Raw genomic sequence first — 72089 nt, 5'->3', positions numbered from 1 at the left:
TGACAATACTGATCCAATCTCAGTTTTGAGTCCTTTCTCAAACTTCTTTGCCTTACTAACTTCCCCTTTCAGGTGTTCTAGAGCAAAATAAAATAGGTCTTCAAACCGCTGTTGGTAATCCAACACTGACTTGGGCCCTTGCACCAGTGCGGTGAACTCAGCTTCTTTCCTGTCCCTGAAATTCTCTGGGAAGTAGTTCTTGAAGAAAACTTCTTTAAATTGCTCCCACGTGGGATTCGGGTGAGTGGCTTCCAAATTGGGCCTAGTAGACTTCCACCAAGCTTTGGCTTCATTCTGTAACTGATAACCTGCACATATCAGCTTTTGTGCGTCCGTGCACTCAAGTACTTCAAATGCCTTCTCTAGGGCACTAATCCACCGTTCTGGCTGCATTGAATCAGAAGTTATTTTGGAAAACGCAGGCGGTTGGAGTTTCTTGAATCTCTCCATAACCTTGGAGGTAGAGTTTTCCACTAAGTGTTGAGGCACAGGTGGTGGAAATAGTACGGGCCGGTTGGGTGGTGGTGGTGGTGCCGCACGCTCATGCATCATGGTTGCAAACTGTGTAGACATCTGACCAAGCAATTCTTATTGTTGTTGCATGGTCCGCATCATAGTAGTCATGAATGCAGTTACACTGCCGGCTGCCACATTTGGCTGAGGTACTGTAGCAGTGGCTTGTGCAGCTGCTAGTGAATTTGATGAAGCAGCCGATGCTTCAGAATTTTGACCCTTAGTCCCATTTGGCAATTCCACCTCTGGTATAACATGAGGTTGTTTTCCTTTACGACCACCACATGAGCTTTTTCTTGTGTTGACCATTGTTGCTTCTCTGAAAAGAGGAGCATGTTCAATATTCCAATATTGCTCATCGGGGTCAACAGTTATTTCCTAGGTATTGTAGGTACAATCTAGTCCATAGTTCCAGTGAATTTCATAAGTCACACCAGTAAGGTATATTGTTAGATATGTCTTCTTTGTCTGTTACGAGATGTTTCTTTCATTTATTATGTTCTCTTCCTTAAACATTTTATGTAATGATATGCTATGTATGACACTAAATGAGAGACTTCAATTTTTTTTAAAATAAAAGTCTTTTAATTATTTACCTGGTCTAATAGGCAAGCAATTCCAGCTTCCTTTCGGTCACAAATTCCATCGCAAGCAGGTACTCTATGTCAGCTCTAACTTCCTCGGCTAAGGTCAGATAGAAATCTTGTTCCCCTAGTCCACTAATAGCAGCAAGGGCTAGATAAAAGTCCAACCGGTTCTTGGCTCGGGGTAGTACTAGTCATATCCGTCTCAGTCTCTCTCGTAGTTGTCTAATATAGATCATGATGCTGGGGTCTCCAGCCTTGGCTGAGGTAATGGGTCCTATCATGGAAAATGGTTCTAAGCATCAGATTATACTTAATTAAAAGAATTAAGTACATGTCTACTGGAATTTAAATGACTATAAATAATAAGAACATACTTCGGTTGGCTCGAGGTACCTTAGCGTCTAAAGGCTCAGATTGACTAAACAACCTATTAGATCCTAATCTTGGCTGACCTAGACTGTGGGTATGGTAAGATCTACGCTCACTACACGTCGTAAATACGTATTACAACATACCTACATATCTATGTCCGGATTTGCATTGCATCACACCACTAAGTTCATACAGCACAGTATTAAGCACATAGTCTTAATTATTTACTATATATATATATATATATATATATATATATATTATTAGATACTTAAATTAAACATAAAAGTAAGGAATTCCCATTTCCGTGTGTTTTACTAAAGTTCCTAAGTAGGTGTTGTCTTCTCCCTACTTGATTATTTGTTACCATTGTATTTATTTCATTTCATTAATTTAATTAATTATTATTATATTTATATATTTTTTTATACCCATTATGGTTATTTTATGAAAATTTATATTCCCATGTCCATTGAGGTTATTTTAGGTAATACTTAAGTCCCCATGTGTTGAAACACAAAAACAGCAGAAAAATAATCACTGGACGATGTCTCTGGGCATTGGATGCATCACCCAGTGCCATCGCCCAGAGAATTGGGGCGCAGGTATAACAGTCCGAGAGGGGCCCATTTTACACCATTCTTGTCCTATTATTCTCTAAACACCTAGGGCATCTCTTTGGAGGGTAGTGTGACCACTTCCACACCAAATCCTCATATTTTCTCGGATTTTTCACGAATCCAAGCAAGCTTAGGTAAGATTCTTGGTTATGATTACTACTTTAGATCTTTTCTTGGTTTCTCCTTGTTTTAGCTAGGGTTTTATCATCTTCCCATAACCCTAACCCCATTTTTTTTTTCTTCTCCTTGTAGGCTAATGTCTACAAGTCATCGCACAGCTAGGAAGTCCGTAGCCCAGAAGAGGCTTCGGGTTGAGAGTGAGAACTCATCATCATCAGCATCTATGGTGCCTCCCTCTTCTCCTAGGGATGATTCATCATCAGAGGAGCCCGAATTTGATCGATTTCTCTTTTCTAGGTATGAACATTTCAAGGAGTGGGACAAGTTTAAGTCCCCCAAGGTAGTCAATGGTCGGGTAGTTCAAATGGATGACTTCCATCAATATAACCTGTATACTTGGTTCAACACTTTAGGTTGGGCCTCTATGTTGACTCCTACTGAACCTTGTTATCCCAACTTGGTTCGGTACTTCTACTGCAATTTTGTGCCATCTGGGGCATGAGAGTTTGGGTTGGAGAGCAGAGTGAAAGGAGTGGATATCATGTTGACCACTACCTCACTAGCAGGTATTCTGGGGTTACCCAACACTGGAGAGAGGTGTTACTACAAACCCCGTGTTGACATTTCTGAGATGTTCTCATTGGAGACCAGGAGGATGGTCTTTAAGGCATTGACTGGGTCTGAGAGCACACCCAAATCAGAGGCTTCCTACAAGCCTAGTGCTCGTGTTATTAGTAGGTGTGTGACCTACAACGTCTACCCTAAGGGCGGTAATAGGGGTAGCATTTCTATGATGAGAGCGTATATCTCTTACTGCCTATTGGGAGCAGACAGAGGAGGTCCAGTCATAAACCTCCCATACCTATTACTTCAGGTCATGCTATATCATGCATAGAACCCATTTGATGGGAACCTTCCATATGGGAAGTTCCTTACCTTAGTCTTTCGACACTTCGAGGTTCCTTTGGCGGGCGAGTATGTGGAGAGGGATAGATCCAGGCCTATTGACAAGACCTCGATACTGAAGATGAAGGTGCCAGGGGGTGATCCATACGAGGATGAGCAGATGATGGGGCAGGATGATGAGCAACAGAGAGATGAGGAGTTGGGTGAGATGCAGGGTGGTGATGAGTAGGGTGACATCCAGGGAGATATTCAGGGCAACGAGCAGGGTGACTTCGAGGGCATTAGTGCACAATTCATGGATTTCCCTGCTTATGGAGCGATGGGTGCTACTAGCTCGCACGTGCTAGGGCCATCTGAGTGGGCATAGATGATGTCATAGTTCCAGGGTCTCAGCACTCAGCTTTCTGACATGTTGATCAGGATGGATCAGGGCTTCTCATCTTTGGAGAGCAGAGTGGTATCTGTAGAGCAGCGCCTGGACTTTTGGGAAAGGTTCTACCGTGTTGACTCTCGCCAGCCTTATCCTCCACCAAGCGACTTGCCTCCACCGGAGTAGTTCCTTTCAGCCAGCCAGACTATCTGTTACGTGGTCCAGACTTATTTTTTTTTTACAACTTATGTACCCCTTTTTTTTTGTTGGATATGTATGTAGTTTTTTTTTTGGTCAGCTTATGTGAATTTCTAGACGTAGTACTATCAGTGAAAGCTTATGTAGTGGCTCAGCCACAGTTGTCTTTAAACTAATGGAGATATTGCATATTTGTCTTTTAATTACTTCTACCTCCCCTGTAGCTTTTAGTTGATTATGTGTTTTAATGCTGGTAACTTATTAGACCTAGTCTGCATCCCGTGAATGTAAGAAGAGCCTCACGCTCTGATACCAAGCTTTGTCACACCCCAAACCACCCCCTGGGAGGATTAGGTAGGTGACCCGAATTGCATAACGACAATCCGCCAAATCCCATGGATCTAGAAGCAGTTATTACATTCACGGTCCCACATTCATTACTTTACCATAAGCAAGATCAGAGTGCTACAGATAAACTACAATTATAATAAATAAAGAGAATGCGTAGCGATACAGGAATGAAGGTGATATATACATTTACAAAGTGTTCTGAAACATTCCGACCCAGATACAACCCACAAAAAGAAACAAAGCTGACAAAAGCTAAAAGAAAGAAATACATATATATATACATAGGGTGAGATAACTCAACCCCAAAAAGAAAAGAAAACTAGCACTGCACCACAAGTAAGATGGGGATAAACTCTTAACAAAAACAAAAAGGAGTCCCCAGGGTAAAAAGCATCAAGTGCACTCATCAACGGTCTTCATCAATGACCACTGAGAATGCATGCATCATCGGCACGACCTCCGTCGAGGTCCACACCAATATCATCATAATAACCAGGGCCCTCCTCCTCGAAATGAGCCTCTAAGCCACAGCGGCATCCACCTGCAGAATCATCTAAAGAAAAACATATATAACAGAGTGTGAGCCCCACTGAGCCCGTGAGCGAAACATATCATCATGAATGCACATGCAACCACAATCCACATGATCCTACATGATATGCAAGTCCAGATTAATTATTAGCCACCTAACAATATAGCTAAGTCAGGTTAGTGCTACTACAATCCCCAATACATGTATCCCTAGTGCAGGCTTGGTTACCCCTTCTCGCTATACACCCATTGAGTTGTCAAAGAAGATCAGCCGGCTCCAGCATCTCCCTACCCAGGTCAGCCCGATCGATCCTCTGGATTAACTCTTATGAGGTAACCGACTCAATATCAAATCACCTGAACCAGTGCATAATCATCATATGTGGCATTCCACCAAAAATTCAACTTTCGGTGCTTCCCAAGTTTTTAGCCCAAGGCTTCCCGGCAAATCTGCCCTGGGGCATCCCAGCTGTGCTAAGGCTTCCCGGCGTAAACGTCTCTAAGGTTTTACGGTAATCCTCACAGTTATCCAACACCTGAACCCCTGTTGGCAAGGGTGCGTAGCACGGGTGATGAAACTCTAGCCCCACGTCTATATGGCATCATATGAGTCGGGCAGTGTCAACCGTATCCCATACTACGGGCTACCACCGGCCTCATTTCCAAGCTGACTACGGCATCTAGTCTAACATTCACAATCATCAGATAAGAATCACAGTGTTGATTAACAGACAATCATTGTGTAGTAATTTGAGTAATTGAATAAAATTAAATAACACAGCATTTATAATTCAAGAATTTAATTGCCAGCATAGCATTATAGTTACACATGCATATATGATAATACTTCACTCACCTTGGTCTGGTTCTAAGAACTCAGTTGCAAATTCAGTTCCAGCTGTAGTCTGGCTATAGGCCTCGAGCGCAGGATCAAATCCTAGATATAAATCAAAATTTGTCATTTTAATATTTCAACCTGTTTCTGGACGTCCTAGGGTTGATCTAAGCTCATTGGGTTGACCCGGTGTGTAATTTGTCTTCACTTGGAATTCTCTGGGCCTTGCACTGGGCCTTAGGCCTATGTCCTGGTGCATCATGCAGAGATGGTGGCCTAGGGGTAAAATGGTCATTTATAGTATTAGTACCTGACCCTAGGTTACATTAGGCTTATAGTACTGTCCCCAATTTGGCAGTGCTACAGGACCAATCATAGGCTGGGTTTCCAAGTCCTACGGGGCCCACTTGGGTTCCGAAGCATTTCTTCCTATGAACAGACATGGGAAAGGGCATTTGGGTCATTTTCCACCTTCCCAAACAGTTGCAAGGCCAATGGGTTAGGTCCCCCAAGCCCAAGGCAGTAAAACTGTCAATTTCCATTCACTGGGCGATGTCTCTAGGCATTGTCTGCATCGCCCAGTGCATTGCCCAAAGATTGCAAAACCGGACTCAGGCTAAGATTCTAAGGTTTTGAACAATGGGCAATGCATGGATCTTCTCCCAATGCATGTAAGGTCATTCTGGACCCCCAGGGGTATCCTTTGCACTGGGCCAACTGGGCCCACCACTTGACTGCCAGAGGCTGCCCAGACAGCCTAGTGAATAGTAACCCATGATTTCTCCAGGTACCAAACTTGGTTTTAACTACATCTAAGGCTGGATTCAGATGTAAAATGATAATCCACATCTGCTACCACCTAGGGTTAGGTTCCATGCAGCCAAGACACGAAATTAGGACTCCAAACAGCCTATTTTTAGTATAACTAAGCAATACAGCCAGGCACAGGTCTGGTTTCGATTCCAAATGCATAACCATATGTGAAAATCATTACAAAAACCTTAGATCTTCCATGCGTCATGCTTGCATGGAAAATCTGAGATAGTCCATGGCAGTTCCCAGCTGTTCTGGGCTGGTAAGGGTTAGAAAACCATCAAATACACAGAGATAGCAAGAGGATGACAGTGATTCATCAAAGTAACAGGTATGGATAGAGGTGTTATACCTGAATAGATGTAGGGCTGCTCAAATCCAAGGCCTTAGAGGGCAAGGTTGCTTCCTCCCTTCTTCTCCTTCTCTTTTCTTCTTCTTCTTCCTCTCTTTTCTTTCTTTTCTTTCTTCTCCCTTCCCCCACGATTTGAATAGTATCAAGTGCTCTAAATGAGCCTAAGGTACATCTATTTATAGGCCCAGCCCATACTAAGGCTTGTTTGGCTGTTAAGGCCCTTTTTGAAAATGCATTTTTGATTGCATTCTCAGCCATTCTGGGCACACTGGTGGGGTCCACAGTGAACCAAGGGTATGAGGTGGTCCCTCAGACTCCCCTCAACCTATGGAGGGTGCCCATGTCCAATATGGGTGGTCCCCATAATTTAAAATCAATTATTTATGCTGTTTTGCACTCTGGGCGATGTCTCTGGGTGATGTCTGCATCGCCCAGTGCATCGCCCAGAGATTTTAGCAAGGCTGAATCTTAGCGGGCTTGCACAGGGGTTTGACCCAAGGTCAAGGCCTTATCCCCACATGTCATTTAGAGTCTATTTCACACATTTCTAGAGGTGGGTCCCACAGTTGAAAAGAGGAGAGAGATTACCTGGAGTCCAGGTAGTACATTATGCTATGAGCTGTGCAGCTGTAAGGGGTAGTGATCCATCTACCGACAACTATATAGGACGATCCACATAAGTTTTCTTCATCAATTTCAATCACTGGGGTGATACTCCACAGTGTTCTTGGAGACCATGTCTGGAGTTCCTGTCCTTCAGTCAAGATTACAGTCAGTCAGGGGCAGGGTTTGACAGATGACCTATTTGATCAGCTACAGGGCGCAAGTGTCTTCTCCGAGATTGATCTTAGGTCTGGATACCACCAATTAAAGATCAAGAGCAGCGATATTCATAAGATGGCATTTAGAACTCGATACGGACATTATGAATTCCTAGTCTTATCATTCAGGTTAACTAACGCCCCGGCAGCATTCATGGACATGATGAATAGAGTATTCCATGACGTGTTGGATAAGTTCGTCATCGTATTTATTGATGAGATTCTGGTGTCCTCAAAGAGTGAAGAAGAGCATGCTCGACACCTTACCTTCGTGTTGCAGCGGTTGCAAGAACACCAGTTATATGCCAAGTTCAGCAAGTGTGAATTTTGGCTTCACCAAATTGGATTTCGGGGCACATCGTCACCAAGGATGACATTAAAGTGGACCTAGACAAAGTGCAAGCGGTTCTCGAGTGGGAGACTCTGAAAAATGCCACTGAGATCTGAAGTTTCTTGGGTTTGGCCGGGTATTACCGCCGATTTATTGAAAATTTCTCATGCACGTCGGCATCCATGACGAACCTAACAAAGAAGGGCACAAAGTTTGAATGGAATGAAGCATGCGAGAAGGGCTTCCAAGTGTTAAGGAACCCACTGGTGACGGCACCCATTTTGACCATTCCGAATGGAATGGGAGGAATGGAGGTGTACACCAATGCATCCAAATCAAGATTGGGTGGCGTCTTAATGCAAAGAGGTAAAGTGGTCACATATGCTTTGCGACAACTAAAGGAACATGAAAAGAACTACCCCACTCATGACTTAGAGTTGGTAGTGGTAGTCTTCGCATTAAAGATATGGAGACATTACCTATATGGTGAAAAGAGTGAAATCTTGAGCGATCACAAAAGTCTGAAGTATTTCTTCACCCAAAAGGAGCTGAACATGAGATAGAGGCGGTGGTTAGAACTGGTGAAGGATTATGATTGTAAAATCTAGTACCACCCTGACAGGGCCAATGTAGTGGCGGATGCACTAAGCAGGAAATCACAAACTGCATCCCTCACTTCCTAGGTTGTAAGCGAACAGTTGTTAGAAGAAGCTCAAAAGTTTGATCTAGAACTCGTGATCGAAGGAACAGCTATACAATTAGCAGCTATGTCTTTACAGTCATCGATACGAGAGGAGGTGATTGTAAAGCAACCATTGGACCCCAAGTTAGCCAAGATAATCTGGGAGGTGCAGCAAGGAGTCCATAAGGACCCAGATTATTCACTGGCCCATGATAGGGCATTGAAGTTTCAAGACAGGTTGTGTGTGCCTGATGATTATGATCTCCAAGACTGAATCCTTAAAGTGGCACACAACTCACCCTATTCAATCCACCCTAGAAGCACGAAGATGTACAAGGATTTGAAGAAGTACTATTGGTGGATTGGGATGAGGGAGACCATAGCAATATACGTGTCCAAATACCTCACCTGCCAACAAATAAAAGCAGAGAGACACCGACCATATGGATTGGTGCAGCTGCTCCCTATACCTAAATGGAAGTGGGAAAGGATTACTATAGATTTTGTGACAAATCTACCCAACACCAGGAAAGGGATGAATGCAATTTGGGAGATTGTAGACCGACTGACGAAGGCAGCTCACTTCATACCAATCAAAATAAGTTATTTAATGGAGAAGCTCGTCCAACTATATATTGAAAATATAGTCCACTTACATGGCGTGCCTGTCAGTATTGTATCTGATAGGGATCCTTGATTTACCTCAAGGTTTTGGAGAAGTCTACAGAAGGCACTGGGATCTCAGCTAAATCTTAGTATGGCTTTCAATCCGCAGACGGACGGACAGTCCGAAAGAACAATCCAGACTCTGGAGGACATGCTCAGAGCCTTTGTCTTAGAAATGAACGATAGTTGGGATGTCCACATACCTTTGGTGGAATTTGCATACTATAATAGTCACCACTCCACCATTGGCATGGCACCGTTTGAAGCTCTCTATGGTCAGAAGTGTCGGACCCCATTATATTGGGACAAGGTTGGACAACGAAAATATTTTGGGCCAGAGATGATATAAGCAACCTGTGACAAGGTAGATATCATTAGAGAGAAAATTAAGGCGATCAAATCAAGACAGAAGAGTTATGCCGATAATCGACGGGAGGATATTGAATTTAATATCGGAGAAAAGGTATTCCTTCAAGTATCTCCAACAAAAGGATTGCTACGTTTTAACAAGAAGGGCAAACTGAGCCCAAAATTCATTGGTCCTTATGAGATTCTCAACAGAGTGGGACCCATAGTGTACCGACTGGAATTACCACCATCTTTGCAAGGCGTCCACAACATTCTCCATGTGTCGATGCTAAGAAAATACATCAACAACCCGACACATGTGCTCTCAACTGAACCTGAATAGTTGGACATGGATATGACCTATGAAGAGCAGCCTACGGAGATATTGGAAAAAAAAGAACATAATCTTCGTAACTGCACGGTCGCCTTTGTAAAGGTTCGATGGGGAAACAATCCCATAGAAGAGGTTTCATGGGAATGTGAAGAAGAAATGAAAGAAAAGTATCCCCAACTCTTCGAGATTTAAGGTAAGCAAATTTTGAGGACGAAATTTTTTTAAGGTGGGGAGAAATGTCAAACCTGCCCCTGACTGGCTGGAATTTTTTATTGAAGGATAGGAACCCCTGACATGGCATCCAAGCACATTGTGGAGTATCACTGCAATGGTTGAATTTAATGGAGAACCCCCGAGGGATGTACTCAGAAGATGGATTGCAGATCCTTGTAGTTGCACTGCCCACAGCATAATGTACTGCTTAGACTCCAGGTACTCTCTCTCCTCTCCCTGAATGTGGGTCCCACCCCTAAAAATAGATGCAAAAGGGCCTAGGTGAGGTATAGGTATAAGGCCCCAACCTTGGGTCAAACCCCTGTGCAAGCCCAAGGTGAAACAGCCTTGCTGTATTCTCTGGGCGATGCACACATCACCCAGAGACATCGCTCAGAGTGGGAAAATGCATTATTTTAATCTGTAGATGTCTGGGGACCACCCATATTGGACATGGACACCCTCCATAGGTTGAAGGGAGTCTGGGGGACCACCTCATACCCTTGCACCCCTGTGGACCCCACCAGAGTGCCCTGGATGACTGAGAATCAGCTTAAAAATACATTTTCAAAAGAGGCCTAAGCAAACAAACAGACCTTAGTGGAGGCTAGTCTATAAATATAGGACTCAACCTCATTTTAGAACTCTAAATCACTACTAAAACCGTGGAGAGAAAAAGAAGAGAGAAAAGAGATAAAAGAGAAGGAGGGGAAGAAGGAAGGGAAAGAAGAAAAGAGAAGGAAGAGAAGCAGTCCCTGCCTCCAAGCTTAGTTCCAATAGCCTACTTTGCACATTCAAGGTATGAAATCATACCTTAAACATGCTGCCATAATGCTGTTACTGTTCACCTCTTTGATCTTTGTGGTTTTTGGATGGGTTTTGGTCATGGTTTGCCCAAAACACTAAGAGGTTGCCATATATGGCTTCAGATCTAACATGCAAACATGTTGCATGGAAGATCTGAGCCTTGAGACAAGATTTTGGTTGTTGTTACCTACCTGAGATCAAAATCCATGCTTGTGCTAGATTGCACTACACTGTTGCATCAAGAACAGGCAGTCTGGGCTCAGATCTGTGTGCCCTGGCTGCATGCAGCCTAGCCATGAGTTGCAGCAGCCCTAGATTGCCCTAACACATGTGAAACAACCCTTGCATGCAGCTGTAGACACCTAATTTTTGTCACCCCCCTGGCGATGATGATACATGGAGGATCGGCGACTTCCGTCTCAGACACAAAGATAAGAAAGATGCATAGGCTTGGCCCATGCAAAGCCCAAAAACAAAATAATGAAGAGAGTGTGTGGACTTGGCCCATGGAAAAGCCCATTGGTGCCAAGTCCATAAGGGGGTGCCACATGACATCTAAAGGGAATAAAAAAGAAGGGTAAAAAAAGAAAAAAACAATAAAATCTAAACCTATTAAAGGGGAGGGTAAAAAAGGAAAATAAAAAAAGAAAGAAAATGTAAACCTAAAAAGGGGGAGGGTAAAATAGGAAAGCCATCTAAAAGAAAATCTAAATCTAAAAAGGTGGGGGTAAGATGGTAAAAACACCTGAACCCTAAAGTGGAAGGTGGGAGGTTTAAAAGAGAAAAGAATTTTCTAAATGTTGGGGGGATAGCCATCATTCACCAGGGGATTTCCAAAGAGAGAAAGAGCCCAGAAAGAGAGGAGGGTCAGGAAAGAGAGGAAAAAGGAGAGGAGATGCAGTGAGGCAGAAAAATAGGAAAAAACAGAAAGAGAGAAAAAAGAGAGGAGAAAGGATTAAAAAAGAAAAGAAACAAAAAGAAATGGAGGAACCCGTCTGAGACAGTGAAGCCGAGACTTCTTTGAGCCGGAGAAGACACTCAGCCAGTGCAATTCTTCTTCTTCTTCTCATTTTCATTTTCTATTTTCTTCTCTTTTGCCCCTTACTTCAGCCATGGTTATCATCCTTCAGTGACCATTATGATTGCAACTCCAATAGAACCCATCGGATTACCTCCGTTCTTCTTCCATTTTCCAAATTCTTTTCACTCATCATCGAACCCACTACTCCCTAAACCCAGCTACTCGCCACCATCAATGAAACTCACTCACGCCACAATTAAACCCATCTTTGTTTTTTCCCTCCTCTCCTTTACTTCTTAACTTTTACTTAAAAGCCTATTAGCCAATTTCTATTTTTGTGAAACCTATCTTTGATTTCATTTCCACCGACCCATTCCATTCATCATTTCTTTTTATTTTTGTCCAATCCTAAGACCACTAACATCAGAAACCCTTGCATTTCTTCCATCTTTGGTGAATCTGTTTGCGGCCCAAACCACCTAGTTCCGATTTGGTTGGGCCAGGTGAGGACCAAGAGTAGGCCATCAGCATTGGGCCAAAATCAAGGAGGAATACAAAGACGTGGTTGCACCCTGGCAGTTAGAGGGTGGCCCACGTGGCAGAGGCACGGGTGGTGCCAGGCGCAGATCTGCGTCTCGTAGGGAATGAGATTGAGGACAACGTTGGTGGGGCCCGCCATTGCTGTAACAGTTGGAATGAGAGTAGGGCTGGTGGCTTGCGTGGCAGCACCTAGTTGGAGCTTAGGAAGCATAAGCGGAAGAGGATGGTCTTGGAGGGAACGGTTGCATAGGCTGATAACTGCCAAGGCTTATCCTATATAAGGAGGGAGGCTTATCTGTGGGGGAGAGACACAAACATCTGACAACTAGCACACTTCTTTATTTTGTTTACTTCATTCATTTATTGCTTTGTTTATTGCCTTTCTTTATCGGTGCTTGTTATCAATTGAGATCGAAGGGATGTACGGTCACATACTAGGAGCCGCAAGAGTGAATCCATGGAGCCCACACTTGTATCTGGTATGATTGATTGATATAATTTCCATTTCTGTCTCATTATTGTTTGTGTTTCAAATTACTTTTGGTCATTCCAAGGTCTGTGGCATTTCGGGTTGTAGTCCGTAGTTGTTGGCTTAACCCAAAAGACCTTAGAGCTACTTAGGTAAGAGGGAAACCTACTAGCCTAGTAAGCAGTCAGATTAGGCTATTTTCGGCCTCGTTTGAACCTGGCAAAGGTTTTGGCACACCCGCATTATTCGCACTACAAGTATAACCCCACGTGTGAGTGCTTGGGAGTTTTATCACCAACACATTTTGGCATGCCCAGTGGGACCCTCATAAGCCAATGACTGCTATGGCCAAGCAAAAGAAAGGACCAGGACGTCCTCGTATCCAAAAGGAAAATATGGTGGATGAAGAAATGGAGAATCCTACGGCGGCTGAGTTTGCAGACCAAGCCGGGGACCAACCATACGGTTCACATGGCACCAACGCCAGCCATGACTTAGCACATCAGCTGGCAGTTATGGTGCATGATACTGTAGACCCCCTCATGGGTAGTATACAACAGCTTGTGGACGTCTTTAGACCCATTTTTGATGATTTACGCCACATGATGGCTGCGGTGGATAAGTCTGTAGCTAGTCAGTAAAGTCAGTTCGACGAATTCCGTGAAAGCCTTGTTGCCCTGAGGCAGCAAGCCACACCAGGGGTAAGACTGAACACCACGGTCACACCACCTGATGGGACTGCAGCAGGGGCCGAAGGTATTGGACTAGAGGTGGGCCATATAGGATTACCGGCTCAAGCTGCACTTGGCGGCAGTTTGAGCCAAAATCCCATTGTTGGGGAACGGTCTAGGGTCAGTCTGCCAGTGACAACTTTCATCAATCCCCCACCCGGCGTCCCCAACCCGGTGGGGGGCTGTGTGGCCAGTAGCCCTCCTACAGGCGTCCAGGGGGCGCTAATCAGGCAATAACCCTAGGGGCAGGCCATGCGCCCATAGCGGTTATCCCAGCGGCACTGTAATGGCCAGCAGCTACGAGTGCTGCCCAGACAGGGGGCATCAGGTCCATCCCGGGGTCCAGTAACACGGCCGCCACAGGCCAAATGCTATTTCTTTCGGGGGATACCCCCCTCTAGGACGTGGCAGTGCGACCACCGGAGTCCCTAGGTACAGACCCATAGGGACGAACATTAGGGAGTGTATACCCAAATTCGAACCAAGGCCGAAGGCGTTCCCAAATGGTCAGCCCGGTCTATCTTACCCTGGTAACCCATGGCCGCTAGACGCGGCGGGGTATCCAGCCGCTCAAGGGGTACCATTGATAGTTGATAGGGGAGAACTGGCCAGGATCATCCAAGACAGCATTAATCCCTTCTATAGGATGACCCCACGTCCTGCATATAGGAAGCCCTACCCTGAGTATTTCGATACAGTGGACCTCGGGAGGAATCCCAAGACCCTAGAGTTCACCAAGTTCTCAGGTGAGGATAAGGTGTCCACTGTCGAACACATAGCCCGCTTTATGGTCCAGTGTGATAATTTGGGTGGACTAGGAGCGGCCAAGCTCAGGATGTTCCCCAACTCCCTTACAGGATCGGCCTTCACTTAGTACTTCAATTTACCCGCCAATTTGGTCTAGAGTTGGCAGGCAATGGAGGGCCTCTTTCACACTCAGTTCTACCGGACCGAGCCTGAGATCACCATAGGGGACCTGGCCAAAATGACCCAGGAGCCGGGTGAGGCTATCGAGAGGTTCGTTACCCGGTTCAAGATGGCCAAATACAAATGTTTGACCACTTTGCCCGAGGCTGAATACGCAAGGATGGCCTTGGGGGGACTCAGTTTTGAGCTCCGAAAAAGGTTTGCCGGTTAGTACTTTGCTGACCTCGGTCATCTGGTGCTGCAGGCCGCGTCGTATGAGCAGCTCTTAAAAGAGGAGGGTCAGCGAAAAGCGGCCTCTATTGGAACATATTATTAAGATGTAGCTAGCCACACCTTCCTGCTGTTAGGAAACACTGAGCAAAAATAGGTTGACTACGTTGAGTTTGAGGTAAACGCTACAAAAATCATAGAAGGAAAACCCTATGTATATAAGGCTCTGGCCAGGCCGAATGATCAGGCCAAGCAGACCGAGCCATCCAAGGCTGCTCCTCAGAGGACCTTTAATTCGAAGGTGACATACTCCTTCGACATTTCAAAGGCCGAATTGATCTTTGACCAGTTGCTCAAGGATAAGAAGATTAAGTTGCCACCAGGGCACCAGATACCGCCCAGTCATAAGCTAAAAGACCAGAAATACTATAAGTGGCACCACACTCGCACCCACGCTACTACTAACTATGTGGTTTTACATAATGCCTTGCAGAAAGCAATTACAGATGGACGTTTGTAATTCCCTTGAAAGGAAAAGGGGGTCATGATGGTCGATGAAGACCCTTTTCCAGTCAACATGGTCAGCGTTGACTTTTTAAGGATGGTCGGACCAAGGGAGGATGTAGTGCCAACTATGAGGATCGGGCAAGGGAGCCATCCACACAAGCCGAATCTAGCGGCATGATCTTCAGGATCTCATTTGAGCCCATGGGCCACTCCTTTCCGCACCTAGGCCAATAGCGGCCGGGTAGCTAACAATCTGGGGGATGCATCGGGAAAAATGGCACAGGTGTGCGTGGCCCCACCTGAGCAACCCAGGGCACCTATCATGGGCTGGTCCAGTAATGTGCTAGCTCGATCTGAAGAGCAAGACAGGGTCCAGAGACGATGAAGGAGGGGCAGACGGCCCATAGTGAATCCCTGCTATGAGTTTAGTCTGTAAGAGGAACCAAGAGAGGCAAAATGGACTTGAGACTGGCACACCCAAGCTGAGTGAAGCACCAAGGATCCACTAGGGAGTCTATCCCAGTTGCAGTCGCTCAATCAAGGGACGATGAAAAAGAAACAAAGCTTGGTCAAGCCGAGCACTGTCTAATCAGGACACACAGTCTTCCCTCGGGGTACGAGTGGAGATTAATCTAGCAGACAGGAGGCCAGTTCCTTATCAGGCATCACACACTTCCAAGCCATCCGCCAAAGACTGGCTTGGGAGGGCTTCAGTAAGGAGGTGTTTGATGTATGAACAGTACGAACTTGGCTACTCGATCTCAGAATACTCTGGATGGGAGGCCGCTCACCACCAGGAGGGCCACAGGCCCAGGATGGTTGTTCCCAAGACAGATGAAGAATGATGGAAGGTTGCAAGGCATCCAAAGTTCCTGGCTAGCCCTGATCCAGCTCGCCTGTCCAAAGCATAGAAAAGAAGATGACAGAGAAAGAGGGCGGCCCAAAGATGGCACCAGCAGGCCCAGACCAATGAGGGTCATACTAGAGGATTCCCCCAGGTCCAGGTCGAAGAGGGCATAAGCTCTGAGGTGTAGAGCCAGGTGATCAAAGGGGCATTAGGGGCAAAAGAACCAGACAATGCCATAGGCAGAGAAGGAGCTCTGAAGCTAGAGGTGTCAGACTACAAGACCGAGGACAGTGACCCTGAAGTCTTCGGAGATATAGTGACAGGTGCCAGCCCAAGAGTTGACAATACGGACAACAATGGCCCCATCCATTCACTAGATATCGACTTCGGGGGTGTTGTGTCGAGAAATCGCTCAGCGGTCCTTCGAGTGCCGTAACCTGCAAAAGACCCTGGATGACAAAGGAGAACCGGTGTGGTTCCGACCTAGGACTCTCCGATGCCTAAGTTAGATCTCCCTGAGTAAACAGATGAGTGAATAGTAGAATTTAAGATCAGTTAAGTTGTCTCCTGATGGGGCTGTGTACCTTTCCTTTTATAGTAGTCTATGGCGGTGTGGAGAGTCCTAGTTGATGTAGTGTGGCCTTCGTGGTGGATAGAGTCATTGGGCATCAGGGCTCATCCTTGATTGGTTGTCTTCCCATGGGTCATGGTGTCCTTGATAGACTTGGTATCCCTGATGGATAGACTATAGATAGATTCTGGGTGTTTGAGTCCATTGTGGGTACGTTGACTAATAGGCGGTGGTCTAGAGTTCTGGAGACAGTGTACATCTTGCAATTGGAGGTGGGGGCTAGAGTCCGTTGTGTCTATCCATGTGCACAAGGTCCACGCCAAAAGAGGGGGGTTTGCCCAAGGGGAGCTTGCTCAGGGGGAGTTCCCCCAAATGGGGGAACTCGCCTAAGGGGGAGTTCGCCCAAGTGGGGGAGCTCACCCAAGGGGGGTTCGCCCAAATGGGGGGTGTTTACCCTGCCTTGCCTGGTCTCACCACGTGGCGGTCTCCGGTTGGTTAGTTTTGTTTTGGGGTTCATCATTTGCCCCCCACTCTCTTGGAGTGGAACGCTTAAGAGAGTATTTCTTAGGCTTGTATACCCCTTAAGGGGTTCTCGGTGAATAATCTTCTCTTCAGGGCCCTACTTGTAAATTATTCGATGAGGGGGTGGTTGAGGGTTCAAACCTCCCCTCCCTCACTTTTGCTATTTTTTCTCTTTTGTTTTTTTTTTTCTCTTATAGATATATACCCTTGTCTTCTTCTTTCTTTTCACCTTTTCTCTTCCCTTGCTTTTTTCTTCTTTTCTCTCTTGCTTTTCTCTTCTTCTCTCTCTTACTTTTTGAGTCTCCCCCTTTGCTTTGCTTTTGGCCTTCACTTTTTGTCGCCCACAAGGTGTTTGTCCTTTGGTGGCAAAGGGTGATGTGACCTCCTGTTGTTTATTGGCTACTCTTTCTTGGCTTCTTCTAGCTCTTGGGCCTTGGTTAGTCTCATGGCACATGTGGTTTGGTGCTTGGCCGTTGCTCCATGCACATGCCCCTCCTTAGTTCATGTCTAACTTGCCTTGACCGCCCTTTGCTTAGTGCTTAATCAATGCATGTCCATTGGCGCTCGTCCGTGGTCCTTGTCCGCTGCCTTCACTTGGTTGTTCACGTCTGCCCGTGGTCCTCGCTCACGGTCCTCGCCCATTCGGGCGTGCTTGCCCATTCGTGTCCTTCGCGGTCCTCCTCTTTGGGTGTCGATCCACCCCTACTTGGGTATCCTCGAATCCTCGATCCTCTTCTATTTAGGTGTGCTCGATCCACTTCTACTTGGGTGTGCTCGATCCACTTCTATTTGGGTGCGCTCAATCCATTTCTACTTGGGTATGCTCGATCCACTTCTACTTGGGTGTGCTCGATCTACCCCCAGTTGTATCGGTAAGAATACACACTTTATTTTTATTTTTTTTTTGGTATTACCCTATTGAGTGATGGGTTGCGAATATTGCTGGTTGCAGGTTGACATCCCTTCGCCTGTGGTTGGTTGCTTGACTTTGGGAGGTCGTCACTCTAAGTAAGTAGCCAACTTGCTTTTTTTGTATGTCCATGTCTTCATCTAGTCATTTCAACCTGGCCATAGTTGTGGTTGGGTCCCCTTCCCAGGAGTCCTCTTCTGCGGATGCTTCCCTTCCATTGTCTCCCCTTGTCGCTAGGGATGAGGAGGAAGAGGTTTCTATGGATACCCCTCGTAGGGGTCGTATTAGGGCTTCCAAGGCCTCCTCTTCTGCCGGGGATCCTGGGAGCAAGTCAGCCCATTCTCTTAGCATCGTGACCCCCTCTAACTTGGTGTCACTCCGTCAAAAATTCCATATACCATCTGAGGTCGTGCTTCGCACCCCAGGGCCCGATGACTGTGCCTATTCTCACCGGGCGGATGAGGCCTACCTCTACTATATTTCTTTTGTCCATGGCCTTCGCTTCCCCATCCCCCGCTTTGTGGAGTTGGTATTGGAGCATTATCACCTTACCCCTAAGTAGGTGTTGCCCAACTCTTGGCATGCGATTTTGGGCTTTTATATGTTCTTTACCCGATTGGGGCGTGCTGCTACCGTCCCCCTATTCTCGTATTTCTATGTGCTAAAGAAGGGGGAAGGCAGATGCTATCACTTCGTACGTCACCTTCTTAAGGAGTCCCTTACTTCCGTCGATCCTCTTGTGGGGATCACCCATTCGGTGCAGATGTGGAGGGACCGCTTCTTTTTTGCCTTGGTCCCTCAATGCGTACTACGGTCTACTTGGAAGGTCGTTGATGTCAAGAGTGTGAACCTACCCCTTGAGTTGAGTGACTTTGAGCGTGAGCCCCTCCAACGGTGTCAAGGATGCGACCCGTTTGATGTCCATGAGTTGGATTCAGAGGCCTTCTTATGCCTTTGGAAATTGAGTCCGGGTAAGATGCTTGGCTCCTTTGGTATTTGCTTATGTACCTTTATACTATGTGCCTATTGTCTAACCTGTTTCATGTTTCTTGATTGGATGTTGTTGTGCAGTGGATATTCGACTAGACCTTAGCGTCTTCCGCTCGGACCTACGGAAGAGGGGTGCTCAGTCTGCCCCCCCTGGGGTTGGTTGTGCGGCTTCGTCCGCTCCTACTTCTTCTCCTTTCGCAGTGGTTGGGACCAAGCGGAAAGGTGGTCCTAATCCCTCTGGTGCGACGAGGACTAGTCCACGCATGCTTCTTCCCTGGATGTCTCCTCCCGCGTTCACGTCTAGATCTGTTGTTCCACCCCCCTCTAAGGGCAAAGGGGTGACTCCTTCTTCTATTGACGCTAGTGTAGCCCCTCCGACCTCCTCCCCTTTGGTGCTTCCTTGGCATCTTTAGGAGGGAGCGACGTTGGCTAGTCGTGGTGCATGGCGGGAGTGGCTAGACATGGGGAGGCTTCCTGCGGAGCATTCTGTTGTTCAGGGATTTAGTGATGCCTTCCTGTCGCAGAGCCTTTATCAGGACCTAGCTTCTGTGAGTCATTCTTCTTTGTCTTTACTTTTTGTGTCATTGCTTCTTTTGTGCTTATGAATGTCCTTTGACTGCCATGTTGGTTGCAGGTCCAGCACTGGGTCACAGCGGCGGTGCTCCATCTAGAGGGTCATGCTTTTCATGAGGTCCAACCAAAGCGCGCGATGCAGAGTATGGAGAGGGAGCTTCAAGGTCATAAGGCCGCTCGGGAGGAGGCTGTGGCTCCCAAGAGGAGTGCCTCGGAGGAGCTTAGGGTGGCTACTACAGCAGCTACTCAGAGTTCGTCTAAAGTTTGGGCTTTAGAGGAGGAGCTTCGCGCCTTGAGGCAGAGTCACGAGGTAAAGCTGTCTAAGGCAGGGGAGCGTGCGATAGTGGCGTATCAGTGATGTCCTAAGATTACTGCGTAGTTTGATAAGTACAACCAGGAGATCTATGACGCAGGCATAAGGGACTTGGCGGCTCACATTCTGGAGAAGACCCCAGGTTATGATTTCTTGGAGTTTTTGGAGGTCACCACACTGCTCCCTAAGACTGCTGCTAGGGTTTGTGCTTCACCTGAGGAAGGTGTTACGGTAATCAAGGAGGGCGTGGCTCTACCGAAGGAGAGCGTCACTCACTCTGCTGAGGCCGATATGATGTCCCCTGCTAGGTCGGATGCCGTTCCTCCTTCAGATGCTCCCTGATCTTATATGTGTTTTCTGGATGTTGAACCATTGGATTTGAACTCTTGGATTGTGGTGTTTACTTCCTTCTTAGATTACAGTATTTGACTTTTTCTTCCTTTGGTGTGGTTGTAGTACTTATGTGATCGTTGTTGCTTCGATGAGTCCCTTCCTTATTTGCAACCCCTGGTGATCTGTGGTCTTTAGGGGCGTCAAGTCTTAGTAGCTAGTGGACCCTGATGGCCAATGGGCCTTAGGGGCATTGTGCCTTGGTGGTCTACGGACCTTGGTGGCCAACGGGCCTTGGTGGCCAATGGGCCTTGGTGGCACTGCGCCTTGGTGGTCTACGAACCTTGGTGGCCAACGGACCTTGACGACGATGCGCCTTGGTGGTCAACAGACCTTAGTGGCCAACAGGCCTTAGCAACGATGCACCCTAGTGGTCAATGAACTTTGGTGACCAATGGGCCTTGGCAACGACATGCCCTGGTGGTCAGCGAACCTTGGTGGCCAACAGGCATTAGCGACAATGCACCATGGTGGTCAACGGACCTTGGTGGCCAACAGACCTTGGCGATGATGTGCCCTGGTGGTCAGTAGACCTTGGTGGCCAACGGGCCTTATCCTTGAACCTCAGTGGTCGATGGACCTTGATGTGTGTGGTGGGAGTGCTTCGATTGAGTAGTAGACAAGTATTTCGAAACCAACTATTTAATTCGACGGTGCTACTGCCGTGACTTCTACTGATAGTATTTCTTCAAGTATTTCAAGTTCTAGGTACGGTCTACCTTCTTGCCCCCCAGAGTTTTCAAGCGGTATGTCCCTGGACGTATCTACTTGGAAACTATGTAAGGTCCTTCCCAGTTGGCTCATAGCTTTCCTTCCTTCCTTCCTTGGCTGCGATGCGCTTGCCCTTCTTAGGACTAGGTCTCCCTGATGGAATAGTCATTCCCTGACCCTGGCATTGTAGTACTTGGCTGTTCTCTGTTGGTAGGCTACGTTCCTCAGTAATGCCTTCTCACGTACCTCATCCAGGGAGTCTAGGTTCGCTCGCAGTCTATTTGTGTAGGTTCTTTCATTTTAGTGTAGCACTTTATAGGACATAGTGAGGACCACTACTGGTGCCATTACCTCTATGCCATATGCTAGGCGGAATGGGCTTTCTCCTGTGGGTGTCCTTACTGTGGTGCGGTATGCCCACAAGAGGCTCAGTAATTCTTTGACCCACTTCCCTTTGGCTCCTTCCAGTCTTTTCTTTATTCCATCCAGTAGGGTTCGGTTTGTGACCTCCACCTGACCATTGGCCTGTGGGTAGGCTATAAACAGGTCGATAGTCAATGTTGTAGCTCTGACAGAAGGTTCTGAATTTGGGGTTGTTGAATTGCTTCCCGTTGTCGAAGACTATGATCTTTGGCACACCAAACCTGTAGATGATGTCGTCACAGATGAACTTCTCCATTTCATTGTCTGTGATCTTGGCCAATGGTTTAGCCTCTACCCACTTTGTGAATTAGTCGATGGTGACCACCAAGTACTTTCGGTTGCTTGATGCTGCTGTGAAGTCCTATAAGATGTTGACCCCCCACATGGCAAAGGGAATGGAGTTGAGGATCGATGTCAGCTTGGTGGCAGGTAGATGGGATACTGAGGTGAACAACTGACATTGCTCGCAGGCCTTGACGTACTGGATGGCTTCCTCTTGCATTCTCGGCCAGTAGAGCCCCTGGCGAAGGATTTTATAGGCTACGTGTCTTCCTCCCATGTAGCTTCCACAGATCCCCTCATGTACCTTTGCTAGAGCATATTAGGCTCCCTTGGGTCCTAGGCACCGAAGTAGTGGTGCTGTGACCCCCCTCTTATATAGTACTCCGTCCAAGATGGTGTACTTTGTAGCTCTCATCCTTATCTTCCTTGCTTCAACCTTGTCTTCTGGTAAGACGTCGTTCTGTAGGTAGTTGAGTATGGGGTCCATCCAGCCATTCCCCTCCTCAATTTCATTGACCTGCTTCTCTTGGTATGAGGGTTCATACAATATCTCCACGTACACTGCACTGGCCAGGTTTCTGAGCTCGTCATTGGCTAGCCTGGATAGCGCGTCGGCAGTGGCATTCTTGATTATGGGAACTCGAATCATCTTGAACTTCATGAACCCCTCGATCAATTCTCGAGCACGTGCTAAGTATGACGCCATTCGATCATCCTTCACCTCGTACTCTCCATTCACCTAGTTCACTACAAGTTGGGAGTCACTCCGGATGGATAGGTGTGTGACTTGAATAACCTTGGCCACCCGGAGTCCATCGAGTAGTGCTTCATACTCTGCTTCATTATTGGATGCTGGGAAGGTGAATCAGAGGGCATACTGGATTCAAAATCCTTCAGGGCTGGTAAGTATGAAGCTAGCCCCACTTCTAGTGGCATTACTCGAACCATCCACGTACATCTCCCATAAACCTCGGTCCTGGTCCTCTGGTTCCTCCGTTTCTGGTTCGTTCTCTGGCAGGGTACATTCAGCGACAAAGTCTGCCAGGGCTTGGCCTTTTATTGCCATCTTGGGCTAGAACTTGATGTCGTGCTCACTCAACTCGATGGCCCAGGCGATTAACCGTCCGGAGACGTTTGGCTTGTGCAATACCTTCTTTAATGGTAGGTCGGTAAGGACCATGATGGTATGGGCTTAGAAGTAAGGCCTTAGCTTCCTAGCCGCAATCACCAATGCATAGGCGACCTTCTCAATTCTTATGTACCTGGTCTCTGCATCAATCAATGCATGACTGATATAGTAGATAGGTCTCTGTACCTTACTCTCTTCCCTCAACAGTACTGCGCTCACCACGACAGGGGTTGCCACAAAGTAGATCTATAATTCTTCATTAGGTTCTGGTCGTCCAAGCAGTGGTAGACTCCTGAGGAATTCCTTTAGCTCCTCGAACGCCTTCTGGCACTCCTCCATCCAAGTAAAGTCTTTAGGACTTTGAAGATTCTTTAATGTCTTAAAGAATGGCAGACACTTGTCTCCTGACCGTGACACAAACCTTGAAAGGGGGGCGATCCTTCTATTTAACCTTTGCACTTCTCTGACCGTCTGAGGTGGTACCATCTCTTGAATGGCTTTGATCTTGGAGGGGTTGGCTTCTTCCACGTACTGAGACCATGAATCCCAGGAATTTCCCTGATGTTACCCCGAACGCGCACTTCATAGGATTTAGCTTCATCTGGTTCCTTCTCAGTATGGCGAACACTTCTTCTAGGTCGGTCAGGTGTTGGTGAGCTTGGACGCTTTTCACAAGCATGTCGTCCACATACACTTCCATGTTGCGCCCGATCTATGCCTCAAACATCCTGTTGATCATTCTTTGGTAGGTGGCTCCTGCGTTCTTTAGCCTGAACGACATGACGCGGTAGCAGTAGTTCTCCTTGTTTGTTCGGAAGGTGGTGTAAGACTCGTCATCCTCATGCATGAGGATCTGGTTGTAACCTGAGTAGGCATCCATGAAACTCAGCATCTCGGGCCCCACGATGGTGTCAATTAATAAGTCGATCCTGGGTAGTGGGTACTCATCCTTTGGGCATGCCTTGTTTAAGTCAGTGTAGTCGACACACAATCACCACTTCCCATTCAGCTTGGGTACCATGACCACGTTTGCGAGCCAGGTAGGGAACTTCTCTTCCTGGATGAACCCTGCTTGGCTCAACTTCTCGGCCTCTTCCTTGATAGCCACCTGTCGGTCGAGGGCAAAATTCCATCTCTTCTACTGGACGGGCTTCCTGGTAGGGTCTATGTGCAGTCTGTGCTCTACTATAGACCTGGGTACTCCTGGCATGTCGGCAGTCGACCATGTGAAGACATCTATATTGCTATGGAGGAGGTATCCCAGCTCTTCTTTCTGCTCCTTGCTCAACAACGAGCCAACCTGCACAACTTTAGAGGGGTCATCCCTGCTGAGTGGCCAGGGGATGAGGTCATCCACTGCTCTTCCTCTTTTTCTATCAGTTCATCTCTCTGGTCACTGACCAGGTTCTCTATGCATAGTGCCATCCCCCGTGTGTTACCATTGTTCTTCTTCATGAAGGTGGCATAGTAGTCTCTGGCCTTCTTCTGATCACCTCGAACTTCCCCCACTTCGTTGTCAGTGGGGAACTTCATCTTCAAGTGGAGTGGAGACACCACACCTCTAAGGGCTATCAGGGAAGGTCGCCCTAGGTGGCCATTGAACGACACCATGGACCTAACGACCATGAAGTTTACCATGATGGTCACCTGTCGAGGGTGCTCTCCAAAGGTGACGGGCAGCTCTATGGTGCCTCTGATGGAGGCCATTGCGCCCAAAAACCCATGGAGGTAGGTAGGCTCTTGCTTGAGTTGGTCATCTCCAAACCCGAACTGGCAGTAGGCTTCCAATGAGAGCACATCCACGTATGCCCCTGTATCTATCAGCACCCTGTGCACTGGTCGGTTAGCTATCTCCACCTGTACTACCAAGGCGTCCTCATAGGGAAAGCTCACACCTTCCAAGTCATCATCCGAAAAGGAGATCACCGTCTCGGACTTAGCTACCTTGTTTGGCTTCTCCGCTAATCCCACGAACCTGGCATGGGCTTTGGCCTTCCTAGTAGACTCCTACCCCGGTCCTCCTAGTATGGTGAGGATGGGGGCTCCCTTGGTGCCACTAGGCTCAGCTGCATCTCTTTGCTTCTCTGGGCGATCTCTCTCTCGGTCCGTCCTTCTTTCTTCCCTTCTGGGTTCTTCTCTTTCTTGGTCATGACCTCTATCTCTTTGGCCTGACCGGTCATCACGTCTCCCCTTCACGTACTTGTTCAAACTCTCTGTTTTAACAAGGCCTTCTATCTCCCTCTTCAGTTGGTAGCACTCTTCTGTGTCATGCCCATAGTCCTTGTGGAAGAGACAATATTTGTTGGGGTTGCACTTCTCAGGTCCTGCTAGCATGGGTCGTGGCCATTGAATTAGGTCAAGGTCCTGGATCTGCATAAGAATTTGGGATCTGGTGGTGTTCAGCGGTGTGAACTCTAGATTGCTTGCTCTCTCACTCCTCTTTGGGCGAAGGTCACTTCTTCCTGATGGGTGATCGCCCTTCTCTTGTTGATGTTCAGTCCTCGACCTCTTACTCTCTTTACGGTCATCAGGTGCTGACCTCTTGTTGTCCTGTGGTTTGGCTTCGATCGCCTTCTGTCGAGCTTGCACTATCTCGACCATGTTAGCAAACTCGTTACATTACTCCATTAGCTCTTTCATGGTCTTGGTCTCATGACGTGCCAGGTCCTTGATCAACTCCATGTCACAGATGCCCCCAACTAAGGTAGCATGCTGGGTCTGGTCTCTAGGTCTCTGACCTCCAAGGACTCCTTGGTGAACCTGCTGACATACTCCCTGAGGGACTCCCCAGGGTTTTGGATCACGTTCAGTAGATTGACCGTGGTCTTCTTCTGCTTGACGCTGCCCTGGAAGCAGGTCATGAACTGTTCACATAGCTCCACAAACGATCCAATCGACCGTGGTCGTAATCTGGAAAACCATGAGGTCACCACACCCTTGAGGGATGCAGGGAATGCTCGATAGGATACCACGTCCGATCCACCATATAGTGTCATCATGCCATTGAAATAGTTGATGTGGTCATTAGGGTCGGTGGTACCACTGTAGAGTTCAAAGGTAGGTAACCTGAACCTGGATGGCAGTGAGGCTAACATGATCTCTTCTGAGAAGGGGCGTTGTCTAGGGATTGAGTTTGTCTCGCCCTTGGTTTACTTCTTCAACCCTTCTAGTTTCTCGTCCAATTCTTGGAGTCTTTTGTCTAACTCTTCATCCCGTGCTTATACCCCTCGCCTTACTGGTTGTTCGCTGTGAGCTTTCTCACGTTCTCTCCTGGAAGTCCCCTCCCACCTTGACTGTTGGTGGGATGGTAAGGGGTCACGCCGTGATGAATTCTGCCTTGAATGCGAGGGGGTTCCTTCACGGTAAGCCCGGCTTCACTCTGGTGCATGACTTCCTCCTAGTCGACCATCAAACACCGATCTCCAAATGGACCCTTCAGGGTTAGGTACCACAGATGGGTGTGATGGTGTTCTCCCTTGGTCCGACCGTCTTGGAAGGTCCACCGTTCTCCCCCTAGGCTGGGAAGGCTCTCCCCGCTACCTAGTGTGCCTCTCTGACCTGTCCCCCTGGGAGGTGTCCTCCTAGGGCTCTGCTCCTGTCGAGGGTCCGTCCTATGAGGGTGTGATGTTGCACGCTACCTCAGGTAGTCACGGAAGAGTTGTTGGTTGTGGAGGATTTGTCGCTGTAGATCATTGATCTGACCCATAGTTGCTGGGGCATTGGGGTCAGGTACTACCTCCACCACTACTTCATTATTGGGTTTGACCACCGCAACTTGATCATCGTCTGGGATCTCCCTCTCAAGAGAGACATGGTCCTGGTTGTTGACTGAGCTCTCCGGAGGAGGTAATCCATTCCCCTCTCTCGGGGCATTATTGGTGGAGGGGGCGGTCTTCCTCCGTGCCATGATTGATCAATGATGGAAACAAGCTAGTAAAGATAATGGCTAGCGTCGTTCCAACAGATGGTGCCAATCTGTTGCGTCGAGAAATCGCTCAGCGGTCCTTCGAGTGCCCTAACCTGCAAAAGACTCTGGATGACAAAGGAGAACCGGTATGGTTCCGGCCTAGGACTCTCCGATGCCTAAGTTAGATCTCTCTGAGCAAACAGATGAGTAAATAGTAGAATTTAAGATCAGTTAAGTTGTCCCTTGATGGGGCTGTGTACCTTGCCTTTTATAGTAGTCTGTGGCAGTGTGGAGAGTCCCAGTTGATGTAGTGTGGCCTTCGTGGTGGATAGAGTCCTTGGGCATTAGGGCTCATCCTTGATTGGTTGTCTTCCCATGAGACATGGTGTCCTTGATAGACTTGGTATCCTTGATGGATAGACTATAGATAGATTCTAGGTGTTTGAGTCTATTGTGGGTACATTGACTGATAGGCGGTGGCCTAGAGTCCTGGAGATAGTGTACGTCTTACAATTTGAGGCGGGGTCTAGAGTCCGTTGTGTCTGTCCATGTGCACAGGGTCCGCGCCAAAAGAGGGGGGTTCGCCCAAGGGGAGCTTACTTAGGGGGAGTTCCCCCAAATGGGGGAGCTCACCCAAGGGGAGTTCCCCCAACTAGGGGAACTCGCCCAAGGGGGAGTTCGCCCAAGTGAGGGAGCTCACCCAAGGGGGGTTCGCCCAAATGGGGGGTGTTCACCCTACCTTGCCTGGTCCCGCTACATGGCAGTCTCCGGTTGGTTAGCTTTGTTTTAGGGTTCATCAGAGGGGTTGGTTGAAATGATGTTCGGCGCGATCCCGACTCAGGTATAGATCTCAATGGTGTATGTCCTGCCAAAGACATTCTAGTATCAGCCCGGCCAGGCAACGCAGCTGGAGGGAGACGTAGACAAGGGAGGCTCGCATCCAAAGATATTAGGGATAGAACTGGCACCCAATCAAGAACAAACCACGCAGAAGGCGGACTGTAGTGAGCTAGACCAACAGGGCCCCAAAGACAACGTTAGGACAGTCATCACCAGAGAATTAGAGTACACCTTCGAAAATCCAGTGCCACGAGGGAAGATGGCGGACATATTCAAGGAGCCAACTCATGAAATGATGCGGCACCTGAAGTCGTTGTACGTACAATCTCATATGGACAGCAAGCCAATAACCAGGGTTTTGGTCGACAATGGAGCGGCTGTAAATATTTTACCCTCGAGGATGATGAAACGTCTTGGTAGAGACGAGACCAATTTGCTACCCGCTGATGTATAGGTCACAAATTTCCTGGGCGGCTCCACTAGGCCAAGAGGAGTACTCCCGATCGACCTAAAGGTGGGGAACCATACATCCTTGACGGCTTTCTTCATCATGGACGCCATGGCCAACTACAACACCCTCGTAGGACGAGACTGGATCCACGTAAATTCATGCGTCCCGTCGTCCTTACACCAATTCCTAATACTATGGCGGAAGGGGAAGATTGAGTTGGTGATGGCTGATAACCGGCCGTTCATGGTCGACGCTAGCCATGCAGAGGCTGTCTTGTACGATGGATGCATCGGCCCTATCCAGTTGAAGTAGACTTAGGAAGGGTCGAGGACCACCGGCCTATTTATGTTAGTGGCCTACTCTTGTAAGTTTATTGAAGGAATTTAAAGACTGTTTCACTTGGGACTATTCTGAGATGCCTGGTTTAGACCGAAAGTTGGTCGAACATCGGTTGCCCATCAAAGATAACTACAGACCCATAAAACAGCTACCTAGGCTATGGCACCAGACGTTGTCCTAAAAATCAAGGACGAAATCGAACAGTTATTTAAGGCAGGTTTCATCAGGACTGCCAGGTACGTGGAATGGATGTCGAATATAGTGCCGGTCATAAAGAAGAACAGAAAACTAAGGGTGTGCATTGACTTTAGAGACCTGAACAAGGCCACCCCCAAAGATGAATACCCAATGCCAATGGCCGACATGCTGGTTGATTCAACCTCGAAAAACCACATCATGTCTTTTATGGACGGCCACACTAGATATAATCAGATCTTCATCGCGGAAGAGGATGTCCTAAAGACAGCCTTTCGATGCTGAAGAACACTGGCTCCACTTACCAATAAGGAATGAACACCATTTTTCATGACATGATTGGTACCTTTGTTGAGGTTTACGTTGACGACGTTGTGGTCAAGTCGAGGCAGGAGCATGAGCATCTGGAGCACTTGAGGCTGGTGTTTTCTAGAATGACGAGTCACGGTCTGAAGATGAATCTGTTGAAATGTGCCTTCGGGGTAACGACTGGTAACTTCTTGGGGTTTTTGGTTCATCAAAAAAGAATTGAGGTAGACAAGAATAAGGCTAAGGCCATCCAGGAGGCAAGGCCGCCTACAAACAAAAAGGAGTTACACAAGTTCCTGGGACAGGTGAACTTCCTTAGGAGTTTTATTGCCAACTCCGCAAGGCGGACAAAGGTCTTCTCCCCGCTGCCAAAATTGAAGGCTGACGAGGACTTCAGATGGGAGGAAGCCCACCAGGAGGCGTTCAACCAGATAAAGGCCTACTTAATAAAGCCTCCGGTCCTAATGCCTCCAAGGAAAGGAGTACCTCTAAAACTATACGTGGCTACGGTAGAAGGTTCAATAAGGAGCCTACTCGCGCAGGATAACGAAGTCGAGAAGGAGCAGGCTGTGTTCTACCTAAGCAGGGCCTTGACGAAAGTAGAGAAGAAGTATCCTATGATCGAAAAGCTTTGTCTGGCATTGTTCTTCTCCTGCAGCAAGCTTAGGTACTATCTATTGCTGGCAACGGTGGACGTGGTTTGCCAGACCGACGTCATCAAGTACATGCTCACACACCCAATTTCTAGGGGGAGGGTGGGAAAATTGACTCTCACACTTACGGAGTTCGCCCTCCAATATGTGCCCCATAAAGCAGTCAAGGGGCAAGCGCTTGTAGATTTTTTGGCAGATCACCCACCCATCAAGGCCGAAAGAGAAGTAATGGAGGTCTCCCTCCTAGGCCTGACGCCATGGAAGCTTTTCTTCAATGGGTCCAAGACCGAGCAGGCGGCCGAGGCAGGAGTTATCCTGCGGTCACCAGAAGGAACGGAGACTCAGGTAGCCTTTCGGCTCGACTTCCCTTGTTCGAACAACCAGGCTGAATACGAAGCTCTCATATTGGGGTTGGGCCTGCTTCTGGGCCTTAAGGCCGACACCGTGGAAATCGTCAGAGACTCGCAACTGGTAATCAAGCAGCTGGCTAGGGAGTATCGGTGCAAGAGCGAATACTTGGTGGGCTACCTTGCGCAGGCCAAGAAGCTAATCGAAGGAATCTAGGATGTAGGGGTGCGTCACATCCCATGATTAAGGAATCAACCCGCGAATGGGTTAGCACAGGCAGCGTCTGGCATCGATCTGCCAGAAGGCAGCGCAGAGAAGATGATCGTCATCAATAGGTAGACACGGTTTACGGTCCATGATGGCAGCTACTTAGAGGTCAACCACATCGAGGATATGTAGCCTGGTTGGCGAACATTGATTGTCCAGTACTTGAGCAACCCCGGGCCAAGGTTGGACCGAAGGATCAGGGATTGGGCGACGGGGTACATGCTGATTGGGAAAGAACTTTATAAGAAAGGGAAAGATGACTTGTTGCTCAAGTGTGTCAGCCTGAATGAGGCAACGCTGGTCATGGCCGAAGTTCATGAGGGCACCTGCGGAGCGCACTAAGCCAAGCCAAAGATGAGATGGTTGATCCAGCATCATGCTACCAACTGCGTCAAATACGCTAAGGGGTGTTGGGCATGTCAGACTCATGGGCCAGTGCAACGGTTGCCAACGATAGAATTCAACCCTGTGGTTAAGCCGTGGCCATTCAGGGGTTGGGCAATGGACCTCATAGGGAAGATTACCCCACCCACAATGCGGGGGCATTCCTTTATTATCGTGGCCATGGACTATTTCACCAAGTGGGTTGAGGCTGTGCCAATGAAGGGCGTCAGTTAGCCCGAAGTCATCCAATTCCTCAAAAGCCACATCATTCACAGGTTTGGGCTACCAGAGACCGTTACATGCGACAACAGAAGCATTTTTGTTGGGGATGAGGTGGTGGCATTTGCAGCGAAGTTAGGGATAACGTTCACCCATTCCACCCCATATTACGCACAAGGTAACGGTCAGGCCGAGGCAAGTAACAAGATTCTCAAGGGATGTTTAGCGAAGGTTGTGCATGACAACCCACGAAGATGGGCAGGCATGCTTTCTGAGGTATTGTGGGCATTCAGGACGTCACAGCGGACCAGTACGGCCACTACGCCCTTTGCATTGACATACGGCCACGATGTAGTGTTACCAGTTGAGGTTAGCGTAAGATCAGCACGGGTAGCATTCCAATAGGGACTCACGTCAATGGCTTACAGCGAGGCAATGATGGCTGAGCTCGATGATCTAGAAGAAGAATGCTTGGCCATGCTGGACAATATGGAGGTTCAGAAGAGGAAGGTTGCAGCTATTTACAAGAAAAGGATATGCCCAAAGCACTTCCAAGAAGGGGACATCATCCTGAAGGCCATACTCCTGGTTGGGACAAAGGATCCTAGGCTGGACAAATGGTCCCCAACATAGGAAGGACCTTTTACAGTCTACCAGGTGCTCCGGGGTGGGGCTTATAGGTTGCATGACTTGGAAGGCTGCATCCAGATCATGCCGATCAACGGCAAGTTCCTAAAGGCCTTTCATCCTACGATTTGGGATTTATGGTGAACAACACGAGGATACCACACCATTGGAGGGAGGCCGCAAATTAAGGGAAAAGTAGGCTTTACTCCTAAAAGAAGTTCAAACACGGCCTAAGAAGGCCGGACACAAACTAAGCTAAAAGACAAACAAAGTATCATTATTCTTTTGGCAGGGGAAGGGAAGGCGCGCAGGCCCATTTCAAAAAGTCCTGGGGGGTGGTGTCTTGCAGTTCACTCCACTTCTTTTCCATCACGGTCAGACATTCCTTAGCTATGTCCAGATTAGCTTCACGACTCGATCTCAGCAACTTCAGGTCCTTAACTTGGGCCTTGGCAACTATTGCATCCTCAGTAAGGGCCTGAGAGCCAAGGAGTTTCTGTTTGTTGTCCTGGGTCAGGGTGGTTCTCTGTAATCGAAGTTCTGCGAGCTGGGTCTCCAGGTCCTGAATGTTGTAGTCTAGCTGGGCTAGGCAGCCTTCTCCTTCTTTCACCTCATCCAGCATCTTCTTTAGGCCATCTCGTAACTTCCAAAAATGCTCATCCGTGGTGTCGATCTCCTTAAGGAGGGTCTAGTAGCGCTGAATGTTCTGAAGAGCGACAGGTGCCGAGGTAGTTACGTCAAACATAAATGCAACGGCCCCATCAAGCTATGCCTGGGCCAGGTCTGGGAGATTTGGGGAAGACAACTGCGTCCGAAGGGCCTCAGCGATGGATGTCAGGTTGTCGGTACCCACGGCCTCACAAAAAGGGGATTGAAAGAAGGACTACTGGAGCACTTTCACCTTGGTCACCTGTCGGGTGGGACTAGAGCCCGAGGTGGCACCAGCGTCTTTATCGTCTTCGAAAGAGCTCAACTCGGTAAGAAGCGCCTCAAGGCTGACGACCTGAGGAGAAAGGAAGGGTTAGCATCAACAGAACGTGAGAGGGAGTGATGGAGTTAAGAGGCATACCGTAGGGGTCACTGCAGGAATAGCAAGGTCTGGGGAGGACGGAGGCTCCGGGTCATGTATCGGGGTTTTGGACCCATTAGGCTCGATCTCTCCATAACCACCAGGGGCATCACCATTGCTGTCTCCTTCTTCTTCTACTTGTTCCTTGGAGCTACCCTCTGATTCATGGTGGGAGGAAGAAGCAGACCCAGAGGTGGAGGAGCTGGTGACAACAACCTGGGCAGTCTGACTTGATATGGCCTTCTTCAGGCACATGCCCGATCGTGTATGGTCTTTCATAGTAGCTGGAGGAGGTGCAATTGGGTTGGGAGGCTTGGTACTTATAGCCTGACCATATGAAAACATGCGAGGAAGTGCAGCCCAGAGAGGGAAGGCTTTCGTCGGGCTGAGACTCTTAGATTTCTTGCTGACTGGAGGGGGTTCCTCTTCTTCATCCGACTCTTCAGGGTTGTCTGGTGATAGACCGTCATTGCTCCGCGTTGATTGGGCTGAGGAGGTTAGTCGGGCTGAGGACTTGGTTGCGGCCATAAGAGGTGTCAGTCCAAAAGCGGGTGGGGGTGCTAAGGAAAAGGGGACTAGGCGTAAAACTTACCCGTGGCTGGCTGGGAGGCTGTCACTTTCTTCCACTTGGAGGCAGTTGATTGATGACTAGCAGTGCCTGAGGCCGATGGAGGACGTTTGCTGCCTTTAGGGCAAGACCGGAATGGAAGCAGAGAGGCGAAGTACTCACCCCACCAGGCTGTGAAGTCTTTGGTCATTGTCGGCTCCAGGAGGAAGTACTACAGATCAAACTTAGAGAGGACTAGAGCATTCAAGGCCTAGGTGTGGAGAAGGATGGCCACCTTCGAGTAAACTGATCTTTCAAATTCACAGTCTATAACTGAATAGAAGTTGGGACAGGGGATCATCTGGCGCAAACCAAATTGACGTGCAAAGAAGCGGGGGTTGTACAGTTCAAACCCATAAGTATTATTGTCGGACGATTCAAGAGTGGCACCGATATGCAAGTCTTGGTAGACTAGGAACCTAGCCCATAGGGCCTGGGTCGATGGAGGATAGTCTATGGCCAGGGAGAGCCATTTAGGGATAGTGTCCCGAGATTTAAAGGGAAGGAAAAAGCTACCACTGGAATCAGGCTCAAAGGAGGAGAAGAACTGGTAATACTCTTGAAGGGACTTCAAATCGTGAGAAGGGGAGGAAGCAAACAAGTACCCGGCCACGGATCAGACTGGGAGAGGTGACGGCATGGCATACAGGTCGGTGAAATAGGCCCAGAGCCACATTTGGAGCAGCCAAAATGGGCAGCCACCATAGTCAAAATCGGACTCTGTAATATCGTGGCAGCCCCGGAAGAGGGCGGCCAGGGCGAAGGAGGCCAGATCGATCACTCGGCCTCGTGCCAGGGCATTGGAAGGCGAAGATAGGTTTTTGAGATCTTGTTGGAGTGGACACAGGCTACATAGCGACAGATCCAAAAGAGGAAGAAGGCTATGAGCTCCTGGGCTGAAACAGAACCGCAGGTTTGGCGGTAGGTGCGCAGGTAGTGGCTATAACTGGCTGACTTGGAGAATTCCAGGCCGTGGTCAACCTCGTTGTCATGAGCTTCGGTCTGACCTATCGATGAACCATTAAATCCCTCCCCTTCAGCCTTCAGGCCAGTCAGGGCACCAACATCCAGAAGGGTAGGGCCTGCCATGCCAAATTGGAAGTGAAAGGTGTTGGATGACCTCTACCAAAACTGAAGGGTGGCCATAAGCAAGGGACGATCGAGGGGGACTGGAGTGGTTGAGAGCTGAATGGCATGGAGTACATCGAGGTTGATCAGCAAGTTAAAACGATCATAGGCCACCCAGTCAACCCAAGTCTTCCAATCCGGAAGAAAGTGAGGCCAGGGTCGCGCGAAAGCCTTCTCCTTCAGCTGTAAGGGGGTAGGATTTTGGAAGAGAAGTTGCTCCTAGATATATTTGGGGAAATTCGACACATCAGTGGAGCGAGAAGTGAATGCAAGGCCTAGCATAAAGACAAAAGATTCAAAATAGGGGATTAGTGCCTCAGGTTGGACCAAACTAGGCAGGGGTGAGCATTTTTGCTCCAAAAGGCTTTCCACCTATTCTGCTGTTGGTGGAGCTACAGGTTTTTAGGCCATAGCGAGTAGAGGAAGGCAGAGGCGGATGGTGAGGGGCGACGCTTTTAGTAGGAGAGGAGAATGGAAAAGAGAAGAAGAAGGCAAGAGTTCATTGAGCTCTCAGAAATTGGCGAGGGTTTAATGAAGGCTAGAAATTGTGTCATCATTATGGCGCCAGGGTTTGAAATTTAAAACCCTAATGGCCCGTGAAGACAAAGCGGTGAAGGGATTTCCTCTCGGAAGGACAGCTGAAGGTGACCAATGTTTCCGCCACAACCTCCCAGAGCTTGGGCCACGTGGCGTCGCTCAGGGAGGTTATGAGGGGCATTGTTTGCTGCCCAAACCACCTAGTTCTTATTTGGTTGGGCTAGGCGAGGACCAAGAATGGGCCATCGGCATTGGGCCAAAATCAAGGAGGAATATAAAGACATAGTTGTACCCTGGCAGTTAGAGGGTGGCCCACGTGGCAGGGGCACGGGTGGTGCCAGGCATAGATCTGCATCTAGCAGGGAACGAGATTGAGGGCAACGTTGGTGGGGCCCGCCATTGCTGCAACAATTGGAATGAGTCCAAGGTTGGTGGCTTGCGTGGCAGCACCTAGTGGGAGCTTGGGAAGCATAAGCCGAAGAGGATGGTCTTGGAGGGAACGGTTGCACAGGCTGATAACTGCCAAGGCTTATCCTATATAAGTAGGGAGGCTTATCCGTGGGGGAGAGACACAAACATCTAACAACCAGCACACTTCTTTATTTTGTTTACTTCATTCGTTTATTGCTTTGTTTATTGCCTTTCTTTATCGGTGCTTATTATCAATTGAGATCGAAGGGATGTACGGTCACATACTAGGACCTGCAAGAGTGAATCCATGGAGCCCACACTTGTATCTAGTATGATTGATTGATATAATTTCCATTTCTGTCTAATTATTGTTTGTGTTTCAAATTACTTTTGATCATTCCAAGGTCTGTGGCATTTCAGGCTATAGTCCATAGTTGTTGGCTTAACCCAAAAGACCTTAGAGCTACTCAGGTAGGAGGGAAACCTACTAGCCTAGTAAGGAGTCAGATTAGGCTATTTTTGGCCTCGTTTGAACCTGCGCAAAGGTTCTGGCATGCCCGCATTATTCGCACTGCGAGTGTAACCCCGCGTGTGAGTGGTTGGGAGCTTTATCACCAACAAAATCAGAAGGTGAGGCTTAAGCAACAACATAGCACAGACGGTCTTCCACCTGAATTTCTTACGTCCCTTTTATTTCTTTCAAACGAAGCTTGAGTTGGGTGGTGAAGCGGAATTGGGCGAGCTGCAGTCCTCGGTTCTTGATTCCTTTTCTTTTTTTGTATCTTTAATTTGGTTTAATTTACTGGTCTGCAATTAAATCCTTTCCCCAATATAACCCCTGGTCTATAATAATCTCCCCATCCCCTTTGGTTTGTTCGTGATCGGTCGTCGATAGTTTCGCTCCCATTGCTGGCTTTGCAGCTCGATCATATGTGCAGATAATCCACTTCACCTTCCTTTATTTTGTTTAATTTATTATTGCTTGAACATTTATTGTTCTATTCTGGTTCATTCTTGTTTATGATTTGGGTGTTACTATTCTGTTTTATTAGTTTAAGCATGTGATTCGATAATTTTCTTCCATGAGTTATCCTGTTTGATTTTGTGTTCTTGATATGGTTACTGCCCTCTTAATGCTATGGATGTGTTATTGATATGATCTATCCTCTTTACCTTTAGCAATTTGATCTTAGATTTAATGGCCAAATTTGGTTTTGTTTGATTCGGTTAATGTTTATTGGGTTGGATTTGTCCTTAAATCCATATTCTGATTTTCACATCATTTGGGAAGAGAATGTCTAGTGGATAGGTCATAATTTTAGCTTAATAGCTAATTTTTGGATTGGTTTTGGTGATGAATTTTAATTTGTTTTAGACCTTGTATTGATTTGGGCTTTTTGGGTAAGGCTTTGATTTTAAATTCTTTGATTTTATGATCAAATCTGTTTTTGAAATTGTTTATTTATCGGGCCATGGGCTTATGGTTTTCAAAGTGGATGAATTTGAGTATGATCAAATATTGGGCCCAGGTTTGGTTTGGGCCTCCAACATTGACAAATCAATTAATTGAGAATTGGGTTTGGACTTGAGGTTCCAAGATAATGGGTTGGTTTGGTTTAGATTTTGGCTGTGGACCGCATTTCCAATTTAGGCCCACGTGATTTTGATTTCGGTTCGAGCATTGGCCCATCGACCAAGTTTAGATCAAGTGAGGGGAATGTTGGCCCACGTCCGGGTTTGAGCGCTTTGCTATTAATTTGGGGATCCCGGGGTTATTGTGTTCAAATTCATTCAGTTGGGTTCAAGGGATTCCAAATGAATTTCTAAAACCTATTTTGGGTAGAATTAGAACGTGAGCGAAGGAGTGAGAATGCCCATCTAGTGGCCCGAGTTGAAACGCTATATGTTGGGATCCTGTGGGACGTAGATGCACGCTCTTTAGGACTGGAGTTGGGTTAGCCCGTCATCTAGCCCATGAATGTTTTAGAATCCTCATGATGTGTGATTAGCTAGATTATTTTGCTCCATATTCCATGCTCCGTGCTTAGTGTATCTTTGCACATTTAGTGTAATGCTTAGTTAACTTAATCCTTTATTTAATTATTTTTACGACTTTGGATAGAATAATTTAGAAATTTGGTTTAGGTTGTAAATTTTTGTACATAGATACCTAGTCTTAGGTGCCCAGTTTAGGATGACTTAGATCTAGAACAACTAAGCTTTAGGGTTTGCAAGAAAGCTTAGGCATAGCAATGGTCTAGAGAAGGACGACCGGTTCCGGCCGGGCGGATTGGGTGCCTAACACCTTCCTAGTCCATAACTTGACACTTACCTAGTGATCTGGATAGATCATAGCCTCTCTATTGAGTCATTGGTCTCTCCCCGTCAGTGGGAGAAGTTTGCGGGTCCTACACCCTTTATCTAGGTGGTGGCTCCTATTTACCCATTTACCCTCTTAGCAGGGATTTAAGTATTTGCTTTAGGGTGCACCGGCGAGATCCGGTTCGCATCGAGAATCGAGGACCAACCCCTTGTCGAGGAAATTTGGATTTTCAGAATCCATGGTTCTTACAGTGGTGACTCCACTGGGGACTTATGTCAGACTCCTGATTGACCATTGTTTGTATAGCTTGCTTGTAATTTTAGTTGATGTAGTTTTCCTTGTTAATTTTTCTTTTCATGCATTCGCACTCACATCATTGCATTAAGCACAGCACGGAATTCGCTTAGCCTTGTGGCATAGCAGGCGGGCCCCTTATGTAGATTTGGATCGCCCACTGTGAAACCACAACTCTTGACCTGTACAGTATGGACTGCGGCAAGTATGGGCACTGACATATTTATTAGGTCTGCCCAAGAAGATATCATCACATCATTATCGACCATTTCGGCTCCATGAGTATATAAGGAGATGTGTCACATACCTTCGACTCACTTCGTGTAGACGAGTGATAGGTATACCGGCAGTCTCTGTCAAGGGAACCTTGTCTGTCCTATGCCTACCCAGCATGCATGATGTAGGAACATAGATCCAATACTTAAGTTTGCCACAACTAATCTAATTATTGCTTGAGGTTCAAATTAGAACCCCTATTGTAGACAGTATTATCCATTTCGATTGGTCACCCACTAATGGGGGTTTCGAGTTTCTACCCTTTTTCATTGAGGTATAAGTGTATGTTTTCTCTACCAATGTTTCATTCCACTGTAGGGGTGGTATTATAGGGTGATTCCTATGTCCACTCCAAGATTGTTGTGATTGGGGTGATGCCTACACGACCAATCTAGAAACAGTGTGTGTCTCAGCTGATAGGGAACCATGCATTTGTACCTTGATGTTAAGGACGAATTTGATTTCCTCCATCACACGGTGCTTGGCGATTGACTCGATGTGATGCCATCTATATGGATGTTCTTATTTGAACCACCTTGTTTGATCCATCAGTTGAGAGTTCCCTAAACTTTGGTATTGAGTTGATGCTACTCTCAGTTGAACTAACTTGCTTGGTATAGTCATCCTTTGTTCTTTCTTTATCATGTGGGAACCGTCTTAGCTTGGTTCTATCTGATCCAACTTGTTGTCAACCATGATGTTTTAGCTCGGCCTAATCTAGGCTGCCTCATTGGACTCCTTCAATCTGGACCCTTGATTTGCATGATTTGTTAGTCATATTTTCCACATTTCAAAAATAGGTGGTTGGGACATTAGGATCTTTGCATCTCTGGCAGACCCCTTTGATCCAGAGGCAGCCAATTAGAGTCCTTGAAATAGAATCATTCTACTTAGATTTTTTATTTACAAAATTGATTTTCAAAATATAGCTAGTTCAGGCCTTAACATTTTCAAGACAAAGTGCCAATTGATTTAATCATTGATTTCCAGTCAACCAGATACTAGTCATTGAATTTTTAAAGAGTAGATGGGTTTTACCTTTGTCTTTCGAATTTGAAAACCCTTTGGGTTGCTTTCTCAATGTCTTTGATCGTGGATTATCAAAATGAATTTGTGTCCAAATTTCCATTGAATATGATTCTAGTCAAGTTTTTCAAAAGTTGCTTTTGTCGGTGTGATTCCTATTTTGTTATACTTGGTACCTCCACATCAAGTGATTTTCGATTAGTGGTTTTGGTTAGAAAGATTGAACCCATATTGGTCAGAGCATTGTTTCCCATGCTATTAGAAGCTTTCCCATGTAGCATGGTTCACTCCTTTTGACTTGGTTGAACCGACCTAAGCATCTTGGTTTTCAATGAGTTGGGCCAACATAGAACCGGGTTAATTTTGTTCCCATATGAACTAACTTGTTATACTAACCTCTTTTGACTTGTGTCACATGTATATGTTTGGGTAAGCATTTAAAATCCTATACTCGCATGCTTTGCATGTTTGGTTTTTGCTTTGTTTTGGTTGAGAGATAAACCATCTTGAGATTGATCCCCAATTTCCAAGAATCTTGAACACTAGAGTAGCTCCCAAGTGAGTTTGAATTATGGTCAAAAGAGATCCATTTAGAATGACCCAGTGCATAGGTTGAGTTTTGATTTGGCATCATTTTAGTCATTGAATTTTTCCATCTGTGAACCAGACCTATCACCAGCATCCAACCCTAATCCAGTTTCTCATCAGGACCATTTCAAGCATTGCCCTAGTATTCTAAGTAGCCATGAGTCAGAACAATGATCCTCCACCACTTCCACCTATGGATCCTTTGGAAGCCCGAGTCGTCAGAATAGAAGCGATGATGGAACAAATGATGGATTTGGTCCTAAACCATTTGGATGCAGCCCGCCCTATTGGACATCAATACTAGCAAAGCATGCCTCCAACCCCTAGGATTGATCCTTTAGAAGCTCGGGTTGGTCGAATGGAAGCGGCAGTAGAACAGATGGTGGATTTGATCCAAACTCAATTGGGTGCAGCCCGTCCTGTCGAACATCAGGTCCACCGAAGCTTACCTCCTACCCGAAACTGAGATGCCTTACTTAAGATCAAAGGTACCCCCACACTTGAGCTCTTATTACCCAGTATTGATTCTAGCAACAGGTATATATCCTAATTAGGGAATCTCCCCATATCTTCCAAACACCACCTTACTTAATGTGAGACCACTCATGACGTTGAGGGTACCAAGGACTTTAGGCTTCAGAGCATTTTTGACCATACAATTGTACCGAAGCAATGACATTTCTTCTTATTTTTCTTTCTTTCAAAACAATGAACTCCATTTGTTACTCCACTACTATTCCTCAAATGCCATGCAGGGTCACTACACAAGACACATGAGCTACTTGGTAGCTTTGTTTCTTACATATTTCCCCAAGGTTAGTGACGCTAGAGTTCTTTTTCAGAGGTTTCACTCCAAGGAGTGTCAATCAAGTCACCTCGCTTCCTGAGGCGGAGTGCCCTGTTTGGCTCCAAGGAATTCAACTCTTACTTTTATTTATTTATTTTTTTTCATCACCCCAAAACTAAACTTGGTCTCAGCTCCTAACCAAAAGCTTAAAGAAACACAAGACAGCCAGGTGGTCTATCCCTTTAGACAAGATGGGGCTCTTATTGTCTGAGTCAAAACCCACCTTAGGATACATACTAGCTACTGTCCTCTCAATAGGGATTTCATTACTTTAGATTAGGGTTCCTAAGTCTCTTTCTCCCGCGTTTCACATCAAAGTAACAGAGAGACATGTAAAACATACCAAAAGCCAAAAAATAAAAATCTGTCAATCGGTCTCACACCCTCCCCACACTTAAAGTATGCAATGTCCTCAATGCATGCAGAAGAATAAAAACAAGGATAAGGGAATGAGTGTACTAGAAATCAGCAATATACGGTAGAATTGTGCATCCAGCAATCAGTAGCAGCTACCCAAAAAAAATAAAAAAAAACAAACACAAAAACAAAAGTACTAAAAAAAATATAGTGGGTTGCCTCCCATAGAGTGCTAAGTTTAGAGTCTTCAGCCAGACTCAGACTGACTTATGGAGGGTCAAGGATCAAATCATACCAAAGAACCAATTTAGAAGAAGGTTGGGGAGATGTAGCCAAAGAGAAGAGCTGCTCAAACCTAACTGTCCAAGGTGGTCGTTCTAAAGAGGGTGAGGAATCTAGCAAAGTATGCACCTCTTTAATGTATGCCTCAGACTCATCTCTAAGCATCACATAATGCTGCAAAGGGTCATCAATAAGTCCATGAGAAGTGTGATCAGCCACAACTTCATCTAATAAATCCAATGCAAAACACTCTTCTTCTCTAAAGGAACCTAAGGATGCATTAAAGATGTTGAGCCTAAGCTTCTTATTCCCAAAAGAGATGTTCATGGCACCCGATCTACAATTTATGCAAGTATTCGCAGTAGCTAAGAAGGGGCGCCCTAAAATGATAAGGGGAAGCTTAGCTATGGTGGCTGTATCCATATCCAGGACAAGGAAGTCTACAGGAAAGTACAATTCTTCCACCTTCACTAAAACATCTTCTAACAACCCATGAGGTGTTTTGATTGAACGATCAGCCAATTTCAAATCTCCTAAACCAAATCTGTCATAGACTGAACTAGGCAAGATATTCACACTAGCCCCTAAATCAAGTAGTGTCCTACTTATGGAGAGATCTCCAATGATGCAAGAAATAAGAGGCGCACCTAGGTCCTTAAGCTTAGGGGGTAAGTGGCTGAAAATTATAGAACTAATCTATTCAGTCAAATGGACGGTAATAGGGATTTGAGTTCTCAACTTACGCTTTTGGGTGCAGAGATTTTTTAAAAACTTCGCGTAAACAGGAACTTGCTTGATAGCATCCTAGAGGGGGAGATTGATGCGAACTTGTTGGAACAAGTCGATCATCTCTTGCATCTTTTCACCCTATTTACCCTGAAGGGGGTAAGATGGTGTCCGAAGGGCTTAGGAAAAAGAGACCTTTGGAATGTGAGAATCAGGCGATGGTTCCTCCACAATAGGAATGTGCAGCCCCTTCCTTGGGAACTGATGAGTGGGTTTCACAGGTGATGTTTTAGTAAAGGAATCATGTGTGTCTACATCACCATCAAATTTCTCTCGGGTTGACTCAGCCTCTCCCTGACCTTGAGAACTAGTGGGCAGCGTCCCATTAGTGGCTAAGGGTGCATCAGGTTTTTTCACCCTTTTGCCACTCCTCAAGACTGTGACCGACTGGACTTGCTCTTTCCTTGAACCCATTTGACTATTTGGATTTCCTATTGGCTGACTTGGCAATTGGCCAGCCTCCCTCCTACTTATAGCATTAGCTAGTTAACCCAGTTGGATCTCTAGCTTATTAATGGACTGAGTATGAGAGTAAAGCAGCTGTGTGTTCTGCTCGAGTCCACTTAATGCTTTTAACACCTTTTCCTCACAGGATTGATTCTGGTGGGGTTGAGGATATGGTGGCTGCCACCTATATAGGCATTGGTTTGAACATTAAATGGTGGCCTATATAGTGGGTTTGGAGGGTTATTAGGTACTGAGTTTCTCCATGAAAAGTTTGGGTGGTTCCGCCATCCCGGGTTATAAGTATTGGAAAAGGGATCATTACCCGGTGTAGGAAAACTGTGAGCCGTTTGCACCTGTTCCTGAACAAACTCAGGGTATTGTGCAGCTGAAGGACAGTCCGTCACATAATGACTAGGGCTAGCACATAAGGCACAGGCTTCAGTTTGATTGGGTGGAGGGAAACTCATTGGCAAAGGGGACATAGAATGCTGTCCTATAGACATTGGACAACATGTCAACCCTAGCAGTCATCTCTATAGTTGGGTTGATCTAATAGAGACCGCCCTTCTTTGGTTGCCCTATGTGTGGAATCTCAGTCTGAGAGGCCGAAGCATGATGTTGGGGATTCTCACTAAGGGTTTCAAACAGATCCCATGCTTCTGTCTCATTCTTGTGCATAAATGTTCCTCCACAAGAGGAGTCCACCATCTGCCTATATCGGTCACGGAGGTCATCATAAAAGCACTAGACTAACTGCCATTTCGGGACAGCGTGGTGGGGGCACTTCCTAAGTAATTCCTTAAGTCTCTCCCATGCTTCATGAAATTGTTTGCCCTCTAATTGGGAGAAACTAGTAATGGCTCTTCTAAAGCTATTAGTCCAGCCAATGGGGAAGCCAGTGTAGAAATCCCCGCCCATGTAGAAATCCTAAGCGAATCTAGGGAATGAAGCCAGTGTTTGGCTTTGTCCTTTAAGGAAAATGGGAATACGAGTAATTTTAGGGCATCTTCAGAGAGGTTTTGGATTTTGACTGTAGAGCACACCTCTAAGAACTCATCAAGATGCTTGTAAGGCTTCTCATTAGCAAGTCTATAATAGGATGGTAACATCTGTATGATGCTGGACTTGATCTCATATTGAGCAGCCTGAATGGTGGGCAGCTAAATACAAGATGCAGGGGTATAGGCAGTTGGAGTGAAGTGCTCACTCAGCAGCCTTCCTGGCTGATTTCTGTCACCCATGTTATTATTATTATCCTTATCCTTATCCTTAGGTACAGATCGCTCTATTTCTAGGTCAAGGGAAGTCAGGTTGGGGTGCAAAGAACGCCGACCATGTATGAAACACAACACAGGTTGAACGTGCTAACTAAACAAAAATTAAAACGTAATAACTAAATACAAAAAACTCAATAAAAAATAAAAATTAGAATTAAAAAGTAAAAAATTGACTAATTTAAAACTAACGAAAATACTTACCTGGTGTTGGCGATTGCGCAATTCCATGTGCTGCCCCCAATGAACGGTTACACATATGATCTTAAGGGGCTAGGGGATTTAAAATTAAACCTAAACACCCAATCTAATGCTGGAATTAAAAAAAATTACATAAAATAACCATAATTACATAAAGTCTAGGAATTAGAAGTAAACCAAACGGACAGCTTGTTCTACTCGATCTACTCGGCTTCCTGCACAAACAAAGAGAACGTTAGGTATACTCAAAATAACCTAATAAAGTACTTAAAAATAAAAAAAAATTCTGGAATTATGAAATTAAAACTAAAACAAAGTGACACAAAACAACTTAATCAATCTTAGCAACCGTGCTTCGGTTCCCGGGCAACGGCACCAAAATTTGATCGGGGTTGTTAACCGATCAAAAATAAAACCCTAAATTAATCTAGCAAATAGCAAGTAAGGGGTCGATCTACGGGGAACTGGAAGGCTAAATTACTAAAATGATGAGATGAAAGTGATGAAAATTAAATTGCGATAAATCTGATTTTAAAACTACGAACAAAAGAAATGAATCTAAGCTAACAACGATATGCAAATACGGGAGAAGACTATCTTTAGGGTTCGAATCCCCAAGGGGTTGCTATTCAATTTGGTTGTGTGCTTCGGTTTATTATAATCATAGGCCTAATAATACCACATAATGTAGGGTTCCTCCTAGGTATGGACTATCTTGACGAGTACTACCGTCCTTCGCTTATAGGGCTTGGCACTCTTAGTTCGTTCAGCTATAATCCATCATCGGTACAACCACATAAGAAAAAAATACTATTGCTTAAATGAAAAATAATGAATCACAGAAACAGAATTTTCCAACTAAATACATCAATTAAAATCATCCAAACAGGGATGGGGTCTCAACATCAAGCAATCAAGAATGCAAACCAGAATTTTCAATAGCAAACACCATTAGTTCATCTACACCTAAAGACAGAGGGAACTTAGCCAATCATGGTGCTAAGAGGCAAAGGGCAGCAATGGTGACGACAATCTATGGCGATGAAGCTGCTGGAATGGTGATCCTCCTCCCCTTGCCGAACCCAATATCCAAAAACAAAAAAAACAAAAGAAGAAAGAGAAAAATCAAGAGAAGAACAAGAAAAGAGGGCACGGTTTTATGGATGCTTGGAATGGAATCTGTCCATGTTTTATATTTGCTGTTTTAAAAAAATAAAATAAAAAGAGGACGTGAGAGATAGAGGAAAGGTAGAGATAGAGAGTCCGTGAGGGATTTGGGAATTAGGGGTAGTGAGATGGGAGCTTAGGATATGGGCAACATATGAGATTAGAGGAGAGATAGGAACAAGAGAATTGAGATGGGAATGGCTTTTTAAAATAACAAAAAAAGATAAAAAAAAAGAAGAGATAGGATAGGGTTTGGATTAGGAAACTAAGAGAGAAAGAAAGAGGTTCACGTATGATGAGAGATCGGGATAAAAAAATAAATTAAGTGGAAACCGTATGGGGAATTTGAGAAAAGATGGGAGATTAATAGAGAGATAGATTTAGGAAAGTTAAACTGTGTAGGGTTTGAATAAAATAATAAAAAAAATTAAATAATACAAAAAAGGAAAGTGAATGGGAGAAAGAAGAAAAAGAAAAACAAATAAAATATATGGAAGAGAGAAAATAGGAGAGGAAACAAAATAAGAGAAAATAGGGGAGGAAATTCGTCCAACAATGAAGGAGGGACCCACTTGTATTATGCCAGTCAATCTTCCTTGGTTCTGGGCTCGGGCTTGCATTTCAACTCATTTTCTAGCCCATTATTCTTTTCTGGCCCAAAAAGAATAATCGCTTGAATGGACTCCGAAACCAATGCGTACTTTTAATGCAACAGGTCCATCTTGCTCAGAATTCAGCCCTCTTTGTAACCATGAAAAGAAACTAGACCACTTTACGTGTAAATTAGAAGAGATGATGCCTGATAGTCCAGAATAGCATGAAATCGCATAAAATACCCCTGTACCCTGAAAAATACAGAAAAGATCCAAGGTAGCTCCTTTCTAAGAAGATAAAAATACAGAATTAAATGGAATAATGTCACACATAAATGTGCTCATCAGGCATACATGAGACTCCCTACAATAGAAGCATAAAGGATTATCTTCATAGTTTCAATATACTCAACAGATTGATGACACTGTAACTTAGAAAGACGGATTCCATGTTTGAGAGGAGCATTTCTCTCTTGGAAGCTTGCATGTTGAACCTATTCAACACTTTGTCAATGTAAGTGGATTGTGATAAGCCTAACATCCTATTCTTGTGATCTCTCACAAGCTTTATCCCTAGGATGTAACTGACTTCACCTAGATCTTCCATTGAGAATGTCTTGGATAACCACATATTTACAGATGAAAGTAATCACACATCATTCCCAATGAACAATATATCATCCACATAATGGACAAGAAAACACATGTCATTCCTACTGATTTTCTTATAAACGCATGGTTCATCAATGTTTTGTTCAAACCCAAACTCTTTTTCAATTTGATAAAATGGATGTTCCAGCTCCTGAAAACCTGCTTTAGTCCATAAATGGACCTTAATAGTCTGCATACTTTGTTTTCTTCCCTTGGGGAAGGAAAAGCATTCCGGTTGATCCAGGTATATAACCTCATCTAAATGTCCATTAAGGAAAATGCTCTGATACCACTGAAAGAGTGGATACGTGGAAGCACGTTTTCTATTTAGAGAGTGAGTGAACTTCACCAATAGAAGGAAAGCACGTTTTCTATTTAGAGGAGGGAGAGAGTGAACCATTTCACTCCTTTCGTGGATGAGTCTATCTCAATCTCTAATCTGAAAATCCCTACTGTTGCGTCAAGAAACCGGCTGGAGCAAGCTCTGCCTACAAAAGGAAGATTAGCAGAGAGTACCGGGTGTTGCCGGTGACCTCACTCCGATGCTTAAGTTAGATCTCCGAGCTACAGTCAATTCAGAGAGAATTCAGATAATCGTGTTCACTGTTACCTCCCTTACTTAAGGTGGTTGAGAGATAGAATCGTGTCCAAATAGGTAAGTTGGAATCTCGGAGTGGAGTGAGACCATCTTGGAGTGATATAGGGGATAGTGTTTATCCTTAACTTCCCACGCGCCTGATTAGGCGGGACGTGGGCTAGAATATTGGGCCACGCTGGCCCATAATTGGCTTTCAGTTATTTATGCAAAGTATGGAGGTCGCTCCTCCCATCTCTGGCTGGGGCCAGGTTGACGATCTGGGAACGATGTGGCCTGTGCCATCGCAGCGTGAAGCACACTCCCTGGGTATGCCTAGCGTATACCATATCAGCCCAATCTAGTGTTGGTTGAGGTCGCTCTTTGTGAGCTGCTTAGCACATTCTCGCAAAACGTGGTCTCTTGACCTATCACGAGCTCCCCACTCCCCTGGACGTTATCGTCCTGGGAAGTTAAATCGATTCAAATTCCTTAGCACCTTCTCTCACACACGCAGGCCTGGCACGTTGATGGTTGGGCATGACTTGATTTTCTAGCCGTTGGTCAACACGTGGCCAAGGCCATAAAGACGCCTCGATTCCAACCAGGTCGTTTGGCTTAGCATCGCTTGGCATTCCACTTGCCTTTTGCCACGTGGCCGCAGGCATTATGAGATCTAGGCCTATCCTACAGTTGCTCAATCTCTGTCGTGCAAAGACACCCATTGGCGTTCGGACACATGGCTCAAGCTTTTATTACACCTTGGGCCTACCCAATGTCTATTATTCCTGACCCTACGATGGGTTTCAACCCTGCTCGTTGGATATGGACGCTTCTCCTTCCTTTCCAAGCTATAAATTGGGCTTGTTTTTCCTACTGAAACTCTTATTTGACACTTTGCAAATTCGAGTCTCTTACTTTCTCTGCCATTCTTTGCTGCTGCACTCTGCTCTGGTAACTGACATATCCTCAGGCGGTTCTCAAGTTTCTTCACCAAAGCTCTAGTTCCTGGGCTCATGCTGCGCACCTTGTAGAAGTTGCGAGCCATGCTCTCTGCCATTCAATCCATCTTCGGTCACTGCCATTTCATAGCCAGTAAGTTTCTTCAACCATGTCTTCATCTTTGTCTCAGGTGGAGCCCAATAAGGTCTCCAGTGACGTTACTGGAATGAGTGGGATCTCTGACCCCGAAGTGAGTTCTGAGAGGACCGAAGAGGAGCGATCTGCACTCTTTGGGTTTAAGAAGTTTATAGAGAAGGTGGGCCGCTTGGCCTCTTCTTTGATCGCCTCTTCCCATGGGGGTACTCTGTCTCCGACGATAGGCCTGGAGGAATGCACTGCTGAAGGCGGTGAAGCCCAAGATGAAGAAGGAGAGCCTGCAGGGGAGGCTATCGAAGTAGATGCTTCAGAGAGCACTCTGACTGAGCGCTCTTTGGCTACTCTGAGGGTCCGGTATGGGATCCCTAATAATGTGGTCACCTTCGTTCCCAGTAGAGAGGAGAGGGCAAATACTCCACACTCGGACACTGTGTGCCTATATGAGGTCGCTCTTCAGTGTGGCCTCTGTCTCCCTCCACATCAGTTCATCGAGGAGGTCCTTTGCCACTATGCCATCACCCTCGGCTAACTAGTGGCGAATTCTTGGAAGCCACTTATTAGCTTCTTTCTATTTTTCACTCAGCTAGGCCGCAAGCCCTCGTGGGCCATTTTTGTTTACTTTTTCCAGCTGAAGAAGATCGTGGACGAGGGGTTCTACTTGGCCCTACGCAGGATGAAAGGGGCGTTCAAGGATGTGTGCTTCATGAGCCACATGCCCCAATCTTCTAAGAAGTGGAAGGATCGCTTCTTCTTCGCGACCATTCCAGGAAACCCCTTCAAAGTCGAATGGGAGCAGGTCCGATTAAGGGTTGTGAATAGGGTCCCCATGCTAAGCTAGTATAACCAGTAGACTCTCAGCTTGTGTGTGAAGGGGATCACCTTCGACGTGCGTGGGCTGAAGAACCAGGCTTTGCTACTCCAGCATGGGCTGAGCTCAGCGTGGGGTGAGTCCTTCCCCTAGAACCTTTTTTCTTTCTTTTTTGTATATTCGTGAACTAAGTATCTGACTCGTGCTTACTTTCTTTTCAGTGGACTACCAGCCAGACTTCGACGAGTTCTCCAAAGAGGCGGAGGAGGAGAGACAGCAAGTTTTGGAGAAGAAGTCCAAGAGGCAGACCCGTTCTAATACGGGCATCACCATTAGGGGCTCAGCGATCACTACTCAAGAGAAAATGACGCCCTCTTCAAAGGGTAAAGAGAAAGTGGAAGAGGGCAAGGACAAGTTGGAGAAAGCCATCAAGTCTCTACCGCTAAAGATCCCTGAGAAGAGGGCTTACGACGAGGTGGTGGACCTTGAAGCACCCCCAAAGAAGGTAGCACTGGGCAAGAAGGCCCCAGAAGAAGCCCCCCAGAGCTCTACAAAGGGGGGAGCTGGCAAGGGCAAGAAGGGCTTGCCCCCTCCGAAGGGGAAAAAGTGCCTTTGCTACCAATGGGAGGTCTACGAGGGTGAGTCAGCCTTCGACTTCCCGTAAGTGGCCAAGGAGCTTATGGACCATGGCCCCCCTCAGGATGTGGCTGCTGTTCACTCCCAATCTAACGACGAGCTGGTGGACTCTTTAGTGTTGGATTTTACCAGGGTGAGCCTCAAACTTTGCTCTTTCTCGTTGTTTTCTTGACAGGACATTTTTTGATGTTGCTTCATTTTGTAGGTCACCCATGGGGAGAGTGAGATCCGTCGACAGATGGAGAGCCTGGCCACAGTGTGCGAGGAGGAGAAGAAGAAGAGAAAGGTCACAGAGGAGCAAGTCATGAACACCGCGACCAGGATCTCTACCTTGGAGACCGCAGCCAAAGACCACTAGGAGATAGTTAAATCATTCATGGACCGAGTGGGGTAGCTGGAGTAGGAGAAGAGGGAGCACGAGCTAGAGAAGAGAAGGACTATGTCTATCCAGTAGGATCTGCTCAATCTCCAGGCATGGCAGCCCAAGATGATCGAGGAGGCTGTCCAGGAAGCCCTGGAGGCCTTCAAGGTTTCAAAAGAGCTGAGGGATCAGGTGAAGGAGCAGGCCCATAAGGGTTATAGGGGTGGTGTGAAGGACACCGTAAAGTATGTTCTCCAGGGGACCCCAAGCTATGATTTCTCAGGTTTCAAGCACTACGTCCGCCCCGCACCCCTGACTCCAGAAGTATCTGCTTCTCCCGCACCTGAGAACCAAGCTACCAAGGGCGATCCCCTGCTCTAGTTGATCCTCCTGCCCCCATTGTGGTCCCTGCCGATGTGACCACTTCTTGAGACCCTCCTCCTCCTACTGACTCATCTTCGACTGCCACGGCCTCTGCCAAAGATTCTCCCTCAGCACAGAATTGAAGAAGTTGTAGCTCTTTCTTACTACCACCTTTTTTTTTTGCCATGTAAATATTATCATTATCAATGAAAGAAAATTCTTTCCAAGTGTTGAAGCTTGCTTGTTACTGGGCTTTGAGCGCGTTCTTTCTCTTGCCTTTACTCAAGCAGCCATCTTGCTACCTTTAGTATATCATCGTTTGGTGCCATCCTAAAACTTTGGACTTTCTTGCTAACCCTTAGAGGTCAGTCTTTTGTGCTGACCTTAGAGGTCAGTCTTTCATGCTAACCTTTAGAGGTCAGTCTTTCGTGCTAACCTTAGAGGTCAGTCTTTCATGCTAACCTTTAGTGGTCAGTCTTTCATGCTGACCTTAGAGGTCAGTCTTTAGTGCTAACCTTAGAGGTCAATCTTTAATGCTAGCGCAACGGGCTAGTCTTTAGGAGCAACCATTTCAGGTCAACGCGAAATCGTAAGCACAAACTGTAGATAAATTTGTGACCGCAAATTGATATTTTATTAATTCACGAACAACTTTTACAAGGACCTCAACGACCTTACTGGTAAAAATTTTTAAATTCTCCGAGTTCCATGGTCATGGTATCTTGTTACCCCCTGGGGTCTTCAAGCGATAAGTGCCTGGTTTGATCTGCTCGGAGACCACATATGGTCCTTCCCAGTTCACATCCAGCTTGCCTTGGTATTGAGGTTGGGAGGTTCTCACCTTGCACAGTACTAAGTCCCCAGCTCTAAAGGTCCTTTCTTTAACTTTAGAGTTGTAGTAGTGAGCCATTCTTTGCTGGTAGGCCACATTTCTCAATAGCGCGTCCTCTCTAACTGTGTCGAGAAAGTCAAGGTTGGCCCTTAGCCCATCTTGGTACGTCCTTTCATTAAAGTTGAGGCTTCTGAGTGAGCCTGCCAGTACTTCAGCCGGGGGTAGGGCCTCTGTCCCATAAGCTAGCCGAAACGGGCTCTCCACCGTGGGCGTTTGAATTGTTGTTTGGTACAACCATAAGACACTAGGGAGCTCATCGACCCACCTTACTTTCACTTCTATTAACCTTATTTTTATCCCATCCAGTAAGGTGCGATTGGTGACCTCCACTTGACCATTTGCCTGTGGATAAGCCACTGAGGTCGTCCTCAACTCAATGTCGTATTGGGTGCAGAACGCCCTGAATTGTGAGTTATTGAACTGTAGCCCGTTATCTGTCACCAGTATCTTTGGTAGCCCGAATCGGTAAATGATCTTGTCTCTGAAGAACTTCTCCATTCGTTGTCATGTGATCTTTGCTATTGGCTCTGCTTCCACCCACTTGGTGAAGTAATCCACCGCGACCACTAGGTACTTCCTTCCCCCTGAAGCTGGGGTGAAGTTACCAAGGATGTCCATTCCCCGTATAGCAAATGGTATAGGACTGAGTATGGAGGGTAGCTCTGTGGCAGGCTGGCATGATATGGATGCGAACTTTTGGCACTGCTTGCATCTCTTCACATACTAGATTGCTTCATTCTGCATGTTTGGCCAGTAGAATCCTGCCCTTAGCACTTTATAGGCTAGGTGGCATCCTCCCATGTGACTGCCATATATCCCAAGGTGTACCTAGGTTAAGGCGTTCAAAGCGTGGGTAGGGGTTAGGCACTTTAGCAACGGACCAGACACTGATCTTTTGTATAGCTCCCCTTCCACTAGTGTATATCGAGCTGCACGACCTAGAACCTTACACGCCTCGATCTTATCTTTGGGTAGGATGTCGTCCCTTAGGTAGGCGACGATTGGGTCCATCCAGCTAGGCTCTAACTCGATCGGTGCGACCTCTCGAATTTGGTGGGAGGGCTTAGATAGTTGCTCAATGTATACTGACCTGTCCAAATAAGCCAGTGCCTTTGTTGATAGTCGTGAGAGTGCGTCTGCCTTCTCGTTCTCGTTCCTGGGCACCCTGCTCATCTTGAACACGATGAACGAGCTTACTATCTTCTTGGCGACTTTCAGGTATGTCAAACCCTACCCCTGACTGATTGGAATCTTGACTGAAGGACAGGAACCCCAGACATGGCATCCAAGCACACTGTGTAGTATCACTCTAGTGATTGAACTTGATGAAGAAACCCAGTGCAAGTCTTCCTACATACCTGTCAGAAGATGGACAGCTGATCCCTGCACTTGCATGGCCCACAGCATAATGTACTGCTTGGACTCTAGGTATTCCCTCTCCCCTCCATAAATGTGGGAGCCATACTTGAAAATGAGTGTAAAAGACCCTAAATGACATGGGGGTACAAGGCCCTAACCTTGGGTCAAACCCCTGTGCAAGCCCACAAAGTTTCAGCCTTGCTGAATTCTCTAGGCGATGCAGACATCGCCCAGGGTGCAAAACTGCATTATTTTAAGGATTTAATCTGTGGGGACCACCCATATTGGACATGGGCACCCTCCATAGGTTGAGGGGAGTCTGAGAGACCACCTCATACCCTTGGATCACTGTGGACCCCACCTGAGTGCCTAGAATGGCTGAAAATGCAGTTAAAAATTCATTTTGAAAATAGGCCTTAGTAACCAAACAGGCCCTAATCATGGGCTAGGGTATATATACCAGTACCTTGGGTTCATTTTAGACCCTTGGCTACTATTCAAATCATGGGGGAAGGGAGAGGAAAGAAAAGAGAGGAAGAAGAAGAAGAAAAGAGAAGAAGGAAGGAAGGAGGGAGTAGCCCCTCACCCTAGGCCCTGGATTCGAGCAGCCCTACACTTGTTCAGGTATAAACACCCTTGCTCATACTTGCTGCCTTGATAAATCACTGCTGCCCTCTTTGATTCTTTGTGTTTTGGTGGATTTCTGACCACTGGTAGCCCAGAACAGCTGGGGACTGCCATGTACTATCTTAGATCTGCCATGCAAACATGAAGCATGGAAGATATAAGTGTTTTATGAGGATTTATACATCTATTTTTGCCTCTAGAACCGAAACCAGAGTTGTGCTTGGCTGCACTATTGTGTTACATTGAGAACTGGCTGTTTGGAGTTCTGATTTCATGCCCTGGCTGCATGGGACCTAGCCCTAGGTGGTAGTAGACTTGGATCATTGTAATAAACCTAAAATCAGCTTTGCATGTTGTGAAAACAGTGATTTGTAACTGATGACACCCTGTGTTACTATTTATTGGGCTGTCTGGGCAGCCTCTGGCAGCCAAGTGGTGGGCCCAATTGAAAATCCATAAGGACCAGTGGAAAGGGTACCCTTGGGGGTCCAAAATGACCTAACATGCATTGGGAGAAGGTCCATGCATTGGCCATGGTTCAAAATCTAGGAATCTTAGCCTGATTCCGATTTTGTAATCTCTGGGCGATGCACTAGACGATGCAGACATCGCCCAGTGAGGGAAACCTTGCTGTTTTGATGCTCTGACTTGGGAATCCTCACCCTAGGCTCATGATACAGTGTAGGGAGGTGGAAAATGACCAAAATGCCCCTCCCCACATCTGTCCATGTGTATGAGTGCTTTGGGAACCCAAGTGGGCCCTACAGGACTTGGAAACTCTGCCTGTGTTGGTCCTGCTGCACTGTTAAGTTGGGGACAGCACTATAAGACTAATGTGACCTAGAAACATGTACTAATGTAGCAAATGACCATTCTGCCCCTAGGCCACCAACTCTGGATGATGCATCGGGACATAGGCCTAAGGCCCAGTACAAGGCCTAAGAATTCCAAGTAATGATCAATTGTACACCGGGTCAATCTAGTGAGCTTAGATCAACCCTAGGACCTCCAAAAATAGTTTGGAATATTAAATGACAAATTTTAATTTATATCTAGGATTTGATCCCGCGCTCGAGGCCTACAGCCAGACAGCAATCGGAACTGAAATTGTAACTTAGTTCTTAGAACCAGACCAAGTGAGTGAAATATTATCGTGTATGTATGTGTAACTGTACTATTATGCCGGCAATTAAATTCTTAAGTTATAAATGCTGTGTTATTTAAATTCTATTCAATTACTCAAAATTATTACACATTGATTGTCTGTTGATCAACACTGTGATTTTTACATGATGATTGTGAATGTTAGACTAGATGCCGTAGTCGGCTTGGAAATGAGGCCGGTGGTAGCCCGTAGTATGGGATACGGTTGACACCGCACAACTCATACGATGCCATATAGACATGGCGCTAGAGTTTCATCACCCGTGCTACGCACCCTTACCAACAGGGGTTAAGGTGTTGGATAACTATGAGGACTACCGTAAAACCCTAGAGGCGTTTACGCCGGCAAGCCTCAACACAGCTGGGATGCCCCAAGGCAAATTTGTCAGGAAGCCTCAGGCTACAAGCTTGGGAAGCACCAAAAGGTGAGTTTTTGGCTACATGCCACATATAAAGATTATGCACCAGTTTGGTGAAATTATATTGAGTTGGTTACCTCATAGGAGTTAATCCAGAGCGCCGATCAGGCTGAACTGGGTAGGGAGATGCTGGAGTGGGCTGGTCCTCTCCGACAATTCAATGGGTGTATCGCGGGACAGGGTAACCAAGCCCACACTAGGGATACATGTATTGGGGATTATAGTAGCACTAACCTAACCTAGTTGAATTATTAGGTGGCTAATAAATAATCTGGACTTGCATATCATGTAGGATCAGGTGGATTGTGGTTGCATGTGCATGCATGATGCTATATTTTGCTCACGAGCTCGGTGGGGCTCACACTCTGTTATATATGTTTTTCTTCTAGATGATTCTGTAGGTGGATTACGAGGAGGAGAGCCCTGGTTATTATGATGATATTGGTGTGGACCCTGACAGAGGTCGTACCAATGATGTGAGCGTTCTCAATGGTTATTGATGAAGACCCGTGAGGGGCGCTTTTGGTGTTTTATCTTGGGGACTCCTTTTTGCTTTTGACAGGAGTTTATCCCCGTCTCTGCCTCTGGTTTAGTTATAGTTTTCTTTTTCTTTTTGGGGTCGAGTTATCTCACCCTGTATATATATATGTATGTATTTCCGTTTAGCTTTTGTCAGCTTTATCTTTCAGTTGTGGGTTGTACTGGGAGGGAATGTATCAGAACTCACTTATGTATATATGTATATCACCTCATCATCATTCCCGTATCGCTATGCTTTCTTTATTGTTGTCCAGGTAGATTATCTGCAGCACTCTGATCTTACTTGTAGTAATGTGACGAATGTGGAACTGTGAATGTATTAACAGCTTCTAGATCCGTGGGGTTTGGTGGATTGCTATTGTGCAATTTGGGTCACCTACCTAATCCTCCCAGGGGGTGGTTTTGGGTGTGACAAGGTAGGCCGCCATGCGGTCATCTTTGGCTTCATAGTGCCCTTTTGACCTGATTCACGACCAGCTGCAAGTCAACCCGCACCGTCAACCTTTTGACCTAAATGGCTTTGGCCGTTCTCAAGCCTGCTATCAATGCCTCGTACTTCGCTTCATTATTTGATGATGGGAATTTGAAGCACAGTGCGAACTGTATCTTGAAGCCTTTTGGGCTCGTCAGGATGAAGCCCACTCCGCGAACCTCTGAGTTGCTCGATCCATCTACGAACATGGTCCAGGACAGCTCCGGGGTGGTTTCTATTTCCATTTGGTCCTCCTGATCCTGCATGTCCTCATTCTGCGTACACTCAACCACAAAGTCAGCCAAAGCTTGGCCCTTTATCGCTGTCCTAGGCCAGTACTCGATCTGGTATTCGCTTAGCTCTACTGCCCACGCGGTCAGCCTTCCAGACACATCGGGTTTGTGGAGTACCTTCTTTAGCAGTCGATCTGTCATGACCACTATGGGGTAGACCTAGAAGTATGGCCTTAGTTTACTGGCATCTTTGACAAGGACAAACGTGAGCTTCTTGATCTGGGGGTATCGCGTTTCTACGTCCAGTAGCACGTGACTAATGTAGTACACTGGTTTCTGCACCCCGCCCTCTTCTCTTACTAGGGTCGCACTTACTGCTATGAGCGACGTGGCTAAGTACAATAATAGCTCTTTCTCAGGGACTGGACACGTCAATAGGGGCGGATTGGCGAGGTATGCCTTTAGATCTTCAAAGGCCCTTTGACATTCCTCTATCCACATGAAGAGCTTGATATCTTTCAAGTTCTTCACAGTCTTGAACAACGGCAAGCATTTGTCCTTAGATAGTGACACAAACCGTGCTAGTGTTGCAACCCTCCCATTAAGCCTCTGTACTTCGCGAATAGTCTTGGGCGGGCTCATCTCTTGGATGGCCTTGATTTTGGTTGGGTTGGCCTCGATTCCCCTTTGGGATACCATGTAGCCTAAGAACTTGCCAAATCTAACTCCGAAGATGCACTTGGCTGGATTTAGCTTCATCTGATGGGCTCGCAACACCTAAAATTCCTCGTCTAGATCAGCCAAATGGTCCTGTGCTCTTATGCTTTTCACCAGTATATCATCAACGTACACCTCCATGTTTCTACCGATCTAGGCCTTGAATAGCTTGTTCACCATTCTCTGGTAGGTCGCCCCTGCATTTTTCAGGCCAAAAGGCATCACCAGGTAGCAGAAATTCTCTTGGTCTGAGCGGAACGCGATGTATGCCTCATCCCCTTCTTTCATCAAGATCTGGTTGTATCTTGAGTATGCGTCCATGAAGCTTAACCTCTCATGCCCCGCGGTGGCATCTATAAGGAGGTCTATTCTTAGGAGTGGGTACTCGTCCTTAGGGCACGCCTTGTTGAGAGCAGTGTAATCTACACACATCCTCCACTTCCCATTGGGCTTGGGCACCATCACTACGTTGGCAAGCCAGGTGGAGAATTGCTCCTCTCTGATGAAGCCAGATGCCTTCAATTTCTTGATTTCTTCTTTCATCATGGCCTACCTCTCTGGGGTGAACGTTCTCCTTTTCTGCTGCACTAGCTTTCTGGTAGGGTCCATGTGCAGGGCGTGCTCAGCAATATGGTGTGGTATGCCTAGCATATTAGCCGCTGACCAGGCAAACACTTCTTTATTCTTTTGGAGGAACGAGGTGAGCTCCCTAGTTTCCTTTGGCTTCGACAGTGACCCAATCTTTACTGTCCTCGTAGGGTCCTGTTCGTCTAGTGGTACTTCAACGAGCTCTTTGACCGGCTTGCCTTACTAGTAACGCTTATCGTCTTCGCGGTTATCCGCGACCTCTACAATGTAGGTTGTTCCCCTATAATTGCCTTTAATCTGCTTTAGGAAGGCAGCATGGCACTCACGAACCTTCTTCTGCTCCATTTGGCACTCCCCTATGCCATTGGGGGTGGAGAACTTGATTTTAAGGTGCTTGGTGGACACCACAGCTCCCAGCTCATTCAAGCTTGGTCTACCTAGTATGACATTGTAGGCATTCGCTACTCGAACGACCATAAAGTTGACCTTTATGGTTTTTTGACAAGGGTCGGTCCCCATTGTCATCAGAAATTCTACTGACCCCTTGATAGGGACTGGTGCACCTAAGAACCCATATAAGGGTGCGGTCTCAGGCTTCAATGTGCCCGGCTCGAACCCGAACTTTAGATAGGCATCGTAGGACAGCATGTCCACTGATGCCCCTGTGTCTACCAAAATTCTGTGGATGGGACGATTGGCTATAACTGCCTGAACCACGACAGCTTTGTCGTGTGGCCAGCTCAGCCCCTCCATGTCCTCAGCAGAGAACGTGATCATAGGCTCGGTTTATGCCTTCTTTTCGAACATCTTGGCCACTGCCACGAACGGTGCTTTCACCTTGGCTTTGCGCAATGACTCCTGCCCTGGTCCCCCTAAGATGGTGAGGATGGCAGGCGCCATGGAGGTGTTCGCTTCGCTGTCGCTCCTCCTAGCCTCCCTTCAATCGTCGCGCCTATCTTCTTGACAATCTCAATCGTCCCCCCTTCTGGCTCTGTCTTCTCTCCTAGGATCATTCCTCACAGCTTCATGACCCCTAGAGTTATCTTTTCCATCCTCCTTGACATAGCGTCTCAGATGGCCTTTCTGTATCATGTCCTCGATCTCTCTCTTCAACTACCTGCAGTCCTCGATGTCGTGCCCAACATCCTTGTGGAACTTGCAGTACTTATTCTTGTTTCTATCTTCGGGCCTAGAGAACATCGGCCTGGGCCACTATAGTAGGCCCCGATCATACACCTCCATCAGGATCTTAGTCCTATTGGTGTTGAGGGGCGAATAATCTAGGCTCTGGTCTCGATCTGACCTCGCCCTCTTGACATCTTTCTTCTTCTCATCTTTCTCGCTCGTTCTCTTCTTCTCAGGGGCCTTTGAGTCTACTGTCTTTTGTGCCTTCATGAAGTTGAACATGTTGGCATACTGGTAGCAGCGATCTAACAGTTGCAGCATGGTAGTAACTGGGTCCAGGGCGAGCGACTTCACTAGGTCGTGGTTGGTGACCCCATTATGCAAGGCATTGAAGGGCATCGCGGCATCCAGGTCCTTGGTCTCCAGGCTCTCCCCATTAAAATGGGTGATGTAATCCCTGATGGACTCATCAAGTTGCTACTTGACGGCCAACAAGTTGGCAGCAGTCTTCTTTTGCTTCATGCTGCTCCTGATCGAGTTGGGTTTCAGCTTGGCGAACCACAGTGCTGTCGGAGCCTTCAAGGAGGTGGGGAAGGAGCAGCACGAAATGACATCGGACCCACCATACACCATCATCATGGCTTTGAAGTAGCTGATGTGGTCGTTGGGGTCGCCCTTCCCATCACCAGCCTCAAAGGTGGGAGGCTTGAAACCCCTGGGGAGTTCAGTCCTCATGATCTCGGTCGTTAAGGGATGTTGGCCAGGTCTGTAGCTCTCCTCGCGAACACTACCCTTTTCTAGGGCCTCAATCTTGGTATTCATCTCCCTGAGCTTAAGGTCAAGCTCGCTTTCCACGATCTGGTTGGTAGCGGGGTTTGCATGGGCACGACGTGCATTTAGCTCATCCCGTAAGTCACTCCTGGGTGACCTCTGCTGGTCGACCTACTCAGTGCATGCATCAGAGGCTTTGGAGCAACTTCTCTCAGTCCTAATACTAAGGAGTTTTAGAATTACCTTAAACCTTAGTAAATATGTGCTACCATTCAATCTATGAAGCTTTAATGCAACTATGAATGAAGGGAGCTAAGTGAGATTGAATTCCTTGGATTGGTGCTTGAATTCTCACTTGAGAGTGACTTGTTCTTGGAGGCTCTTGATTGTGATTAGTAGTGGTGTTTAGAGCCTTAAACAAGTGGGTATTTATAGGCTAGATGGCTCAAATTAATTAGGAATCTAGATTAGGATCGGATTCCAAAAGCCATATCTAATCCGATATGCTGGATTCCAATCCGGTATGCCGGATTACCTAATTTTCGTACTGAACAGGGGAATAACGGTCAAAAACTAACAGTCACACACTGATCTGGTATGCAAGATGGCTTATCCGGTATGCCGGATCAGGGCAAACCTAAGCCAAAAAGGATCTGGTATGCTGGATGGTTATCCAGCGTACTCCGGAGAGCTACTGTGGGCAATTTCCTGAGATTCCCATTGATCCGGTATGCCGGATTGGGCAATTTCAGTGGAAATAAGTCCAATTCCAATAAGGGTTTGGTTTGGGGGTTTCAAACCCAAATGGTCACATGTCTAAGGGGTCAAATTACCTCCTAAGGACATTCTAAATGGATGTATGCATGCGTGTGTGCATTACATCAATTTGTGACTTAAAAAATTACAAATACAAGATTACAAAGTCTTCATTCTTCAATCTTCAAAGTTTGACTTGTTGACTTCAATGTCTTAGGAAACATTTTGAGCCAAATTCTTATACATATTTGTATACGCTCTTGTACATGCTCTTATGTTTGTTCTTGTGTATGCTCCCCCTCACTTGGTGCTACGCTCCCATCTAAACACCTTAAGCAAATGTTAGTCCAAGAGAGGCTTTATTTGTTATCATCAAAACATGACTTTGAGTATATGAGGAGGTTTCCTCAACAATCTCCCCTTTTTTTATGATGACAAATAATCCAAATGAATAAAATAAGAACATTTAAGCAAATGTAAAATAAGCAAAGAGTTCCATGCTTGCACATTCCAAATTTGCATACACATTCCAAATATCAAAAGATTCCAAAAACATAGATACATCCAAACAGTACATTATTTTTATTATTATTCCCAAATATTCTCCCCCTTTGTCATTGTCAAAAAGAGGGGCATTACAAATCATGGATTAGGATCAAAGGGTGAGATTTGGGGAAAGCACCTTGAAGAACCGGGATATGGTGGTCTAACTCCTTGAGGGGTGATCCCTTGTGGTGTAGCTCCCAGTGTGTCAAGAGATAGAAAGCCAAGATTGAGAGAGAGTTGATGAACCGCATTGAGAATTTTGTCTTGGCGAATAGCGGGTTTTGGCTCTGGAGGTGTACGTTAGCAGGTTTCTCTTGCACTCTAGGTTTTCTTGCTCGATCCTCCTATGGAGGATCGGCCGCCTGACCCTCCTGCCACCTTGGAGGAAGGACGGCATGTTTCTTTCGCACAGGTGGTGGCTCGCTCTGTCTCCATACCTCCGGTGGATGTGGAGTTCAAGAAGTTGACGCTGTACTTTGGGGAGCCAGCAGTCTTTTTCTCTAAAGAGGAGGTGGCTCGATCTGAATTATCGTTTAAATCTACCCTAATTGGGAAGTGTAGTTTTGGCAAACCATCACTATTTGAGATTAAGAGCTATTTGAAGAAGGCGGTTTATATCCAAGGGGATGTCATCATCTCCACTCTGGACCCCAGACACGTACTGCTCAGGTTCGTGGACCACTCGGATTTTGTGAAGGTTTGGCTGAAAGAAAGTCTCCACATCAAGGGTTTCCCTGTTAGATTCATGAAGTGGACATCTGACTTCACCTCGGGCTGGGAATCGCCATTTGTGCCAATTTGGATCACCATTCCGGGTCTCCCAATTAATTTCTATCATGGAAACTTTCTCCTATGCATTGCGGGGACGATCGGAAAACCCCTTAAGGTCGATGGTGCAACTGGCAATTGCATTAGAATAGTCGCTGCCCGTGTTTATGTTGAACTCGATCTGAGGAATCCGATCCCTTCTAAAATTTGGATTGGGTGTGGGGGGGATGGATTCTTTCAGAAGGTGGTGGTGGAAAGGCTTCCTTCGTATTGTTGTTTCTGCTCTAAGATAGGGCATGTTAAGGAGAGCTGCAGGAAGGCATTGAAGTACACGTTGGCTAGGGATGCTGTCCGTAAAGGCAAGATGATAGTCCAAGATGCTGGTGCATAGGGGGGACCTGAGGAGAACCTTGCCGTGGAAGTACAGGAGGGATCAGGATCGGCGCCGTGGGGGAATCAGGAACCAAGGGCTTCACAAAATTTTTGCTCAGGTCAGGCCGGTAGGGGGTACGCGGGGAGGGCGATGGCACTCTGCACAGACGCAAGGTGCGTTGAAGAATCCTGTACTCAATCACACCGACGAGGTCGGGGCAGAACGGACAGATCAAGGTGCAGTGGCGTTGGCTTGCGATGAAGAGCTTCCAAAGGCTGTGGGAGACAGTGCACCAAGTGAGGTGTTGCTGCCCATCGAGGCTGCTAGGGAGGACCCCTCAAACATGTTAGTTATGAATGAAGATGTGGGGGTAGGGGCCCAGATGTGCTTGAGGGGGCACACGATAATTCGGCAGGTAAAGGACTGGAACTTTGGGTGGAGCTCCCTTGTGATCCATCAGGCTTGGAGAGGCACCCAGTGGGGGTTGGAGACACATCCCTGGTCCCATCTCCTACTACTGGGCAAGGGGGAAACAGTGGTGGACTTGAGGTTGTTTTGGGTTTGGGTTCCACCCATGTGAGGTCAGATTGCAATGGTCTGGGCGCGCCGGCCTTGGGGCTAGAGGCAATCACCGAGGAAAGCACCAGTGATGAAGTGGTAGAAGGCTTGGCTTTAGTAACTTCTCATTCGGTTGGGGGTCCCCCTAATCCTTTTTTTGGCATTTGCGGTGAGGGTCGGCGAGCCAAGGATGACTCACTGGCATTGGCGAAGGCAGCAGGGATAGCAGATCATGGCGTTCTATCTGAGCAATTGAAAGATTTCAATGCTATATTGGCAGATAGGCTCAAAATAACTTTTGCAAGTAAGGAGGGAACTGTCCCCTTGTCACACACAGGGGCAGCACGCAGGAGGGGGGGCTTTAATGGTGTCCTCTCAAAGCTTGAGCCAGAGACATATTACCAGGTTAATGAGACCCTCGGCAGTAGACATGGTATTGCAGTGATGAACTACCTATTTTGGAAAGCACGAGGGGTAGGCAATAAGCCTACTACTAGGCGTCTTAAAGCCTTAGTGGACATGCACAAAATAGATATTGTTGGAGTGGCTAAGCCTAAAGCGCTTTTTTCCAAAGCCAGGAAGGTTATACGAAGAATTGGGTTGGATGCAGTTTGTTCTAATGGCTCCACTAATGGGGAGCGGTTATGGGTTTTTTGGAGGAGCACGTTATAGGTTAACATTGTGGAGGAGAACTAATAGTTTATCACGATGGAATGTTTTGAGGCTGCTAGGGCCTTGCGTTTTCTGATTACCTTTGTTCATGGGTTCTGTTTGATGGCAGAGAGGAGGGCGCTGTGGGAGAGATTGGAGCTGTTTTCCAGGTCATGTTCACTACCATGGGCTATTGGGGGTGATTTTAATGCTAGTCTTTCCCCATCAGAGAAGGTGGGAGGGCGCCCTGCTTGCACCTTTTCTTTGGAGGAGTTTAGGGGCTTTGTCAGCAATGCAGGGCTACTGGATGCTGGATATGTGGGTAATGCTTTCACCTGGACAAACAATCAGCAGGGGGCATCTTGTTTTGGCCCGGTTGGACCGCTTCTTGTTTAAACATTCTTGGGTTGGTGCGTTCCATTTCTCAAGGGTAACCCACCTAAGCCGGGCTTGCTCTGATCATTCCCCGCTCTGGTTGAATGCTTTGCTTACTAGTGCGCCACTTCCTTGCCCTTTCAAGTTTCAACAAATGTGGCTGCATCATCAAAACTTCTTTGATGTTGTTAAGGAGCAGTGGTCAAGGCTGTGTTTTGGTTCACCTATGTATGTCCTGTATTTGAAGCTTAAACTTCTTCGCAGCAGTCTTAGGACTTGGAACAAGGAGGCTTTTGGGGACATCCACCAAAACGTAAGGAATGTTGAAGATGAGGTTTGTAGGGCTGAAGTTACCTACGATCAGTCTTCGTCCACTTAGTCTAAGGAAGCCTTCGAGGCGGCCAGGGAAAGCCTGCAGAGGACTCTCCTTCAAGAGGAGATTTTTTGGAGGCAGAAATCTAGAGTCACATGGCTTAAGGAGGGGGATAGGAACACGAAATTTTTCCATGCCACAGCTACTGTCAGAAGGAGGATAGCCACAGTTAGCACAATTAAATGGGGGGATGGGGTGTGGACTAGTGAGCCAGATGAGATTAAAGCAAAAGCGGTCAGGAATTTCTCTAGCATTTTTTAATCCTAAGGTACCACGGTGGATGAGGCCTACTAGAGTATACTCCCAGGTTAGTTAGCGAGGAGGAAAATGCGGCCCTTCTCCTCCCTCCATCACAGGACGAGGTGAAGGAGGCGGTTTTCTTGCTCTCTAGTGACAGTGCTCCAGGTCCGGATGGGTTCACCGGGTATTTCTTTACGTCTTATTGGGATCTGGTTGGAGGAGATGTTTGGGAGGCAGTGAAGGGGTTTTTCTCTGGTGGTTTCGTCCCAAAGAGCTACACCTCTGCAAATCTGGTGCTCATCCCCAAGAAGGAAAACCCAGAGGTGATATCAGATTTCCACCCTATTAGCCTCTATAATTTCTCCTTTAAAAGTATTGCAAAAATTTTTTCTTCTAGATTAGCTGCAGTCTTACCTCGTCTGATTGCGGAGGAGCAAGGACCTTTTGTGCAGGGCCGTTGTATCGATGATAGTATAGCACTGGTTCAAGAGGTGGTGCAGGATCTGAATAGGAAAACCAGAGGAGGCAATGTAATTCTTAAGCTTGACATGGCCAAAGCTTATGACAGGATGGAGTGGAGTTTTCTCTACGTAGTGCTAGAAAGATTTGGTTTTTCAAGTGCATGGATCAACGTGATTAAAAAGACCGTGGAGAATTGTTGGTTCTCTATTATTTGGGGAGGCGGACCAACGGGTTTCCTCAAGTCCACCCGTAGTTTGAGACAGGGCGACCCCCTTTACCCAGCACTGTTTATCCTTGCTGAAGAGGTGTTGAACAGAGGGTTAAGGAAGCTTTTTGTTGAGGAGCGGGCTGCTTACTTTCATTTGCCTATGGGATGTCCTAGCATCTCCCACTCATTGTTTGTGGATGATACCATTATTTTCACTAAGGGTCTGAAGAACTCATTGAAGCAAATCCTTGGGTTTATTGGCAGATATGAGGCATCCTCAGGGTAGTTGGTAAACAAACAGAAGTGCTGCTTCATCATGAGCCACAAAACTTCTGAAGCTAGAGTGCGAATGGTTGGGAGCACTACAGGTTATGTCAGGCGTACTCTACCTCTGGTATATCTGGGGGTTCCACTATTTACAGGAAGAGTAAGGGTGAATTTTTTTGATGAGCTATTGGGAAAGGTAAGAACCAAGATTGCAGGTTGGCAAGGAAGGCTTCTATCGGCTGGTGGGTGTGTTACACTGCTCAGACATGTTTTGGCATCGATGCCAATACATGTTATTGCTTCTGTGGACCTGCCTAGAGTAGTTATTAACAAGTTTAATGGTATCTATGCGGATTTCTTGTGGGGGAATTCGGACAAGGGGAAATGACATCATTGGGTGAGGTGGGGGACTGTGTGCAAGCCGCTTACTAAAAATGGGATAGGAATAAGGAGCTTAGAAGATGTGGGCCTAGCTCTTCGGTTGAAAGGCATCTAGCAGAATTCTGTCTGATAATTCATTGTGGAGCACTTTCTTTAAGGCCAAGTTTTTTAAGAATGAGCACTTTGCTCTAGCTGGTGCAGGAAGTGTGGGTTCCAAGTCTTGGAGGAGAGGGCTAGCTCATAAGGAGTTTTTCCTAGAACGATCTAGGTGGTTGATCGGTGCAGGTGATGTTAGTTTTTGGCTTGATGACTGGGTGGGGGTAGGCCCACTGATCGACTATGTGGATAACGCCTTGCAAGTGGACCTTTCTCTATGTGTCAAGGAAGTGCTCAAAGGGAATGGCGAGTGGGACATGGCAGTTCTGAATTGCATTGACTCAGTGTCGGTTAAGGTGAGCATTCTCGCGGGTAATTTCCTCATAACCAATAAGCAGGACAGGTTGGTTTGGACCCCCTCCTCAGATGGGAATTTTTCAATTAAATCAGCCTGGAATGAATTGAGGCAGCAGGCTGCAGCAACCCCATATTCCAAGTGGACCTGGAATCAAGCCGTCCCAATGAAAATTGGTTTCTTCACTTGGCAAATTCTAAATGGTAAAATTCCCACTGACGTTGCTTTGATGGCCTTAGGCATCCCCCTTGCTCCTAGATGTGTGTGTTGTGGAAGCCCCAAGAGTGACACGGCCGTTCACTGCCTAGTAGAGGGCACAGCGTCTAAGGTGTGGCATTTTTTTGCTAGGATTTTTTATATTGCACCTATTCACAACCAGGACCTGAGGAGCAGAATTTTTCTATCGCATAATGTTGTTGGTTCCCAAAGCCTTTGCGGTATGATCACGGGTTTTATTCCCTCTTTAATCTTGTGGGAGCTATGGCACGAAAGGAATAATAGGAGACATGGGGATAACCCCAGGACGACTGGTACAATTGTTGAGAAAATCAAGGATTGGGTACGCAACCTCCCCAACCCGTTTAAGTTCAGGCGTAAGGTGAGTCCAAGGGAGGTTTTAATTTTGCAGTACTTTGAGTTGAAGGTACTTGAACCGGTGAGGAAACCCCCAATCCCTGTTTATTAGCGCCCGTCAACCACAACTGTAAAACTAAATGTTGATGATGCCTGTAAGGGGAACCCAGGCATAGGGGGAGGTGGAGGAATGGTAAGAGATCGGGATGGAGAGGTCCTATGGGCTTTCTCTAATTACTACGGGCATTGTATTAGTCCAGAGGCTGAGTTAAGAGCCCTACGAGATGGGCTGACAGCCTACAAACTGCTGGGACACACTAATTTGGTGGTGAACTCTGATTCAGCTATGCTGGTGCAGATGATAAACCAAAAGAAATGTCAGCTTTGTAAAGGGTGGTACTGGTTTGAGGACATTATGGCAATATGCAGGTCCAGCCACTTGACTGTCTCTTTTGCCTTCAGGGAAAGTAATAGGGCCACGGATTGGCTTGCCAAACTTGCATGCAAAACAAGTAACAATAGAGGTTTTTCCTCTGACTCTACCTTTCCAAGAGGCCTGCAGCGAATCCTCTAGGAAGACAGGGTTGGGCTGCCTGTATTAAGAAACTAGGTTGTTTCCTTTTGATTTAAGTGTAAGGGTGTGAGGCTCATTGAGAGTTCGAGAGATTATGTATCCAGGGGGTTGGTGAAAGGCGGGTATGTCCCCCCCACTATATTTGGCTTTTCTATTTTTTATTAATAAAATTCCAAGGGCTCCCCCTGGGTCCAAGATAATATTTGGGGTAAAAATAAAAACATTGAGAGAATCATATCCGGTCTTCACATCTTCACACCCCAAACCACCCCATAGGAGGATTGGGTAGGTGACCCAAATTACATAATGGTAATCTGCCAAATCCCACGGATCTAGAAGCAGTGCTTACATTCACAGAACCATATTCATCTCATTACCATAAGTAAGATCAGAGTGCTATAGTAAAACTACAATTTCAATAATTAAAGGAAGCATAGTGATATGGGAAAATGATGATAATATATACATAAAAGGTTTGTGCATTTCCCACCAACCCACAAACATAAAGACAAAGCTGACAAGAACAGAACTACATACATAAATATAAACAAGGTGAGCATACTCAACCCCAAAAAGAAAAGAAAGTAAAACTTACAATAGGACTACAGTCAAAACAGGGATGAACTCCTAGCAAGATAAAAAAGGAGTTCCCAAAACAAAAAAAAAAGCATCAGAAGTACCCCTCAATGGTCTTCATCAATGACCACCGAGAAAGTATGCAAGATCGGTATGACCTCCGTCGGGGTCCACACCAACATCATTGTAACAACCAGGACTCTCCTCCTCGAGATAAGCCTCCATGCCACAGTGGCATCGATCTGCAAAATCATCTAAGAAAAATAATGTATAACAGAGTGTGAGCCCCACTGAGCTCGTGAGCAAATAACATCAATCATGCATGCATATGTAGTCATAATTCACAGTTCATATGTCCCAACATGATATGTAAGTCCAAAATATTTATTAGCCACCTAACAATACAACTAAGTCAGGTCAGTGCTACTACAATCCCCAATACATGTATCCCTGGTGCGGGCTTCTAACCCCTTCCCACAAAACACCCATTGAGTTGTCGGAGAGGACCAGTCAGCTCCCGCATCAGTCACCAAGGTCAGCCCGACCAGCCCTCTGTGATTAACCTGTGGGACAATCCATTTCTTTTCTCTTTTCTTTTCTTTTCTTAGGCTTACAACCCATATTCACCATTCCGGTGTTCTTTTCATTTCTTTTCTCTTTTTCTCATATACATATGGTCGTCCCCACAGGCATCCAACACCTTAACCCCTGTTGTCAAGGGTGCATAGCACGGGTGGTGAAACTCTAGCCCTGTGTCTATATGGCATCGTATGAGTCGGGTGGTGTTAACCGCATCCCATTCTATGGGCTAGCACAGGCCTCATTTCCAAGCCGACTATGACATCTAGTCTAACAATCACAATCATCATATAAGAATTCACAATGTTGATCAATAGACAGTCATTATGCAGTGATTTGAGTAACTTGAAATAGAAGTAAGTAACAGAACATTTATAATTTCAGTTCATATTAGTCGGCATCATATCAAAATTACATATACATGAATGATAATATTATTCACTCACCTGAGTCTAGCTCTAATACTCGATTGCAAACTCAGTTCCAACAGCACTCTAATTTTTGTCCTCGAGCACGGGATCAATTCCTAGATATAAATCAAAAGTTGTCTTGTTAAGTTTTCAGTCTACCACTGGAAGTCTTAGGGTTAACCTAAACTTACTTGGTTGACCCTGTGCTTGATTGGTACTCATTTGGGATCACTGGGCCTTAGATTTTGTCCCGGTGCATTGGCCAGTATCAGTGGCATAAGGGTAATATGGTCATTTACAATAGTTATACCTGACCCTAGGTCAGATCAGGTCCATAGTGCTTTCCACAGCTTGTCTGTGCTGCAGGACCAAGCACAGTAGGGTTTCCTATACTTGTGGGGCCCATTAGGGTTCAAAAGTACCTTCCCATCAAGGATAAATGTGGGGAAGGGCTTTTTAGTCATTTCCCAACCTCACACAGTGTCCAAAGGCCATTGGGTGAGATCCCCCAGGTCAAATCATCATTCTAGCAACTTTCCATTCACTGGGCAATGGCTCTAGGTGATGTTTGCATCACCCAATGCATCGCCCAGAGGCTGCAATCGACATTTGGGCCGAGTTCCCAAGGTTGGGCTCACAGGGCTGAGATCAGACTTGATCCTCTACATGTTAGGGGGGTTAGGTAGCCCCTGAGATGGCCTACCTAATGGTCCAATTGTATCTTTCATCAGATCCACCATCAGGTTGCCAATGGCTGCCTAGACAACCCAGTGAATAGTATCACAAGGTTTTCTTCAAGTTTGGATCTCAGCCACAGCCATATGCAGGGCTGTAAATGGTTGCAAAATAGGGTTTCATGGCTGCAACCATTTAGGGTTTGGTCCCTGCATCCATCGCTTGCATCAAGGGCTTCCAAATCATTGGGCAATAGGACAAACTGGCAGTGCAGCTGTGCACAGCCAGGTTTTGGCCCAAGGAACAGCACAATAGCCTATTAAAATCACTCATAGATCACAGATCTTCCATGCACAAGGCTAGCATGGTAGATCTGAAGCTGATCTGGGCAAACCCTAGCTGTTCAGGGCTGCCCAGGGAGCAAAAACACATCAAACATGGGGAAGAGATGGGGACAACAGGTTTATATAGGTATAAATATACCTGAACAAGCTTGAGAGAGCTTGAACCAAGTTGGGTGCAGGGCTGTAGCAGCTCCCCTTCCTTCTTCCTTCTTCTTTCTTCTTCTCCTTCCTCTTCTTTCTCTCCTTTTTCCCTCTCTTCTCTCCCACAGATTTTAGAACTACCAAGGGCTCTAAAATGATCCCAAGACCTTCCTATTTTTATAGGCCCAGCCCTCACTGAGGCTTGTTTGCCCAGGAAGGCCTCGTTTGAAAATCAATTTTTAAACTGATTCTGGGCACACTGGTGGGGTCCATAGTGAACCAAGGGTATGAGGTGGTCCCTCAGACTTCCCTTTATCCATGGAGGGTGCCCATGTTCATATTGGGTGGTCCCCATAATTAAAAATTATTAAAAATGTGCTATTTCACTCACTGGGCGATGTCACTGGGCCTTGCTGCATCTCCTAGTGCCATCGTCCAGAGAATTCCAGCAAACTAAAATTCAATGGGCTTGCATAGGGGTTTGACCGTTGGTCAAGGTATTGTCCCCACATGCCCCATAGGAGATTTTACACACTTTATAAAGGTGGGTCCCACCATTATAAGGAGAAGAGAGATTACCTGGGATTCAAACCATATATCAGGCAATGAGCTGTACATTTGCAGGGGTCTGCTATCCACCTACTGACAGGCATGTAGGATGATCCACACAGGGTTTCTTCATCAATCCAAGTCACTGGGGTGATGCTCCACAGTGATCCTAGTTGCCTGATCAGGGGTTCCTGTCCTTCAATCAAAATTTTAGTCAGCCAGGGGCAGGGTTTGACATTTCTCCCCTCCTTACAAAAATTTTATCCTCAAAATTTGCTTACCTTGCATTTCGAAGAGTTGAGGATATTTTTCTTTCATTTCATCCTCACGTTCCCATGAAGCTTCCTCTACCAGATTGTTTTCCCATCGAACCTTTACAAAAGCAATGGTGCAATTACGGAGGTTATGCTCCCTTCTGTCCAATATCTCCGTGGGTTGCTCTTTGTAGGTCATATCCACATCCAACTATTCTGGTTCAGTTGACAGTACATGTATCAGGTTGTTAATGTACTTTCACAGCATTGACACATGAAAAACATCGTGGAAGCTCGACAAAGATGGTGGTAACGCCAGTCGGTATGCTACAGGTCCCACTTTATTAAGTATTTCATAAGGACCAATAAATCTTGGGCTTAATTTGCCTTTCTTGTTAAATCATAGCAATCTTTAGTTGGAGATACTCGAAGGAATACTTTTTCTCCGACTTCAAACTCAATATCTTTCCTTCGATTATCCGCATAACTTTTCTGTCTTGACTGGGCTACCTTGATCTTCTCTCTTATAACATCCACCTTGTCGCAAGTCGCTTGTATCATCTCAGGTTTGAGATATTTCTGCTCGCCAACTTCATCTCAATATAACAGAGTTCTATATGTTGGTGGAGTGATAGCTATTATTGTATGCAAATTCCACCAAAGGTATGTGAGCATCCCAACTGTCATTTATTTCCAGAACATAGGCTCGGAGCATGTCCTTCAGAGTCTAAATAGTCCTTTCTGATTGTCAGTCTGTCTGCGGATGGAAAGCTGTGCTAAGATTTAGTTGAGATCCCAATGCCTTCTGTAAACTTCTCCAAAATCTTGAGGTGAATTGAGGATCTCCGTCAGACACAATACTGACAGGCACGCCATGTAACCGGACTATGTTTTCAATATATATACGAGCAAGCTTCTCCATTGGGTAACTTATCTTGATCGGTATGAAGTGTGCTGCCTTTGTTAGTCCATCTACAATCACCCAAATTGCATTCATGCCTTTCCTGGTGTTGGGAGGATTTGTCACGAAATCTATAGTGATTCTTTCCCACTTCTACTCAAGTATGGGAAGTGGCTGCAACAATCCATACGGTCGATGTCTCTCTACTTTTATATGTTGACAAGTGAGGCACTTGGACACATATATTGCTATGGTCTCATTCATTCCCATCCACCAGTAATACCTCTTCAAATCTTTGTACATTTTTGTACTTCCGGGGTGGATTGTGTAGGGTGAGTTGTTTGCCTCTTTAAGAATTCGGTCTTTGACGACAAAATCATCAGGCACGCACAGTCTATCTCAAAACTTCAACGCACCATCATGGGCCAAGTAAAAATCTGGGTCCCTATGGACACCCTGTTGAACTTCCCAAATTATTTTGGCCAGCTCGGGATCCAATGGTTGCTTCGTAATTATTTCCTCTCATATCGACGGCTGTAGGTTCATAGCTGCTAATTGTATAGCCGTTCCTTCGATCATGAGTTTCAAATCAAATTTTTGAGCTTCCTTTATTAACTGCTCACTTACGACCAAAGATGTGAGGGACGTAGTCTGAGATTTTTTCCTTAATGCATCCACAACAACGTTGGCCTTGCCGGGGAGGTACTGGATTTCACAATCATAGTCTTTCACCAATTCTAACCACCATCTCTATCTCATGTTCAACTCTTTCTGGGTGAAGAAATACTTCAAACTTTTATGGTCGCTGAAGATTTCACTCTTTTCACCGTATAGGTAGTGTCACCAGATCTTTAATGTGAAGACTACTGCTACCAATTCTAAGTCATGAGTGGGGTAGTTCTTCTCATGTTCCTTTAATTGTCTGGAGGCATAGGCGACTACTTTGCCTCTCTGCATCAGGACACCACCCAATCCTGTTCTGGATGCATCGATGTATACCACCATTCCTCTAGTGTTGTGAGGAATAGTCAAAACTGGAGCTGTTACCAAACGGTTCTTCAATTCTTGAAAACTTTTCTCACATGCTTCATTCCACTCAAATTTGACTCCCTTTCTTG

The 72089-nt window shown here is 46.3% G+C and overlaps 1 protein-coding gene and 1 non-coding gene across 2 annotated transcripts; both read left to right on the top strand.

Moving 5' to 3' along the window:
• The first annotated feature begins 43119 nt into the window (after positions 1-43119).
• Positions 43120-43226, top strand: LOC122663515. Its single transcript, XR_006333180.1, has one exon. It is a non-coding gene; the product is annotated as a small nucleolar RNA R71 (small nucleolar RNA).
• Positions 43227-60634: 17408 nt separating this feature from the next.
• Positions 60635-61447, top strand: LOC122662953. Its single transcript, XM_043858660.1, has one exon. It carries the CDS (start codon positions 60635-60637, stop codon positions 61445-61447), a length of 813 nt encoding a protein of 270 aa, XP_043714595.1.
• Positions 61448-72089: the final 10642 nt, after the last annotated feature.

This window comes from Telopea speciosissima, chromosome 5 (assembly GCF_018873765.1).
Source record: "Telopea speciosissima isolate NSW1024214 ecotype Mountain lineage chromosome 5, Tspe_v1, whole genome shotgun sequence".
NCBI classification, from domain to species: domain Eukaryota; kingdom Viridiplantae; phylum Streptophyta; class Magnoliopsida; order Proteales; family Proteaceae; genus Telopea; species Telopea speciosissima.
Note: the sequence above shows the minus strand (reverse complement) of the source record. Positions and strands in the feature narration are given on the sequence as shown.

Bases quoted from the DNA above. Each gene is read 5' to 3' on its own strand.
- LOC122662953 (XM_043858660.1), top strand. From the start codon at position 60,635: ATGGAGGATCGGCCGCCTGACCCTCCTGCCACCTTGGAGGAAGGACGG.